The sequence below is a fragment of the Bombus impatiens genome, unplaced genomic scaffold (genome assembly GCF_000188095.3).
Source record: "Bombus impatiens unplaced genomic scaffold, BIMP_2.2 scf_0815, whole genome shotgun sequence".
Taxonomy (NCBI): domain Eukaryota; kingdom Metazoa; phylum Arthropoda; class Insecta; order Hymenoptera; family Apidae; genus Bombus; species Bombus impatiens.
This window is the reverse complement of record NT_177234.1, coordinates 9186-81274: the sequence shown is the minus strand read 5'-3', so window position 1 is coordinate 81274 and position 72089 is coordinate 9186. Positions and strand designations below refer to the sequence as shown.

General features: G+C 36.2%; 7 protein-coding genes and 1 long non-coding RNA gene across 11 annotated transcripts; 4 read left to right on the top strand and 4 right to left on the bottom strand.

Moving 5' to 3' along the window:
• The first annotated feature begins 32295 nt into the window (after window positions 1-32295).
• LOC112213598 lies at window positions 32296-42259 on the top strand. The gene is made up of 3 exons (XM_024370547.2): window positions 32296-32486; window positions 32552-32617; window positions 41850-42259. Exons 1-3 carry the CDS (start codon window positions 32388-32390, stop codon window positions 41940-41942), a joined length of 258 nt encoding a protein of 85 aa, XP_024226315.1. The 5' UTR covers window positions 32296-32387; the 3' UTR covers window positions 41943-42259.
• LOC105681336 (golgin subfamily A member 6-like protein 22) lies at window positions 37770-41340 on the top strand. The gene has a single exon (XM_012390538.3). It carries the CDS (start codon window positions 38222-38224, stop codon window positions 41093-41095), a length of 2874 nt encoding a protein of 957 aa, XP_012245961.1. The 5' UTR covers window positions 37770-38221; the 3' UTR covers window positions 41096-41340.
• Window positions 42260-42358: 99 nt separating the features above from the next.
• On the top strand, window positions 42359-43595 carry LOC100742840 (zinc finger protein 511). The gene is made up of 3 exons (XM_012390590.3): window positions 42359-42685; window positions 42774-42975; window positions 43046-43595. The coding sequence occupies exons 1-3, from the start codon at window positions 42546-42548 to the stop codon at window positions 43493-43495; spliced, it is 792 nt and encodes a 263-aa protein (XP_012246013.1). The 5' UTR covers window positions 42359-42545; the 3' UTR covers window positions 43496-43595.
• Window positions 43596-44073: 478 nt separating this feature from the next.
• LOC100742722 (transcription factor VBP) lies at window positions 44074-46186 on the bottom strand. Of its 2 annotated transcripts, none has more exons than XM_033323161.1 (2): window positions 45664-46186; window positions 44074-45039 (listed from the first exon to the last, which is right to left on the bottom strand). In XM_033323161.1, exon 2 carries the CDS (start codon window positions 45037-45039, stop codon window positions 44113-44115), a length of 927 nt encoding a protein of 308 aa, XP_033179052.1. In that variant the 5' UTR covers window positions 45664-46186; the 3' UTR covers window positions 44074-44112. The 2 variants fall into 2 exon arrangements, with proteins under 2 accessions (XP_033179052.1, XP_003492734.2); XM_003492686.4 differs by having other exon boundaries at window positions 45690-46186.
• Window positions 46187-46255: 69 nt separating this feature from the next.
• LOC117152207 lies at window positions 46256-47269 on the bottom strand. Of its 2 annotated transcripts, none has more exons than XR_004462522.1 (2): window positions 47151-47269; window positions 46256-47025 (listed from the first exon to the last, which is right to left on the bottom strand). It is a non-coding gene; the product is annotated as an uncharacterized LOC117152207 (long non-coding RNA). The 2 variants fall into 2 exon arrangements; XR_004462523.1 differs by having other exon boundaries at window positions 47146-47262.
• A 5505-nt stretch (window positions 47270-52774) lies between these two features.
• On the bottom strand, window positions 52775-58291 carry LOC100740230 (40S ribosomal protein S12, mitochondrial). 2 transcript variants are annotated; one of them, XM_012390541.3, is made up of 5 exons: window positions 58107-58291; window positions 57765-57818; window positions 57597-57644; window positions 53700-53918; window positions 52775-53152 (listed from the first exon to the last, which is right to left on the bottom strand). In XM_012390541.3, the coding sequence occupies exons 1-5, from the start codon at window positions 58162-58164 to the stop codon at window positions 53019-53021; spliced, it is 513 nt and encodes a 170-aa protein (XP_012245964.1). In that variant the 5' UTR covers window positions 58165-58291; the 3' UTR covers window positions 52775-53018. The 2 variants fall into 2 exon arrangements, with proteins under 2 accessions (XP_012245964.1, XP_033179053.1); XM_033323162.1 differs by having other exon boundaries at window positions 57765-57812; window positions 58101-58278.
• A 231-nt stretch (window positions 58292-58522) lies between these two features.
• On the bottom strand, window positions 58523-59721 carry LOC105681335 (acanthoscurrin-1-like). The gene is made up of 3 exons (XM_024370552.2): window positions 59460-59721; window positions 58956-59088; window positions 58523-58771 (listed from the first exon to the last, which is right to left on the bottom strand). The coding sequence occupies exons 1-3, from the start codon at window positions 59469-59471 to the stop codon at window positions 58626-58628; spliced, it is 291 nt and encodes a 96-aa protein (XP_024226320.1). The 5' UTR covers window positions 59472-59721; the 3' UTR covers window positions 58523-58625.
• Window positions 59722-62058: 2337 nt separating this feature from the next.
• On the top strand, window positions 62059-63496 carry LOC100742602 (mitochondrial genome maintenance exonuclease 1-like). The gene is given in 6 exon segments (XM_012390542.3): window positions 62059-62363; window positions 62365-62654; window positions 62716-62871; window positions 62874-62919; window positions 63042-63174; window positions 63249-63496. Coding segments are annotated over 6 exon segments (888 nt in total). The 5' UTR covers window positions 62059-62256; the 3' UTR covers window positions 63405-63496.
• The last annotated feature ends 8593 nt before the right edge of the window (window positions 63497-72089 follow it).

Below are 72089 nucleotides of genomic sequence, written 5' to 3'. Positions count from 1 at the left end.
CAGAAAAGTAATTCTTTCAATCGCTCGATTACAGAGGTAAATCAGCTAGGCAACGTAAGAAGTTCAATTAAATTATTTGCATTTTAGTATAACGAGGAGAAATAATACTTTTATTCTATTTATCTGTTATGGATATTTAACTCACATATTATTGTGATGCATTACTATGACGTAAACATCGATTCTTTTCAGAACACTGGGTGTAACTTCGACACGTTTCGAATTGAGATAAGGCAACGTGTCGGAAGAAGGTGTTGGCACGTGGTCAAGAGATGTCAAAACTCGTTTCTTTGCCGCTTTCAAGGCACGTCTAAGGGGTTTTTAGGGGTCTGCGGAGGTCAGTGCAGTCTCCGTGGGCTGTTTCCGGGTCAAAAACCGGCTGGCACACGCCGACCCCTTCGAAGAAGTAGCCGTAACGAAATACGAGTTTCGAAACGAGAATTAATTACAAGAAAATTAACTACATTTGTGAAAAATGTATAACATTTGTACGATATCTAATAATATCTAATACTTAAAAAAACTTCTTTAATATAGATTTTTAAACGAAAATATTTGTTTCAGCTTCTGGTCTACTTTTTCAAATAACAATCGTAAATACATGGAATAGAAAGAATAATGTTTTCGTAGCGGAAGTACTCTAACAAGTAACAACCATGTAACATTTATCCTCGTCGCGGAGAAAGGATTAAAATATTCCGGAGAGCCGACAAATGTCAGCTCGTTCATCTTAATTTTACACGGGGAACAAAGATCGATTCGTGGTGCGAGAGCCACGGAAACTCTGGGTGGAAACCGATAATCCGCGTTCAACGCCGCGGCTCTCGGGGGTTACTTTTGTTATAGGACTCTCATTTCGCGAGAAGGCCGGGGCGTGAATCGAACGGCCCGGCCGGAAATAACGATGCCAGATAATGTGGAACGCCTCGCTATCTGCGGAATCAAATCACCTTAAGGTTACTCCGACACCGGAACCTCTTAGCCTAACAGTTTCTATCTTTTTCCATCTTTCTTCGACACCTGAAGGAAGAAAAGCCTGGTTCGTCGTCCATGAAGGCCGATCGCGAAGAGGTCAAACGAGCTATCGAGCGGTTTCATCGAGAAAATAGTTCTACTGCTTTTCCTACTCTTTTCACACATTGCTTCTATTACGATCATCGCGATTTATCCCTTAAAATATTCTTCGAATAAAACTAGAAAAATTATTAAAGCGCAATTTCCATACGATATACGCGCGCTGCCCTGTACTCTGATATAGGGGGTCTACAGCCTCCATTTTATTTCATCCCCCTTGGTTCTACCTCCCCCGAGCACCAGATATTGATAAAAAAAATGCGCTCGTCCCATTGGCCGGCTGGACCATAGGGTGACCTCACCCCTTGAATGCTGACCAAGCACGAGCACCACTAGAATTCTCGTTCACACATACACCTATCGAAGCATCCAACTCTGCGCCTATCTCTGGACACGTACGCGCATAGACACGTTTAACCGCCTGACGTGTGCACCCTCACACTTACACACATCGAACTGTCGCACGACGGGACCGAAGAGTACACCCTCGACATTTTTTCCTCGTCTCCTCTATCCTTTTTTTTCACGTCGATTTCTTTCCCTCCTTGTCCGACGGCTCTCTTACGCCACTCGGTGAATATTGATTAGTAAGGACGTCGCGCTGCAACGGAGACGAACGGTCAATTAGTCGAGGCAAGCCCGATGCCGGGAACACGGTCGTTAATTAGACACTCGTCATTGATCCGTCACTTGAATCCGTTCGGTTTTGAGCGCGTCACGCGGATTACATCGTGATACCGTTGATTTCGAGCTGTTAAAAAAGAAAGAAGAGGGAAGAGACGGAGAAAAGGAAAGACCCTCTCTCTCTCTCTCTCTCTCTCTCTCTCTCTTTGTGGATGTCCAACATGGCTCGAAGGAACGTGGCGCGCTTAATTAGTCCGGGCAAATCGCGTCGGTAAATTGATTGTATTCAACCGAGACGCTATAGCCAACCCACGAGCCAGCACAACCATAAATTATTGCGCCGTTTATCTCGGTGAGCGTCACCGTCCTAGCGTGCCCCGTGTTTCTTCGCACCTCTCGTTATTCGAGCAAATTGCGCAGGTATTAGTAGTTAGTTACGAAAGTGCGATCGCACTTACCCGTTGAATCGATGCTCAGGGATTTTTATGACGTCTAAGAGCTTCCCTTCCGGCCGATACTTTTCTTTTTCTCCCTCGAAGTTCGAAGTTTAAGCCAAGTATTTCAGAAGTTTGCAGCTTTTGATGAAAAGTTGACCTTGCGCCCTCGAAATAGAAATTATTTCCACGAAGCGCCGCGCTGGCGAAAGTTTCAACCCCCATCGAGCCAGTCTCGAACTTTTAGCAGATTTACTTTTTGTCGTCAAAGATTATTGAGGATCGTTTAATATAAATCGCGATTTCGAACGTCGAAGAAGATTTACGAGGTTAAGGAGAATTTGTATGTAGGGTAGTAGCATAGTACAGTAGAGTATAGAGAAAGTGTCACAGAAGAGATTTTGTGATTTGCGAAGGACCAAGTATTATTTTTCCGTACGAGCCTTTGTCTTCAAGAAGAACTTTTCGATAATTTAACATGAGGAACAGAATCGCGTATTTAATAAAAAATATAATGTTCTAAAAAATTTCAGAAATAATGAAATACACCGTAAACGTGTCTTCGTCGACTTAATCAAATTCTCACCTAACTCTTACCATAATGTATCTTATTTTATTGTATATCTACAACTCGTTTTACTATATAATTTATCTCACTTACACTATTCTTACTGCAATTTACTAATTTTATTTTCGATTTACACAAATCTTATTGTAATTTATGCATTAACATTTCCAAAACCAACCCCATTCTTTACTTATTCCGATCTCTAACCTTCCACAGTTTCCGTAACAATTCCACGATCTTTATCAACAGAAATCAAAAGCTTCTAATTAAAGCATTTCTATTTCGAGGGCCGAAACCAACCTGCTACCAAAATCACAAACACGATCGTTTCTTGCGTGAGCTTGAAACGTGACTGAGCTCGGTCGAAAGATTTTGCTTCTCATAAGAGGTGTGATAGGGCCCCAAAAATCTTACCTGAGGCAACCTCCGCGATGTAGAGGGGGATCAGGTAGGAAAAAGGGTTTCGTGACAGGACCCCCTGTATTATGCAATACGATTTTTTTCTCATCTTTCTCTCTCCGTCTCTCTTGCAAACCTTTTCTTGATTCATTCACGAGAGCTAAACGCGCCTGCGAGGCCAGCTTACCTGGGATGCAAATGTCAGTTAACTGGGTACGTTGGTTAGGGTTACCTCACAATATGCGTGTCGCTACCTGAGATGCAAATATGCGAGAAAGATCCGATATTTCTGGCCTTACGAAACTCGTAACGATGTTACATACATGTATGTTCGTGTGTGTATGTGTGAACTTTCATGACGTAAAAGTGGAGAAGGGTGGAAAGGGAAGGCATGCGTACATGTAAATTTTATTCCAGCGAAACTGTTTTCGCGTGCGTGCCGCGAAACCGGTGGAAAATACGTTCCTGAATAATGCCGGAAAAACAAAGAATACGAGTCCTTTGCGGAAATCCGAACCGCAGACGATGGTGACGCGAACGCTGAATTTGAAGGAATTTAAATAGGGTAGATTTTGCCAAGTCGATCTTGCGAGAGATTTTGGGGTAGAGATCAAGGTTTGAAGTTCGTAACGCGATAAAGAATTTAGAAAAGAATTTGATACTTCATATTTTAAATGTTGCTAAGTTAAGTAAGACGAAAGAAGTAGAAAGCGAATAATTACATGAGAAATACTTATATCGCAATTTTTAAAGAACCGAGAGAGTAGAAACTTTGCGTTACCGAAAAGTTAGCTTCTTTACTACATATATCTGTTGTGTGTTTAAATTGTTGGAGTATCGACGTGTGTATTAATTGTAATTTTTCATTATGTACGATATCGATGTATTTTTACTTGTTACTTTTAATCCAAATTTACGTCACCTATCTTCTGTAAAAGCTAAGTTATTCACAGCCGAAATGGTTGAATTTCATGATCTTCGATTAGAATGTTTTTAATAATTGAAGATAATTATAATTGGGAATTTTTCACCTCGGCTATCCCCCAGTAATTGTAAATTCTTTTAAACAACTTTATCATTAATTAATATTCAATACTATACACCCGCTAATATGATTATACACCTATTAAGTCAAACCTTTATACAAAGAATTTTCCTTGAAGTCCAATATTACATATATATAAAGGAAAAGAAGGGTCGCCATTAAAGTTTCTTGCATGAAGAAAATCAATTTAATTTATTTCTACCCTGCTGCGAGGGTATACAGCCACGATGGCTTAACACGGTAAAGGGTTGCTGGCCGTTCAGAAGGCACCAGATGACGTTTTCCAATTTCCTGAATGAAAAGCAAAACGATTCTCGTCTTCGTCACCTGGCGCGTTTTTTTATGCGATCCATAGTTTTTGTTATAGACAAATTGACAAAAGATGTAACGCCTCGTGTTCTACCCGTTGCCTCGTACAAGCTTCCTTTTTAATTACTGATCCTCCATTAATTTCGATCATATATTTTATCGATCAACCACTTCTAAAAATAGTTGTTTCAAATTTCCAATTTCTACTTAATGATACTAAAAGCTCAAGCTCTACCTACAACTTACCACACAAGCGTATGAATACTTTTGGATATTTAAAAAAATAACTTGGAATATTTCATACAAAAATAACGATATTAAAAATTACAGTGTGTTGAAACAATTTCTCTAGAAATGGTATTAGATTTGGCTTGAAGTGGCATTAAATCAGGTTTGTTATTGACGCGAGACGTGTACCTGCCAGTGGCCAACCTGCTTCACAACAACGATAAAAGTAGAAGTACTTGAATTCACCCCTCGTGCCGGATTACGCGCTTTTGAAAAAAAAGTTGTCGAGCGTACAATAGGCCAGGGGTGGTTTTGGGTGAAAAAACGTGAAAACCGACACCCAAAACAGGGCGGGGAGCGAGAAATTGACGACAAAGAACGCAAATAATACCGCCAAAGCAGCGATATCCGTTTCGTGGCCGACCCTAAGCAGGCTACATATCTTTTTTCATTCTGCGTGACGTCAGGTTAAATCCGATTTTAATCGTACGATCACTCGTCTGCCCTCGCAGGTTGTTTTCCACCATAAAAATATAATTTTTCGATATAAGATATCGAAAGATTGTCGTTAAAATAATAAATACTAAAATAATAAAGATGCAAATTATTCAAGGATGATAATTATTCGTTATTATTTTTTCTATACATTAAGATAATAAAAGAGATTATAGAATATCTAAGAAGTTCGATGAAATTCAATAAAACAACGTGACGTGACGTGATAGCCACCGAGGCAACGAGTGACCACAGAAATGGCTGACACGACATCGACATAGCAATGCGCGCCATGTTTCGCACTCTCGAATCCAACAATCATATGGCAGAATATTTGCGTAGAGAAGGGGTAGAATAACACGCGAACTCACCCTTAAATACTCGAAACGCTTTGAATGCCTTATCTCGGGCATCTCTAGAACCCTCGAGTTCGGTTGGACGCTTCTCAGAATTATCCGAAATCTCTGACGAGCTAGACGGTTTCACTGCCATCAGCCGGTGAAATCCTTGTAACCGATCGAGATCTTCATTGTGAAGAGAAAAAGGCACGAACTATATGTTCTCTCTATCCCTTTTCTCTTTTTTTTTTTTTTGGTTGACGCGTCCATGAAGAGGGACGGTTGGTTCCGAATTGCTTCGAGTGGATTCACTTTCGCTAATCTATATCAGGGTCACTCACACCGCTCTTGACGAAAGGAGGTATACTTAACTTTAGCTGTCTGATTGCATCGAAAGCCAGGATTAAAAAATACACCTGTTACGTTCATCTAATTCATTCTTTTATCGTGTTCGATAAAAAGATTTGTTCGTCGTCGAAAATTCTTGAATGACTTGTTTGTCGACGTAATTCACGATGTACGAAGAAACGCGATATAAGCGAAACGAATCACGGCAGGAAGATCGATCACGCTACAAGAATACCATTGAAAAGATATTTATTTCTTGATAATCGGGCAGATAACTAGATGCGGTGGAATTACTCAAATCACTTTGCCAATTTTTCAGACAGTCTGCAATATGATACGAAAGTAATATCTCTCTGTATTTACAAATTCTTTTAAATACAGTTTCGCATCAAGATACGTACAAAAATTTAGAACCAGATACTTCCTAAGAACTGCTACCCATACTCAGAACTATTATACGTACAATCCCAATCAGTTTTGTTACATTTTACAAAAGAGGAAATTCTGACTCATCAATCGTTTTCCTGACAATGTGTATCGGGTATCGAACTTGACACGAAACCAACAGGGATCCTGATACTCACGAACAAATCAAAGTGTATATCTTTTGTTTTTCTGGAATAACACCATTCTCACTCCGACTATCATGTCAAAACCGTACATGTATGCCTGAAAATAACCGATTGGTAGGAGAATAATTTTCTATTCACCAAGAGTTACACGAAGAGAGGAAGAGAGGGGCGCTAAGTCTGGCGATAAAATCGATCGATCCTCTATCAGAGACGAGAATAGAGGCGAACAGAGGCCCGGCCGTAAGGAGAAGTCTTTCATTTTCCGTGGTTGCGGTTTCTATCCTGACGGAGTAACGGAGAGAGGCTAACGGGAAAAAAAGAAAAGAAGGGGTCCTCGGGATTAACTGAAATGAAAATGCAGAGAGAGCCTAACGGCGCTCGCGCGTATTGGGGGCAAAATCGATAATGCAAGTTCGGCGCATCCCTAATCCTCTTCAGCGATTTTTTAACCCCATCTGTCGTTTCGGCAGCGCGCGTCCCATGGGCGCGTTTCCACGCGCGTGCAACAGACACGGAACCACCTATGCGATTCGACCTACTTCCGCGAGCGGAAGGATTGAATGGGTCGTGTGTGACAGAAAGAGAAACAGAAAAAACGGAAAAGATAAATGAACGAGATAGAAGAAGAATGAAAAAGGAAGAAAAGAAAGAAGGATTCGGGCAGGAGTGTCTTTCTATCTTCCTAGCACAGCTACCTGGAAATCGCGGCAACCACCCCACAGGATAATCCATTAACATAATTTTACATGGATAGAGGAGCTTATACAGACAGCACGCTACAGGGGAAACGTTATATCGACGGATACGTGCCAGATGCAAAAGAGAAGGAGAGAATAAAATAATAGGAGGGCCAGGTATACGGGCCCGGCAGACACACCGCCACGTAGAAAGGGGTTAATTCAAATATTTAAAATTTCTCCTCTCTCTGATTTCTCGCGTAACGGCAACCCGACCTCGACATCCCCGACAAACCCCACCGAACCCAGCTTTCTTTCACCAACATCGTGCCACGCTTCTTTTTCGTCTGTGAAACTCCGCGTATACCTGGGACTAGTAACTCTAGCCTTCCGGATGAAATACTCGTATAACCCGACGACCCTACTACTCACGAAGGTGCGCCGCGGCCGTGTCGGCGTGTCCGCGTGCTGCACTCGACGATCCTCAAAGGGTTCCATTATCGTTACGGAACGAGCTCGAACCACTCGTTGGCTCGCAGCCTCGGCTAACGAGGGTGCTGACAGCGAGTTCTGCGCTCTCGCCCTGTGATTCCCGCACTGTACATACCAGGTCTCTAGCTCTCGCGGCTCCCCAGCACATCGGTAAGTAAAAACGCGAAAGTCTCGCGCGCCGCGTGTTCTGTGCACCCGCTTTGAGGCTATGGTAAACGCCGACGGTTACCAAAATATACGCGGAATCTGCTCGGACGCGTGACTCAATTTCTTCTATTCAGATTTTCCTTCGTCCATAGTATAGAGACTTTGTTCTTGTAGAAGTGGGTTTTTAGTATTGGATCTTTGGGACGTTTGAGGGTATAAAGAGGTGTTTGATGTTGCAAGATGAAATTAGAAATATGATAGAACTGCATTTATTCGAATGAAATCTTAGTTAATGATCGATTGATTGAATTTTGATCGATTGAATTCATTTATATAGAAGTGAGCTCCTATTATGAGAATAGATATAGATAGAAAGGAAAATTGATGCACTTCTATTACACAAATTCTGATTGTATAAACTATTTATTCTTCGAAAATTTCAGATAAATGAAATACCGCTGTAGATCAGTCTTATAGGCTTGGTGCTGGGAAGAGTACGATATTTTGTTTACTTTCGTTGAAAACCAAAATTATCTTTCTTCGCCAGCAAAAAGATAGGCACCAAAAAGTCCGCAATAATTAACAGAATTACATCGAAGCCGGATAGTTAGGGATCAACGAAGAGCCTAGACGCGTTAATTTTACAAGGAAAGTTTCGCCCCCTGAAGGCGTTGCGTCCGTTAAGCGGATTATTCCTTCTACGAAGAGACAGCTCCAAGAGAGACAGAGAGAACGAGTGAAAGCAGCGAAACAAGGATTTAGAATTGAAGTAGGAGAGGAGCTGGTCTCTCTGAGCCTTGATTTACGAGAATCGTGACGGGCCATTTGTCGAGGGAGCCCCTCGGACAGCGCGAGGAGCGTCCTCCTTATCAGTCCACGGCAGCGGCCATTTTCAAAACCACGTCCTTTTCCCATCCCGTGCACATCATGCTTCGTAACAGCCGCGCAACCAGGCCTTGGAAAGCATCCACGAAGACCACGAGGGAAAAGTGAAACTCGTGGAAGGAGTTAAGAGGAATAGAAAGAAGAAAGAGAAAGAGAGAAAAGACTGGTCGTTTACTTGGCAGTTTAATTCTCGGCTGTCTCACGCGAGCTACCCAGCACGTTCCTGCCTTCTCTTATTTTCCACGATGTACATTCAATTTCTGAATTGCCATCGTCGTCGTCCGGAACGGTCTCCCTATCGAACCGCGTCCGCGAAATTACCCAAATCTCCGTGTCTCTCGGCGCATTCTAACGTTCGCGCGGCAATAAAATTTTGCTTCGACGAGCGTGCGCCTCCCCGTGAATCGCTCCGCCTTCGCGTAATTACCGCAACTTTTCCTCGCCACTCGACGGTGTTCCCAGGCGGACAAAAGTGACGCGAGCTCGCCGGTGTACACGCGCAGCACCGTGTCGACGGTAGAAAATCTTCGAAACAGCCCTTTGACGCGCCACTTGACGATTTTTCGTTAGAGCAGATAGCGCAGGGGTGAAGGGTAGAACCGCGAAGGGACTGTTTGGCTAAAGATCCCGCTAACTTGAAACTCGTTCTCGAGGAACGACCAACGTATTCGACTACGCATCCAGAATTAAGCCAACTTCCTGTGTGTTGGTCCTTCGAATGGCTCCGACCGAAAACGGAACGAAGTACGGAGCAGAAAAAGAGAGGATGGGAAGAAAAAGGAAATGAAAACGTGTAGCAAGGCTGGAAGACAGAGAGAGAGAGAGAGAGACACGCATAGAATATGATGCAGAGGGGGGTGGTAGGATCGATATCAGCACGGCAAGGCTACATTTTTCAGAACATTGGGTACCTCCGCGGTAAGCCGGTCGTATGTATTCTTATGGACCACCCTGTTTATGGCGCGCAATTTATTTTGAAATCGAAGGTAATGGCCGCCGGTTTACGCCAGGCATTCTGGCCAACCCTTCGCCCTATCGGCCCCCAAACCAATCCTCCGCCCCCGACTACCACGTTCTGACCGAACGCGGAAAGCACATTAAAATTTCAAACAAATACAAAAACGGTTGGTATCAACCGGAATATGTATTGCTCCATTTTCAGTGGGTACGGGTGACAAAAGCGACAGGATACGAGAAAACGCGCGTGCTTGGGTATTCGAGAGATTGTTACATTGTACGCAAAAATTATTCGTTGTTCTTGATGATTCTTTGTTCTTTTAAAAGATACAGATTTTCTGAGATATAAGCGTAAAATAATAGAATTTATTGCTATTAGAGTTCTATAAAATTGAAATAAGAAACTTGGCAGAGAAGATGAAACTGTAAAGAAAATAAGGGAATGTCCATCTAATTCGTAGATGTTTGTGTAAAGTTACATTTTGGTGAATATAATTAAGAAACTGTAAGCTGAATGGAAATTTCTATCGTCTATTAAAACTCAATACGAAGATGGTAATAGAACATCGAAGAAATCATCGAATTATACCGAAATACGCAGCCATTGTTCGCCTGTTCGATTTTAAGAGAAGGTCCTCAATGAGAAATGGCGAAGATAGACAAACCTTATGCCACGTGGGCGTAGTATAACGTGGGATGCGGATCTTCCGCGACTTTGAGAGACTTTGAAAAATATTTTCTGTTGGCCGCGCGCAAAGGAAATTTCCGCGACCGACTAAGTTGACGCGACGCCGCGGCCCGGTAAAGAGGATGCCACGAATTTTTGTCTACGCCACCGCAGACTACTACGGACATATTCATCCCGGATGAATCATAATACCTGAACACCGTTGAAAACGGATTCCGCCGATATTAAATTCCCTCGCCGCGGACGTTCGATCGATTATCTTGTATGGCTACTGCATGGAATTACACGTTCGCGTTCACCTACCATTTTCTGTTGTATTAAAGATTTGATTTAAGAACATTTAATTTTTTATTTGAAATAGAAAATTGTATTGTAATTGACATAGGAATACGAGCATTATAGTTATAGTATCTACGAAAGAACAAAGGAAAAATCTCATAAAAATCATAGAAAATTAAGTAATAGATCAACTTGTATTCGTTTCTCTCGTAAAATATGAAAAGTAATATTTAAAAATTGACAGAAATCTCTATATAGGTTCCAAATTTTTAGTCTGCAAAAATATAAGTTCATGGAAACGTCCACAGTCTACCCACCATCGTCATTCGATTACATTTACTTTACCACTGAAAAATTTCTTCATAAAACCAGAAATTACATCATCTTCCTAAACGCGAATTATAAACGAAATTTAACCCTTACGACGAAATCCCAAAAAAGAAGCACCGTTTATCCAATACCGTGACAAAAAAAGGCTCCTAATTTCCTGTTCTATTAAAAAACGAGTCTTCCACGTCAGCCCCTGATGAGATATCACCCGAGACGAAACAACGGATCGGACCACGAGAAGATCGTCTGCACCCTCTCGCGCGTTTTCTTTTTCAGACGGATCATTTTTTTATCGTACACCGATGACTCTGCACTCCCTTTCTTTGCGTTCTTCTCCTTCCAGTGGACTGTTCGCCGCGTTATCGTCAGGGACGGCGAGGGAAAATGGACGAGGGTCTTCCTTCGAACCGCGTTATCCGAGGGATTTAAGGGACGAACGAAAATTCGGCCTTTTCCAACAGCCGATCGAGCAAATGGAGGCGGGGATACCTCCAGTCAATCTTTATCATATATCTGAGAGTTTCGTCGGATTGGCTTCTGCCTGACCTATGCCCAATGGGCCGCGCGAATTCTCGCGCTATCGCGCATGGCTATCATCTGCAACCCCAAATCTGTCTCTGAAATCCGAGATTTTTCATCCACCGAAATACCTGTTCCACCTGGTACATCTTTCGAATGAGAAAAAATTCGCGACCTTCGGTGTGCACGGAATATTCGAATAAACGATAACGTTTCGTACGTCATAAAAGCAGCGATGCTTGACCCACTTGTACTCTGCGTAGACGAGACGATTACGCTGTTAAAAAGCTACGCTAATCATCGTAAGAATGCTCGTACAAGTGGCTTTGAATCCTCTTGTCACTTTTTTATTATAACGTCGTTCGGAGATTAGATTTTTTTAATGAATTGGGATTATCAATTCTGAGAGTGGAACTATATATGTATTTAATGTATTTAAAAATTGAAATAGTTGTTTGAAAGTGTACTAACCAAGAAATAACTTTATGTGGGTATAGTTAGATGACAAAAACTGTCTTCTTTCAAAGTGAACGTATTTTGTTCCTCAAATTTTAGCGACTGAATCGAGCTTCGCGAAACATTAGTATAAAACGGTGTTAACCTATATCTCAAACTAATGACTTTAATAAATAATGAAGAATAGAATGACAATTATCGGTCAATTTAAAAATCGTATTCTTTCCGAATTTTTAGAGAATGAAATATCTTCTTCAATAACCTCGTTACTATATCGTGTTCAATATTTTAAAAAGTCGTCGTTAATTAATAAAGTTAACCTATAAAGACATTGCTACGATAAGAATATCTTTGAAACTTCGTATGTCCTTTTCCTTACATAAATCCATAATTTACTTTCCTTCAATTTCTACAACCACTAGTTAAAAAATGCCAGAATTTTTCCAACCCTGGATACAATTTTGGCATAATTACAAATTCAGGACTGTCTGGTAACCCTAAGCGCAGTATCAAAGCGGAAGGAAGGTAGGGGATGAACCAGTTGCATGTATATACCTGGTGCTTCGATGCGCACATACGTACACGAACACAAACGTGAGACCGCGGAAAAAGCTTACCCCTTTCCCATATACCGAAAGGGGTGCCAGTTTTGGGCCAGACTTCGCACGCACCGCATCAGGTAAGAGCCCTTTGTGTAATCTGATTTTGTTGCCCTCCCGCCACTTCAACCGGGATCGATACAGATTCGCCGGCACTTTCGATCGTTAACCTATTTTCTGCATTTACAACACCGTAATTCGTCTCTTTTCAACGGTGAACGTGTAACGATGCTCCTCGGGATGTTCGCTGAGGGGACACGTTATTCCTGTCGACGTTGTGTGTGTTTGCTTTGTAGGCTTGCCTCCGTTTCTTTCTCCCCTTTTTCTCGATGTTGCTTTAAAAAATTGGTTCTTTCTTGTATTCTAATAAGTGTTTTGAATCAGATTGTTGCAGAAAGATGTTTGACGATTTTGGTTAATTTTATTTTTTTTTCGTGGAGAATTATTCAACATTATAGACCGTAATTATTTTATAGCGTTAATTTATGCGAATTTGTGTGACTATCCGTAACGCGTCAGATATGGAAAACGTGAAAATAATGTGCAAGTTGAACATCAAAAATTTTGTGCGTTACGAGCTTCACCACTTATCACAGAACCTAATAGTTCTACAAAATTCAAGAGTAATCTAAAAGAGAAGAAAAGTCTACAGTTACCATTGTCTAACTTGTCGTGTAACACAAAATTCAAGGGAAGTGGAATAAAAATAAATCTACTCGATCGTCGAACAATACTCAACAGCGCTACAACGTAACAGTCCTATAAATTATAATACCACATAATAATCATTGGACCTTCGGACGTAACAGTCGTGACATTCAGGAACAGTTTAAAAAAGTAAAAGTCTGGAATAATCATCATGCAATTTGTCATTGATAAAATTGTAAAAAGAACGTGTAAAAATATAATTACTATACTACTATAGCAGTCACGTAAATTATTAATAGTTACCTTAGACAATCATATAATTGAAAAGCAATTTAAAAGAGAAGAAAGACGCTTGATATCCAAAATACGATGCAGGAGATGATCGAATAATAAGGGCAAAAGTCGTACCGAGGGACTGCTCGAATTTTCCGAGTTATATCTACGTGTGGCTTATCCTCGTCTTGCCAGTGCCTCCAAGTTCGAGATATTTGAGAGAGTGGTCGTCGTCGAGAACAGGAGGAAGGAGGTGGAAGGGCGCTTCGGATGGTTTCCGAACAACCGAAGTCTGCGGAATAGTATCGATCTGGCTTGATATATTAGAACCAAGGTCCACCCTGCCGCAGCCCTGGCAGGACCTCGAAATATGTTTTTTATGTGCGCCCTCCTGCGGTGGATGTAGCCACGCTTCCGACAAGAACACCACCCCCGAGTCACTGCTCTGAATTTCTTCGATTCAACATGACTATGGGCGACCACCGTTGAACATTTATCGCAAGAATATATCTTTTTCTATCCTTTATTCTTCGAACTGGAACGAATTTTAACTTCATGTTTTTATTCTGACGTAAAATCTCTTAGGTATTCCATTAATATTTTATTCCATTAATAAAAAGGTTGAAATTCGTCGACTGGATAAATTTATAATAAAATATTCTTCGATTCTGCGAGTACGGGGTTCGAGGACGATTCTTGTAGAAATTTGTCCTTTTCGAGGAAAATGTCTGTAATTTTTGGTTAATTTGACAACTATTCGGCATTTTAAATTTCTTGTTCGATATATTTGAAACATTTTAAACGAAAGATTGGATCGTATCATATAGTTTTTATGAGCCTATAATCATATCGTAGGAGAATTATGTCTAATTAAATCATGAAGTTCTGGATCTCGTAACAAAAGTTTACGTAGTAAATCCTTTTTCATAGTATAGATTCTACCATCTTGTCAGTATAGTTTTTGGCTGATATAATTATCTAAAAGATTGAGAAATTTGACAAGAGATGATTCGATGAATATATTTCCTTTAGTAGAATTTTTCTAAAATGGAAATGTTTCACGAAAATAAATACTTGTTACGTCAACGACATAAAATGCAACAAAGTAATAAAATCTCGCGTTTCCTTCAGGATTATGTATATATATATAAAGCAACAAACTTCCATTCTTTAGAAGTAATGCTACGTTTGAACCTAGTTTAAAGTTTAAAGACCAAGAAACTTCTATTCGTGATTTTTTTAAAAGTATCATGCATGAAAAACACATACACCCCCAAGTCTCGATAACTGCATAACTCGTTTCACAAAGGCTATAGCTCGACGTCTGAAGGAGCTCGAGAGATTCCGATTGCTGTATAACGTCCTAATTTTCCAAGCGGATGAAAACATATGAAAATCTGCGAGGCAAACGAGTAGACGTTAGGGGCGCCAAGTCAGAGCCAATAAAATTCTCTTCCTCCCCTTTGGCTCGATCGCTCTCCCTTCGCTTTCTCATCTCCCTTTTGCCTTTTCGAGCTTTCGCTTCTTTGTCCGCCCGTTGGTGCGAACTCGCTGGATACGCGCTTCCACTTTGTATCCATATCTCCAAAAATAATAAAAAATGTAGAATACGAGAACGGAAGATGTTGGAAACTTTTCTTAATTATTGTTTACAGGCTAAACAATCGTCAACAGAAAGAAGCACGTTAACGAATAAAAAAGAACGAAGCGTGTAATATTAACATATGCACAGTGCATGTGTATGTATATTTTGTATAGCAATAATATGTCGTTTCACTTTAAAAAAATAACAACTAACCAGCTCCTTAAAAAACCTCTACTTTTAATGACGTTCCTAACTTTCCGTATGATTCGCGCTATTGGTCGCGAAAATACTGTTCTTGTGCTTAATGGATCGCACTCTGTCGATATATTAGCGTATTCCAACAGAAAAATAAAAGAAGGGAAACAACGATGGATAACTCGAGCAAGTTGTTCGAGATCTTGAACGATCTTCGAAACGAAGTCGAATTGGCTGAGCGAAAGAAACGAGATAACGGTAAGGATCGTTTACATTTCAATTGGCGGACAGCTGCCCGGAAGAGACGTTAATCGGTTACAAGAACCGGCGGGAAAATAATGAAATTATCGTAAATCAATATGCGCCACCCGAGGATCCACTTTGCTCGGTCCGTGGCACGGGTTAGATGCGAGCGGTACAGTTGCCCGCAAGACTTCCGGGCTTCGATAAATCCTTGTGAAAATTCTTCTCGGGCTAATTGTTGCGGTAAATCTCCGGACATCCTACCAACGCGACGACCATTCGATTCCCGAAAACGAAGTTTATGAACGGAAAAAAAGAAACGATCGACGAGATCAACGAAACGTGATGAAAAAATGAAGCTACCATAGGTGAGTAATCCTTTGTCCATTTAAAGAATTATTTTTTTTGAATAGCAACGTTTTTTATTACTTTAAAATCAGTAAACAAGGTAATACAAATTACAAAAAGGTATCCTTACATTAGTTATGGAATGTAACTACTACTCCTACAATATTTTTTTTACCTGTGGTCTTCATATAGCTGTTACGTTATATGTTATATTACAGAATGTTAATTATACATACATTTGTTATAGCTTACGTATTAACGTAGCCAGATACATGTTATGACCCATTAAATCTATTGTCAATAAGTAATAACAATATCTAGCCACGATAACCAATAAATGATACCAATAAATATCAATTAGTAAAAGTTATCAAAAACCAATATCCACCAACCAATAATCACTTGTATCTGGCGGTTCACGAAAACAGTCTATCACGAAACTATCGATATCACCGCGCAGGGACAACCCTAGACAGCCTTGTAAGAAAACACGTAAAATGACCCCATATTGTTGGGAGGTTGTTGCTGGCCCCTTGAACAAACAGGAATATATGTCGGGAAAAGATGTCTTTCCACCCCAGGACTCGAGGCGTTCCTTTTTTAAACGACGAAACAGTTGCGGCCACGAATCGATGGTAACTACGCCGACCGGACCCCAGTACAGTCCGGTGAAAATTTAGCGACGACCTCGACCTTCCACCACCACATCACTATCACCAATTTCTTTCCTTATTCCTTGTACCACCGTCTTTCTTCCACGAATCTCAACGTCTTCAATTACTCAGCATCGTTTCACATTCACACGAAGATCAAGAACACGACACGAACTAAAGGAGAAGGATAACAGGTGGAGAACAAGCGAGGGTGAGAGACGACTTTCTCCGGAGTGTGTACCATGTTAGGATGCGCGGGATGCTTCGGTCTTTTGCATACATTTTGAAACGTAGAGCCGCCACCGCACCGAATATGCTGGCCGAGCAAGAAAAAAGAGGAGCGCACAGGGGAAACAAAAATGCTCGTCTCTCTTTTACGCGAGCGAGAAACGTGAGCGGAGAGGGTGAAGAGAGGCTAGGTTGAGGGAATAAAAACGGACGGGTAAACGAGAAACGTGAAAAATCAAGGGCTGCCGCGCCGCGCCGTCGCGTTTCCAAACGCACTGCTACGGTCCATTAAAATTCTGGATATTTCTTTTTCTCTTTCTTTCTTTTACTTTTTTTCTTTGTTAGTTTGCTGTTGTTTCCCATTGTTTCTGATTATAACGATACGTGAATGGGAATTATCCTCGTTTAACTACGTACGTTATTTTTCGCTGCTTTTTTAGTTGAATTGTAAGCGGGGATGGAAACGAGGATAGATTGTTGGGAAGGAATTTACGTAATGGATATTACGATGAATTGTAGAATTTTCTTTTTTTTTTTTTGTTATATGAAGCACATTATATTTATTGTGTTAGGGAAATGATTTAAGCCTTTGGAGAATATATAAAAGTTGTTTGTATAATGTTATAATAATTAGAAGATCGTTGCTGTGACTCTTTTCACTGCGATCATCAAGTAAATATTATTCATATGATATTTTAATAAAAATTTACAATTATTAAAAATATTGTAATAATAGAAGTAATGAATAAAAAGCTAAAATGATCCTCTAATTGTTCCAAGTAGTATACATCGGTTAGTTAACTATATAACGATAATATAGAAAGATAATATAGCAATGTTATTTTCAAAATCAACAGCATATATGCAATTTAACAAAATCGCATAAAAATTCTATTCATGCATTTACAAACCTTCAGAGAAGTTAAAATTTCTGAAATATTTGTAACATGATTGGTAATAAATTCTCTAATCGTTTATCTAAGTTGTAACGCTTGGAATCAATATCTCGCGAACGCTACAATGCCGCTTTCAACTCTTTGTGAACCACATGCTGGACAAAAAATTGGGAGAAAAAAGATGAACAATTTCGACTGTTCCTATTTATCAGTGTGTACCACTGGAAGTCCAATATTTAAGGAAAAAAGGGTGAAAAACAAGCGTCGTTGAATGGCCTTTATCTCCGTGCTCTGTCTCCCCAGCAAAGTACCATGACAAAGGCCTCTATCTTTAGCTTGCGAGCAGACATAATACCAAATCATCAACCGCAAAAATATTAATACTCTGAAAGATGGTGTAATCTACAGATAGGTAATAATCTCGCCGCGAAAAAGATAGGCAAAGATAAATTATTGTGCCTAAATAAGCAATCAAAGTATCTTTCGATATCGATCTATGATAGTGTATTATGAGACAATGCTTTGTTTGACTCTTCCTTGAAATCTATAAAAGGGATAATTCCTTAAATAATTCCATGTAATTCGTCAAATTCGTTTCTAAATCATTTTTAACCACTTTACATTTGAAAATATATATAACTCGAAAATTACGAAGATATAACTTCTACTCATCAACATGAAAGAGGTATGTTGAATGTTAATTCTGTAAGTAATTTTGTTGCTTATTTTATTAGTTCTCAACCTCTTTGCTGACTTAGACAACCCTACCGGATAATTAATCGAATGTAATGTTCTCGTTATCGAAAGTGCTCTTAACTGAACTTGATAAGAACACGATATTTTCTCATTCTTCCGTTATTATATCGAAGATTAATGATGTCTCGCAATATGCAACAAGTTTGACTATTTTACAATTCTTTTAAAATGTTGAAGTTCAGATGACTCAAATAACCTTGCCTCAGAAAAACGACGAAAGATCAGTAGAATACGCGGCTAGGAGGTTTCCAGCGAACTCTGACGCGGAGGGTTATTCCGACGCTATCGGAAAAATGTTATTTACGCAGAGCAGAGGCGAGCTACAGAAGCTCTGTCCTTATTTACATGTGGTAAGTCTCCTACGGGACCAAATCCCGGACCGCGCTCGGAACCCTGATAATTCTTCCTTTGATCCCAGTCCCGTGGGCTCGAGCCTCGTCCCAGCTGGTCCTGTCTGCGCCAGGGAACCAGTAAAGACCGACGAAAGGCGGAACGAGAAGAAAAGAATCTAACCAAAGAAATACCTGTCGCGCGGCGCCAAGATTGTGGCTATGTTTCGCTACTATGAATTTCGCGACGATTGATTTCTTAAAAAATCTCCAGTCTTCTAAGCTTTTTGTGTAATAGTACAAATTTCGAGTTTAGGTTTGGAGCAAAGGCATCTGATTTAAGTCGTCTCCAAAATGAAACGAAATAGTGTTTAAATGTTAGTATTCAATACACTTTTATTTTACTAATTTTGTATATTTTACGCTGCCATGAATAAAATATTTGAAAATTTGAAAAGAAGATATCTGGAAGTATACAAACATAAAGAGGAACTGACGACAATAGCAGAAAATTGCGAAAATTATTTAAATCTATAATCTCTATAATCCTGTTTCTGGTTATTACACTTCTTTGTACTATGTCATTGATTTTATTTAAAAAGATTTAGAAAATCGAACAATATATACGCATCTATATGCATAACTATATGCATCGTACTTTCGGAAATAAATCTAGATGAATGTAATACACATCGTAAAATCAAATGTTACCTCGCTGAATTCATTCCAAGATTTAATTTTGTATTTTGCGGATAGTTCACAATAACCTAACATCACCTGCCACTTGACTACCCAAAATTATTTGCCTATCGTTAATCCGTACAAAGTCTTAAAATTCATTTAGGATTCGTTTGGACTCCACAAAAAATGGGAACGTGAACGCGAACGAGTGGTTGATATCGGGGCAGACGTATCTTCGCGAGGAATTTCCAATACGCCGATAAACAGTCGTTCGACCGGAAGTTCAAAGAGGAAGACGCGGGCCAGCGCGGTAACCGCGCGGTCGGAAATCGATCCAAATTAACTCGCGACGTCATTTCCAGCGTGAACCGGCGACCGGCTTGAAATTTCCGCGCGGCTGTCCCACCTTTCCCTTCCGCCACCATCCCTTTCACTCTCTCTCTCTCTCTCCCTCCCTCTCACTAACACCACTGTTCACTCGCCAGCTTTAAGGTGTCTTTAAGTCAGCGAGCTTGATCTGAATTTTGGCAGAGTTTCAAGTCCCATCTGCTTTAGTAGCGCGGCAGAATCTAACGAAAAGGAGAGACGCGCCGATATCATCTCGAGCAAACTAGCGGGACGACCGGTGCCACTGGACGGATATAGGGTGTCCCACTATTATGCTGATAACATTCGTAAACACTCCGACATGCAAGACAGCCGCATCGATGCCCACCTTGCAACACCGTTTCCATCTCGTCGCGTCTAGCGGGTGACGCGACAGGAAATGCTCTACCTTTCCTGCAGAGGAAAACCGTGTCATCTGGGTATTCGCTTTTACGCTAGACATCTTTTCCATTGGAGTTTGGAAACCCTCTGAACTTTGTGAAAATTGTATTTTCAATGGCCAGGACGCGTCTTAGGTAGTTCAGAAAAGTTAGACTTTTCAGTATAATTTCTTTGTTAGAATTTAAGTGAATAGGTAAATAAGATTTCCGTTAAAATGAGGAAAATGCATGTTTATAAATGCGTAGCGATAATAAAAAATTAGGGAAGACTTTTCCATAAAGAATGTAAAGATTCAATTGTACAATGAAGTGTCTAGCCATAGATTATAGGATTCGTTCAAAGACTTTTATTTGTATTCTAATGAATTAAGTTAAAATGTACTAATATTGAACTAAACTATACGTCGATTGTAATTTCGACATATATGTAGATTTTACACCAACATTTATACTAAACTTCCCTGAAACACCGTATATATCCAAACATCAAGTCTTCCTCCTATTCAATATCCCAATCAACTCTATTCCCAAATATCCATAAAACTTCAGACCTTTCGGAATTTTCCTCAAAATCAATTACAACACCAGCCGATTCCTCAGTTATTCCAGGTACGATCCTTACAAGATCGACCGAATAATCAGGATAGAATTCAACACTGTAAATTCGTTGTAATCCCTCATCAGAGATTCCTCCGCCAGATGAGGCTGCCCATTGAATTCCACAGCTACGAAATACTATCTCGTTGGTGGTGCCAGTGTCAATATGCCCGATATCAAACGTGCCACCCGGTACATAATCTCTCCTCTTCGGTTAGTTAGCGGGTCTCGAGGATTCGGGCCGTGAGTATCCTTGCTGGATAGAGTATCCCTCGGGAAGTTTTCGTCCAATCGGCTGGCTGGTCAGCCAGTTCAAATGGTGGGGGTAGAAGGACGACCATTGGTCAGTCGAGGGGCGGCTTGGTATTGAGCGACTCGCTCCGGGGGTTGAAAAAACCGCCCCGAACTGACCTCAAACGTCCTACCCTCGTCTCGTCTGGAAAGCCTGCCTAATGTTGTCCCCCCGCTCTAGCTTCTCCCCACGGGGTTTTACAGCCGCCCCGTTCTCCCCTTTCGCACCCCTTTCCGCTTCATCGGTTACGTTCATGCCTCTCGTGGCATGGTGGACGTCGTTATGCTATTTCAGATCGCTCGCGAACGAAACATTCTTTCATGTAGTTTGATACAACTGCATGTAAATTAAATTTTTGAGATTTCTTCGAGTATAATAAACATAATTGGTATGGTGGTCGTTTTGTCACATAAATGATTTGTCGCACATTGTGACACAGACAATGTTAAAAAATTTGCAGAGAATTAAGGAAATGAAAAAAGGTAGTACTGTGTGTGTCATACTTCTTACTTCATGTGAAGGTAAATTAAGTCATATGTGTGTAGGTGTATGTATCTGCACCAGACACTTCTGCACATAATACCTCCTCATAATGAATATTTCCCAAGTTACAACAAAAGACAAAATTACTGAGTCTTACGAGTTAATGAAAATGTAAAATATTTTGTCATTCTTTCATAATATGTGTTAAAACAGTTTAAAACTTTGTGGGACAGAACGACTACACGAATTTTCCATAATTAATAAACTAAAAAGAAGACGAGAAGAACAGTATTTCGTAACGAGAGCGCAAAGTAGCTGTTCTCGCGTCGAACTTCGACAAACTTTCGCTTAAAACGGCCCGGCTAGGCTCCAGGAGTCCACTCCAGAGTTTATCGGAGGATGGTAGTAACGAGGTACGTTTCAATGATAGTATTTTTTAAGCATACCTATACCTAGAACACCTCTATCTTCCACGGAAAATACAACGCGGTCTAACTCGAGCTGCCAGCGCTAAAGTATATTCAGCCGGTCTAAGTCCAAAGGCTATTTGCATAGGCGATATTATATCTTCGCCTGAAACTCCTTGCCCACCCACCGATCTCCTTTCCCCTGTCCCCCTCTCTCTCTCTCTTCCTTACTTGCTTTTCTCTCACTCGTTTCATCCTCTGTCTATACGTCGCGTACATCCCGACGTCTCTTTCTCTTTCGTCCCCGACCAACCCCTTTGCCAACCTCCCACCCCAGGCGTAGCAGAACGTCTTGAGATCCCCGGAATTGGATTAGTAGTGGTTCACCCAAGTAAGACTTGGACTATACTCAATTTGAACTAAGATCGCGCCGCTCCGGAATGGGCAAATTGCTAAATCAGTTTTACGTGATCACCTATTCAGAAAGTTATTCGCGATCGAACGCAGATATTCCGTGGAAAGGCGGACCGGCCACCGGGCGAAGGATTTAACGAGAAAGGATACGGAGATAGGTAGGGGAAGCAAGGACCAAGGACCAATTGCCGTCGATTGATAGGGATTTTCGGCCACTTAGGATTACGAAACCCGTAGGATCGGAAGGATCCTTCACCCGCTCGTGCAACCATCAAGCTATTTCATTCGTCTTTCGAGGACGAAGTCTTAACGGCGTTATGTAATTGATCCTGACCGGGGGATGAAGAAATTGGAGACGTTTTTAGAAATGTGGAATGGTTTGTTCTCGATCGAGATTTGATCGATACAAGGCTGAACGTCTGTCTCACAAGCTAAAGTGATCAACTCCACTTTTTACCTTTACATCTACTGTTTATACTCCGAACTTACGTCTTTTTGACTTCATTGAAATCGTAATAGTTTAATTTCGCGATAAGTGATAGATATTAAATTTATCGATCAAAAAGAGGAACAAGAAAAGATATTACAACCCTTCTTTGTGTACGGAAATCACAGTGATATATAGTTGCAATGTTAATTGCTTGGTAATTAAAGTATTTCTTTAACTAAATTATAACAAATGAAAAGAAACTAAACTTGGTCGCGCTTTTTATGTGGCTCTCGGTTCTGCAGATCAGATAAAAGGATCCCTTGTTTGTGGAGCTTGAATCGAACGGTCCGCTTTATCTCCTTCTCTTTAAGACGTCTCAAACAAAGATTTTGCAAACATTAGCGATTCGATTAAGCCGCCGTCTTGGGCGCTCGCCTTTAAAGTCGCGTGGAAGTTTCCTAGTGAAATCGTTACTTAAGTTTCTCGCATTATACACTTTCACCACCTTCGAAAAAGTTCATAGCGAAGTTCATAACATAGCCTCTCGCGGCCAGAAATACGAAACCAATGTAATGTAACGGAAGAATTAAAGTTAAACAACCCGAACTTAACGCAAACGTTTTTTGCAATGTTGTCGAAAATTTTATTCTTCGTTAATCACATGTTTGGACAGTATTTTTATATGATTGTTAACTATTGCCCTTTTCCAACTATGTCTCTTTTATCTACAAAATTACACAAAAATCGTAAAATCGTAAAAAAAAAAAATTTATGGTACATTTTCCATTTTCAAATGGTTTTCAAATGGAATTAAGTTGATGGAACGTTTATAGAATGTCTTCAAAAATGAGGAACTCTTAAGAGCTTATTGCAGGTAAGTACATACTCGTTATGAGGAGCAAAATGCATTTGGTCGGTATAGAACTTACATAAAATCTTTTTTTTTCGTATTAGAATATACTAAGACATAATAGATTTTATAAACACTAATTCCAGGTACCTTGTAACGCAATATTTACCTAACATAAACAGTAATTTATCGGAATAAACAAAACTTTCGAGTTCAAAATTCAATAAAATTTTTCACTACATAATATACATCGTATTATCCTCAACGGAAATCGTCCAATAATGTCATATTAAATTATAGCTACAGTAAACCACGACACTTAAAAATTAATTTTGAAAATTCAGTAAAGAACAAAATTTTTCACTATACTATACATCGTATTATTTACAAGAAAACTCCAGAAATATCAAACAAGTAGACATCAGTTGATGTCAAAACACGCGATAGATAGCAAATTAAATTCGCGAAGAGTTAATCAAACGGCAAAGACAAAAGGCGAAAGGGGATGAGATCGTTCAGCGGGGGTGGAAAGGGAAGCCGAAGGGCGAGCAGTATCCGTTGAAAAATCCAGCGTAAAATGGCCGGTCGTAGGTCGAGGAAAGCATAAAGAATTCCAGGGTCCCGATCTAACGCAGTTAATTTGGCGAATGGGGCTGTCCCTCCACCTTGAACATGGCCACTGCCGTCGCATATACGGGACTCCTCTACATACATATAACGCGTGCCTCTGCCTATACACACGAACACAGAAAAAGACGCGTGCACACGAGTATACCGGGTGATCCTGGTGGAGTCTAATAAAAAGCATCCCCGTGAGCCGTGGGATGGTTGGGTCAGAAGTCCATTCGGAAAATGGAGGGACTCGGTCGTCCAACTAAATCTACCCGATAACGTGCACGTATTGTCCAAGTAGGACTACGTTCAAAAATCATTCACACACTTACGGACACGAATTAAGAAACGAAACGAGGCGAAAAAAATTCATCGAAATGTAGTTGATACAGAGACGTTGAAAAAAGTTCGATAGGTTCGTTGAACAATTTTAAAAAATTTTTTCTTGAAAGGTGGAACGAGACGAAACCTATCCGGTCTGTTAGCAAGACGTATGGGATACGGCTAGTCCTGGCCAGGGTTCGACTCGACTTCCGACTTTCCCTGCAGAAAACATTGAGTCTGAGGGGTGGCCGCCTCATCCCTACCCGCCGGGATCGCAAAAGACGCTATAAATTCTGGCCATCCTATTCCCCCCCTCCGACAAACCCCCCTTGTAGACTTCCGAGGATAGTGGCCAAAAGTAAGAAGAGTAGCTATATCGATGGTCTCTCCCTTGGAAGTCGCAGTTCTTCGGTACACAAAGTGCTGCTGCGATGCTTTCGTTCTTGTCGAGACGACGGTTCCAGCGCAAACTGGACTGATTCATCGTACAGGGATGATTGACAGAATGAACGAATCAACGTTTTGTTTTTCGAGATACTTTTAAGAGAATCGTAGGATTTGAATGTAGTATTGTATGTGGCTTGAATTCTTATAAAATTGTTTAAGTGTAAGGAATTGTATGCAATTGTATACAATTTTCTGCTTTCGAAGTAATTTAATAGCATTTGGAAATAAAATTAAAAGATTTAAATCTAAGTTTCCTGATTAAGATTTTTTAAATAATCAATATTGTTACGAAATAATTCGATAGTACAACAAAGGGTAGTTAACAATATTTGATAATACAGTACAAAAAAGCAATATTTAAAATATTTGATGTTGATGCACCACGGCTATTCCAAGTAAAATATTTCATGGACTAATCTAATATTAATTGAATGGAATACTACGATTTACCATAAACTAGCGATTCACAAAACGAATTCGAAGGAAAATAAAGAATAACGGGTGCAATGAAAAACCATGAACAAACCCATCTTACTAGCGCTTCCGGACAGGAAATCTGCTCCGGCCACGGACCGTCGACCAATCGAATCTCACAGGGAATTTAACACCCTTCTGAATGGACGGAAAAAAGCCGAAATTTCCAATTTTATCGAATCACCGGTCGTCTGTCCCTTAAACAAATATTACCGCGGCTGCTGACTGATCGATAGGAAATTGGAATGAAATTTATTATGGTTTCGATTCTATTATGCGGTGGCCACGTTCGCTACGGCTTCACTTTTAAAAGAGGAGCAATCGATTTTATCGATATTCGAATCCGATAGACGTAACACATCACGTAATTACATAATCCACCTTCACCGTTCGATTAATTTCTATATGAAAACATTTATGTAACGTCGATGGTTTTTAAACGATTGTGCAATCTCTTTGCTTTCAATTTGAGAAATTATGTCAGTATTTCGTAATACACACGATCAAAGTTGTATTCGATTGACCCCTCGAAACACCCGACTGTGTTTACGTAATGGAAAAACAGTCGGAAAGGTAGATAATTTTTCAATATCCTCTGGATCCGGACGATACCTGCTACTATTTTACAAAAGGAATCTTCTCAGATGAAAACTATAACAATTTCTTTATATATCGCACATACAAAGTTACAAGTTTCTGTAGGTAATATATCACACATATTTTAACAAATACACAAACAGAACAAATTTATTTCACAGCTAAATAACGTAGTATACTAGTAGAACAAGTAGTTTAATGATTATCTGACGGTTGAGAGTCATCATTAAATCGTTTGTTAAAAAGAATTTGCCAATAGTTTATATAACATCGTATAGAAATCACCCAAGTATCCATACTTATAACCGATACTGCACTTTGAAATGTATCGAGGTATACTCATCGAATGCTTGCAGAATTTAAGTTTCGTTTTATGTTTCGAAAAGAACCAGCCTCGAACTACGGGGTTCGTTATAGTCAGCCATCACGAGAGAATCGAAGGAAAAGAGCATCTCGGGCTACAGAAAGCACGAAGAAGAGAATGCATCGAACGAAGAAGAATATCCATCGGTGCAGGCACAGCATCTGCGTGAACGACCTTATCGGAAAGACATAAACGCCTGAAATCCAGGCCGTAAATTAGGATCGATAGAATGCCGGACTCTTCTTCCCTGTCCTTCTTTTCGTTCTCTCTTCCTCCCAATCCTCGTTCTAATATTTTTACCGTGTCCCCAGATTCAGGATTCTTAACGGTGATAAACTTAGTCCACTATCCTGTGACGACTTACTTCCTGCCACCCTCTGTTTTGTCGCTGCACAGCAGAAAATTAGATACAAGTATTATTCGAGGGGAACACCACGGTTGTCACGGAAGATAAGAACTTTACGATTACCCACGAGAAAAATGAACTCCATTAAACGATTAACTCGGGAAATTTATTTAGATTTTTTGGTGGACTTGGCTTAATGTGGAATGTAATAGATTTCGGGTTGAAGATAACAGAATATTAAGTACGAGGTTGTATATTACAATGAAAGGAAAGTAATTGATTTACATATTGTAAGTAACAATCGTTAATAATTCATTGAAATTGAAGTTGAACAAAAAAATGTTCAATTTCTCAAAAATGCATGAACACCGGAACATCTACCTATCGCACAATTTCCCAGAAGAAGAATCCTGGCAGTCCTCCGTGACGCAATTGTTATCACTAAATCTGAGATTCTTCTAAGTTTCCTCAAACTTCTCCGACTGTTTAGAAACTGGCGAACAGTCACATACCCCCGTAGCCTAGTCACGTGACCATTACAGGAGTCAAGAATTTTTACGAGAGCCTAGGATAAGGGGAAAGGGATGACGATCCTTCTGTCGATCCTGGTGCTAGTGCCAGCAAAGAAGAGAGCCAGCTTGATGGCGGGATGTTCGACGGCTCGGAGGGGAAGGAGGTGATGGCGGTGGAGAGTCTATGCCGTAACAAGGGTGGCACGATTTCAAGAATGCGGAGCACGTTCTCAACCAATGCCGGCAGCCAGGCAGTAAAACAAATACGCCCTCGCTATATACGGGGTGTCCCGACAATACCGCGTACGTCTGCACGACGTACACGTTGCATCGACGAAAATCCCATGCCGTAGAAGGAGGTCCTCGTTACTGATACGAATAGAGGTAATGCAGCGTGTACGCAGTGAAACCTTTTCATGACCTCCTCCGGGACACGCGTCTTCACAAACGAAAAACAAATTAACTCGAGAGAGGAAGACGATGCAGGCATGAAAGAGTATTTCTACGAATTCTTGCGAAGTTCTCTTTCTCTTTGACTTCCGCCTTTCTGGAATAGTATTCGTATTCGTTTTAACTTTGTTTTTTCTAGCAGATCACTAATGTGTTCCTTCATTGATAGATAAATTAACCCATTCACTGCCAGGCAAATTTTATTAGTTGCATACACATAGTATTAAAATGGTATTTACAGTAATTTAAAAATGAGAAAGAACTACGAGATAACTCGTAGCTAGTGTCACTGAATAAAATTCCTGTCCCGACTCAGCAAACTACGAGATATCTCGTAGTCGGCAGTCTTGGTACATACGCTTACTACGAGGTATCTCGTAGTTGGCATTGAATGGGTTAAAGCATTTTAAATGTGTTGTGATTTGATTCACGTAGATATTAAGTTGTATGGATACTGTCTTCCTGTTTAGGGTAGTAAATTTCAAATTTGGGACACTAGTGATCTTTTTGTTGATTGGTTGCTTAATAAATTAATATTGGAAATCTGATTAATCTAATAATTACGCGATTTAAACGGATTAGCTTAAAGATGAATTGTGTGGTATATAACTTCGATTGATTAAATTGTCGAGATATAAATTTGCTTTGGTTAACAAAATTTCTTGTTTGGATATATAAAGTGATTTCTTGCTTCATTGTCACGTTACTCTAAAATGGTTCTATAAAGAATCTATGAGGAAAGAGGACGCAAAATGCTTGAAATAAAAGATGCCTGATCAACATAGATCGTATTATTCATCGATGATGAGCAGATTTTGACAATGTTTCATGTCCTAAAAACATGTATCAAAATGAAAGTGTATGGCCATCTAAAGTTTTGTATGACCGTGACTAAACGCGCAATACAAATATTTGTAATTTTGACCCGAATTATTTTGCATTATATTGCGCCGTTGAATACTATTATTTTACGTTGCATTATATTTTATATTTTACAATTTTGATACTGAAGCCATTTTTACAACCCCTGTCCTTTTACCCTTCGGAAGATAATATAATAAAAATTCCTACAACATAAATTAACAAACCTTTTAACTTTTTAATTTTTTCCATAGCATACATATATCTTTTCGTTTAGAAAAATCAGAAGGATCATAATCGGCATCAAGTCGCGTATCGACGTTACCGGTGCGATTACGTATCGATGTGAGTACCTCTGGCTTGGAATCCGGAATAAAGCAGTCAATTACGAGTGTAGGCTCCCTTTTCAAGTATTCACCACGAGGAGCACACGAAATCCCCGGTAGAAACTGAACGCGAAACGGCCGATAAAAGCGCACAATGACTGGTACGAGCACAGAAACGCAAATGTCCTCTTTCAGCGACGGAGACGTCCTCTTTGGAGGGCAACGAATGATGGACAGGTGAAAGAAGTGGCCAATGTGGGTTGGTTTCGGCGTCTCATGTGACACACACGTCACCGGCCTTTGTTTTTTTTCACTTTTGATCGAGTGCTCCGGCTCTTTTGTTCGCACGCTTCTCGAACCCTCGTTTCTTCTCTTTTTTTTCAAGCCAGTTTAATACCGGCGAGAATTTTCTTTGGAACAACCCGAGGAAATTGAGCCAGACAACCTAGAGAATCCAAGAAAACGAGTTCTACGACGATAATGGGAAGTATGTGTTAAAGGATGGCCAATATAGAACCTCTGTACGTTAAAACGTTACCCGCTGCTGATAAAAATCAATTATTGCCTCAATTCGCCAATTAACCAAATAATTTTTCTATTGTGTGTATCTTCTGATTAAATTATTATATCGAATCTATTTTATTTTTGTAATTGTTAGGTTTGTAATTGTTCAGATTCTGTGAATCTCTGAAATACTAAATTTTCATTAAATCGAAGAATATTTTTGCATCTTAACCATGTTTTCGAGATATGAGACTACTGTGTAAAGACTTTAAATCCTTATGTACATGAGCAAGGTATTTTAAAATTATTTGTATTAATTTTAGAATAAAAATTTCCAAATGCTTTCAAAAAAATAATACGAAATTATTAAATGAAATACAGGAATAAATATAGAAATTGTAACGATCAAAATCAGAAAAAATTGATTAAAGAATCATCGTCGTGTCTTCGTCAATTCGTCTATGCTAATTAAATCTTACGCAACGAAACTTCTAATATAATTCAATTAAAAATCAAAGCAACCTGCTCCTACTCGCGAAACATGAACCTGCAATCCACTCTTCTGTATCTCTTCTGATCTCTGATCTTTGTTCGCGGTCAAATAACATGTAAACGACTTGCTCCCGTTTTTTGAAAGGGTCTGCGAACGATGGACCAGTTTTCCACCTGATCTGGATCACGATCCATTTTTATTCGTCAATAGCGTCTCATCCCTTCCAGCGGAACCTGTTTGCTCGCGTGGCGAGAGGTCCTGTCCTCTCCAACAATCTCGCGGATCCTGTTGGGAAACTGGTCCATCAGGAAGGCGATGCTGCCGCCTCTCCGTAACAATGGCCACTGTCCACTGTCTATTGTTGACGAAGGTAAACCGCAAAATGAACCCAGTTAGCCTTTGACTCTTATTCTGAAATCGTTTCGGTCAATTTCCGCTGACAGAAAACTGGTCCACTAGAAGGGGGATGCTGATGCATCCCTTTGTATTTAATGGTCAGTATCTAGTTAAGAGCAATAGACTCGAACTATAAAACGTAGAGCCGGTTAGCCTTTGCCTCTCTTGTTGGGATAGGATCATCGAAAGCACTCCCCTTTTTTGGGGTTAAGAATAGTGTCCCGTTTGTGGATAAACAATTGAGGAGATATGTGGGAAAGGTGCCCATAAGAGAAGATGATAAATTGAGTAAATTAATCAGCTAAATTTGAATTATTAATTATAATTTCTGTTACGTCGCGTGATTGAAACCGTGCGACGTCCCTCGGTATTGGGTCGTTAAGGGTCCGCTGACCGTTATGTACACCCTCAACAAACCTAAGGCCCTATCATAAATTAAATCTTATTAGCTTGCAGAAACCAGTAATCCTGAAAATATTTTCGGTTTATAGGTGGTACTTAAAAGGTCCTTAGATTTATTGTGCGCTCTTAGAAATTACGGAACAGCTGGTAATTATATAATGGGAAACCCGGATATTTACTTAATGGAAATGTCTGGATTTTTCCATGAACAATGTCACGTGGGTAGGATGCTTACTCCTCCTATCTTCATTCATCAATCAATGGGAATCACCTTTTATAATGAAAAGTGTGAACAACGAATCAGCCCCCTTCGTTCAATAATTACATACATACCGACCTTTCCTCCAGAAGTATATAAGAGCGGACAGTTCGAATATTCAAACAGTTACAGTACCAGTGAGATCCAATCCAGTTTCGAGTTCTCAGTTCAATTACAAGACCGTTCGAATAGAGTTCAGTACGAATAGAGTACGAGTTCCAGTTCAGCTCGAATACGCTCAACCCTCAAGACTTCTTCGAAGACCACCTAACTACCCGTACTCAATCTCGGTCTTCAGATCAGTCAACATATCTACCCGGATTCTCTCATATCAGAGCAATCCATTTCTTCGTCACCTATATCTTAAGCAGCGGAGTTACTAACTTGTGTTATTGTACAAAGTTGTTGGAAATACATATTTTATAACACTGTTAATCGCAGCGATATACCACAACAACCACCCCTATTATCTTAACGGAAATCAGGGGATCGATCGATTCGCGGTGTCGATTCTTAGAATCGTAACGGGAATTTACGACCGCCGTTGACGCGCTTCCTCCCGATCGCGTCTCCCCACGATCGATCGAAATTGCAATTTCTCTTAGAGAAGTTTATTATCTATCTGTACGTATGTTTACCTACGCGCCATTTTTCAAAAAGTTTCGAAATTATTAAGGGAAATAATTAATATGTATAAACGTAAGTATTGTATAATGATATGTTAAATGAATTATTTCTTATCAGAAATTGGATATTGGAATTGAAGTATTCTTGCAATATAGTACTGCTTCGAATTTTGGTTTGTGTTTAGAGAATATTTCTTTATGTGAATACAGAAAATTATATCATGTCAGGAATTCGTGAAATGACATACACATAGATCGTAGATGTAAAAATGTTTCGGTGTATGTATTTGAAAGTTTTCCCGCCAAAGAAATTTTACCTTCCGATTCTTCAATCCTTTAATCTGCCCCCTAGTATATTCCATAACAAACTGTAGGAAAGAGCTTCGAAACTGTGTAGAACTCTACTCTGACAACACAAGATAAATGGTTCAAACCGGTCAGATCACGCTTGACAGAATAGCCCTGACTTTAAATGGGGCTAGCAACGAGGTGCTTTCTCTTTCGATACTTGGTCTGAAATTCAGACATTTCAGAATAGCATCTGTTGTAGATAATACAGATTCCATTCGTGGGATGTATGATAAAGAATAAAAGACACGAAATTTAACAAAAATTCAAGAACATATTTAAGGATGAGGGTAATTAGTAATTGGTGAAAAAAAGAAATTAATTTACATAAAGCAAAATCACGTTAAGATTCTGCGAAAAATCCAATAAAACGTTTGTTGTTTCGCTTGTCTCCAAGCAACACTACGCCGCATATCAGGTGCATACGAAGTGTTGCGACGTACCAAAAGTGTTATGGATTACTAATGCGAAAGTGAAAAAAGTAACACGTTTCCTGTTTCGTTTTGAGATGTACGCAACCAATCCACGACCAGTGTGCAATAATAATTTATCTGAACAACAACAAGTTAAACTACAGAAGATCAAAGAGCTGACGAGAATTCTAAAGGTCGACTGACGCAAAAATTTGAAGATTATTTTACAATTGTATAACACGCACTTCTTGTTCCGCAGGATACAGACAAAAATCTGACTGTTTGCGAAGAAATATTGGCAACTTATATAAGGAAACGACTAAGGGTATGTGCAAAATCATTTCACCCTTCCTTTAATATGAATCATTTATTCTTTTTCACTGATGAACATTTTGGTATTTGTACAAATATATACGATACATAACTTTGAGAATAAAATTGAATAAATGTTGAATGAACTTACGTTTTACATATGTGATGAATATCGAAAGTTGTAAGTGTTTTATCTCAGTCTTAGGTTTGTAATACTTAATATAGATATAATTAAAATTCAAGTGTAGCCTGTTGTTTATTCAGTGCAAAAAGTTAGATGTGAGATAGTAAGAAAACCTGTGAATAATATTTATAAAATTATAGAAATCCCCTGGACGATTTTCTATCCTTTTTATTTTTTCTTAGTTTACTATCCCTTGTACCAGCCACCGTGGCTGCGATATCCATAACCGTATCCACTATATCCTCCATATCCATGTCCACCGTATCCACTGTACCCACCATATCCATGTCCACCGTATCCACTGTACCCACCATATCCACCATATCCACTATATCCGTGACTATAATATAGAGGCCAACTTGGATACCATCCAAAACCATACCTAAAATTGTATTTTGTGAACATCTGCACATACGAATGCCTTACTACCCTCAGAATCAAACTGTTTCAAATATTCTTGTATAACAATCGAATGAAAAATTCTCATACACTCTAAATATTATATATAGATTGTACATTAGATTAATTCAATAAATAATTGTGCAACTCTTTTTTCAAAATCAGTCTGTACCAGTCATCGATGTTTCCTGGTAAATATTTCTTTAAATTCGATTCATACACTAAAATCTGTACAATTTTCTGAAAATAAAATAGGAGGAAGCAATTAAATAACTTCATAGCCTATGACTAAGAACCAAATTAAAACATAAAACTCCATAATAGCACAGGAAATTTGTTAAGGCAACGCAAAATATTCGACTTCCTCTTACAAAATCCGCAAGAATATCTGAAGTAAGCGGCTATTTTTTCCGCAAAACCTTCCTAGATTCGTCACAATTTCTTACGACAATCTACATACCAGGGCCAGTAACTATATCCTATGTAACTCCACGGATTCCAACCGTAACTTCTTTTTGCCACTTTTTTATCCTCAGTTGCATCCTGAGAATTCGGCTCGGCCTGATTGTCAGCAATTATTTTTCCTGACACGTCGCTATCGCCCTTTACTTTTTCAAGCTTGTTGTTTGGGAGCACAGTGGCTGTTCCCAAGGTGAAAATGGTCAAGAATACCAATAACTAAAACGATGATCAAGATTCGTTTGTACGAATGGACTAATATTATTAGTCAAATTTTACAAGTCACAAATCATAGGTTGTTAATAGACTAGGAATTTGTTGTGTTTATGAAAAATTTAAAAAGACGTAGGTATTCGTTATAATAATCAATAGATGAAACAAATTTCTGCTGAAGTTCCATCTTTTTAGTTGTATTCGTAAAAACACGAACTTGCTTAAGTCTTTATAGTCTGGTAGTATTATTGATTTCTTGTGCATAACAGTAACAAGTTTGATAATAAACTAAATGAACTTTTATGAGTGAGCCGTATTAATTTTAAGTCGTCTGATTATTTTGTTGAACTTAAAATTCTAAAATTGTACGAGAGAAAATTAATAACTTATAATTTGTAACTTGTACCGATTCACTGATATCGTTAGATGGTAAATTACTGTGCGAAAGAGTTCTATTATCACTAAAACACTAATTTCTTACTGGAATTAATCAAGGAACATTGTTTGCTAATTCAATAGACTAAATTCGTGAATATTGGAAACTTTGTCGATTATTCTTACCAGAAGATTCATGTTAAACTTGATTCACAATACGACTGTGTGATCCAAAGAGTGGGCTGTTCTTTTATACCTGATACAGTTCAGAAATTATTTGCCGTGTTATATATACCTACTGAATTCTCGATCCACAACTATTTTCTAATGCCTAAATTAGTCTCTGTTACATTTTCCATCTATGGATAATCGCATCTCATAACTAGTTACATACATTGATCATGAATTCATCTGGATCGAACGAAAGCACAAACTCTTTAATGGAAAAGCGAGCATGTAATCAAAATCTGGTTTTATTGTTTTGGTCATTGATTAACTGAATTTGATCTAGTATTTTATGGCAAGTATACGTTTCCTTGAAGCAAGTTTTTATATACAGGGTGTGCGATTTTTATCTATTATTGGAAATATTTAGAAAGAAGGGTGGTTAACTGCGATGAAATCGGCTTATGAAATTAGACGTCTGTCGTTAAAAGGTTTCTCTAACTAATTTTGGAAGTTGTTAAAATATTTAAGGAATATTTCGTTTCGAACTTGTTGAAGATGAATTCTCTTTTCATAATTTTTTAAAGAGCAGACGTTTAATACTTTTGTTGGAATAATTTCGCTTACTATATGATAATTCGAAAATTGATCGCAGAGCAGAAAATATGTCGAATGTCAGCAAAAATATTTTCGATTTCTCCTAGAATATCTCTCAAAATATAATTCATTAGAATCACCAATTAACTAATTTCTTTAATCCATTCGATGAACTCCAGTTTTAACAATCAATGTCTTCCCATCATAGACATTATCAATGGATCAAATTAAAAATCATAATCAATTAGTACCCAACACTACTCTCCTATTCCATAGCATATCTTACTTCCGCCGTCTGTATTCAACTACCATAATCACAATCTCTGTTCTTTAAAATAGCACGTATCTCTTTTTCGAAGCTAAAAGTAGCAGCTCGATCTAACATATAATAATCAAGCGCAACCACATCTAAACAGTCACCACATGAATATAGCGTGTGTGCTGACAATTTCACGGCAATTTCGCCGATTGTAAAACACCATACGCAACGCGTCCGAGTAATCCGACCACCCATAATGTTTGCAATCCGGCATTGTTCGAGAAAAAAAAAATCGAGTTAATGAGGTGAACGAAGCTGGGAACGTTCTCAAAAGATGCGTGTAATTTCGCGGAGTTTCGCGTGTCGTGCAATTAGCCAGACAAGGTAATTAAGTAATTAGCTAGACACAGTGTTCGATCGAAGCGTACTCGAAGCGAGTCGACTACCATTCGAGGAGTCCACCGACAGGAACTCGCGTTTATTATATAAAAACCTGAACCTTCTCCCTATTCCTTGTCGCGTTGAAAACTTGTGTCGTTAATATTTTTCTCCTCTTGTCGTAATTGTCCCCTTAAGGAGGTTTTGTCACACCAGTCCAGGAAATCGAACCAGCGACACCGTTTGCCGCTGGACTTTCTCTGGGTGGAGAACAGGTGACATAATCGACATACTTATGAAAGTACAGCTGGTAAATATCTAAACTCGGCTCATTGTCCGGTGACATAATCGATATCGTTGGTAATATGATCATTGCCCTAACTGATCGTGTGTAATGTGTAAAGGTTCGTTTACTTCTTACGTATTCAAATAACTCGGATTACTCTGAGACGGACATTATCGCATGTAGGTAAATACGATTGTTTAAATAAAAAGGAAGCGTTGCAACTGCGAAAATATATCAAGGAGGTGTTGAAACACAAAATGCATTTGTAGCATAAAAGTACTTTTTGCATTTATGGAAAAGATCCGGAGGTATAGAAAATACGCATAGAAGTAAAAATGTTAAAAATATCAGAAATAAGTAAAATAAATTTTTATTTATCTATTTTATCTGTCTATTCATATAATGTAACATAAAAGTAATACGCCATTTCATTTTAAGAAAATAATGGTAAGAAAATTTATCATTCAAGAATGGCTTCAAGATCGATTGCATTCAAACTAATTAGCCTTCGTTAAATTTACTTCAATCTATTTCAATGCTTGTAACCTTTACTCGTACATGTCATAGAATTGTGCGTTAAATGATTGTACTCGTTATACGCACGTACTAATTGTAAGATTCGACTTGTCAGACTTCTATTTCTGTTCATGTTAGTAATTAGATGTATAATTATCGTAGATGAGACTAGCATATTTTCCCGCTAGTGACCGTAAATTATTACGATCAAAAGTGGTATAGTAATCTATTTCATCGTTCAATTTCTCAACCATCAATTAATTTAACCGATTGCTTTTTGAAAAGATCAGTCTCGTACGTAGAAACAGTTTTATTTTCACTTGTTCTGCAGTATCGCTCGATTAACTTGATCTCTATCGATATCCTTAATGAATTGACTTCCCACGTTGTGCAACAATAGCACAATTTTGTGGTAGTATAATCGTCAAGGCAGAAAGTTTCAAAAGAAATTGACTTTTATCGTTTTAATCGTTCAACCAAAATATTTAGATAATCGTTCAACGGTTTTGTACAACTAGGTAGAAATTCTTTAAAAAATGCCTCGTATAGAGCCGCACTGAAATTAGTTACGGTAGAAATTCTTCCAGAAGTATTTGAATAATAATGTATATTCCTCTCGTTCGAAAATATAAAGCGCAATATACCGAATGTGTTTATACAATCTAATGAGTTCCAGTTTCCTGAATAATTTAGCAAAATTGTGGCAAAATTGTAACATTAATAGATATCGACATAGATATAACTATAAAATTGTATCCTTCTTTCAAAATTCCAAATTTCGCATTTCTTCCTATGATATTTTCCAAAAATTTCTATTAGCAACAGAAATATTCTAAATTTTCTAATAACTCTGCAACATAATTTTCCAAAAAAATTCAAAACATCATACAATTACGTTCGATTAATGTAACAATGAAACACGTTTATTATTAACATCCTATTATTAACAGATTCTTCAATACAATCCATTAATAAACTTATAAATCCCTTCTTCTAGTAACTAAATACGAGTAGAACAAATTTTTTTCAAATTGAATTCAATTACGATTAAAAGTCGTATTTTTGTTTATTAAAAAACCTCTGCTCTGAATCGTTGGCTTGTGTAATTAGATTCCATGGCTACACGTGGAATTAAAAACAGCGCGTGACCACATCGAACGTATTGTACGCGTCTTAGCGAACTGTTGTCGTTCGATTTTTTGCAATATCGCGACGTTCTTTTCCCGCGTTATAACGTGCCGCTTCAGTTGTCGCAAATCAACAAGCGGCTCTGTGCAATTGAGGTGAAACTCGACATTTCTTTCCGATGTTATGCAAAAATCCATCCCCGCCAGCTAAAGTTTCGTTTAACGACGCTCGAGCGCGACACTGATCGCACAGTCCTCGTGGAATCTCGAGGCACAAAAGTACTCTTCGTGCCACTTTGTAAAACTTTCTCACACGATGAAACATATCTCTCTATTCTTTACATTTTTCATCAAAATTTGACCGTGAATTGCTTCGATATTTGATCGTGAATCTCTTCAATATTCAATCAAAAATAAGTTGAATCGAAAAAATTGATATTTTCTCGCAAATTAATCTAATATTTAACACAAAATTGTGTCGATAGTTTAAAAAAATTGAAAGAACAGTTCGTTGTTAGAAGTATTGCATGAAGGTTATATCATGTGGCAATCAACGATGCAAAGAAGACGCCACTGAAGATAACACGATGGTCGCTATCTCGTCATCACTCGGTGCATAAAGTGAAATTTCCGAGCAGAAAGTGTTCAAGCCTACTATAATGAAGCTTAGGAAATTCTACCTCCTATGTTACGTGTGCGTACTGTACACTTTCGTTCAGTCTAAGAAAACAAATTGGGAAAACCAGTCCACACCAAACCCCTCCTCAGGCTCGCAGGAACCAACAGAATTTTTAAATGTAAATAATCCGCGAGACAAACGGGCATTAGGCCTGATTCTCTCAGGCTTGGCGCAGGTTTTTGGCTACACGGTAAGCCCTGTGCAAATAGCCTCGTTGCCCAATCCTAATTCCGAGTCAGACGAGGCAAGAGCTACTAACAACACTCAAATAAACTCTACTCAATCGACTACATTAGCTCCAAGACAGCGAGAAACGATCAAATTCACGGGTGTGGTGAATTTTAGTAATGGAACAGGTATATTAACTCAGTTGCAACAATATGAGAATATTTTCCATGGTAATTCATCTTCTACAACCTCCAAACCGCCTTCAACATCATCAACGATGCCACCACAGATTGATCCAAGGAAACAGACTCCCAATCAACCACTACCACCTCCTCTCTTGGTAAAGATCCCTCTTCCAGTTATATCGGAGCCTTCCATACCGACAGTACCTCAACCACCTCTTCCTGAGATTCCTTCTCAATTCATTAATCTATCCTACCCTGAACCGTACATCAGTTCAATTCGCAATGAACAAGGAATGGTGTACAGAAAGAACGTGAGCACTGAAAAAGTGACAATAGAAAATCAGCCAATTTATAATGCAAAGGATATTCAATCGCCACCTCCTCCAATGTTAGTTCAACCGCCAATGATACATGATCCTTCACCTACATCTCCTTCTTATAACGAAGATCCAAGATGGAAACAAGAGTATGAAGAAAGACTTGCAGAATTGGAGCGTAAACAGGAAGAGCATGCGAAGAGATTGAGGGAACAAGAATGGTACAGAAATCGTCAGAAGGATGATAATTATAGTGGTGAGGAAGATGGTGATTCAAGGAAGCAAATAGATCACGGAGATCAAGATTCTGGATGTAGAGGAAACCAAGAGGAAAGCGATAAAGGAAAACCGTTGAGAGAAGAAGAAGATCAGTCGAGAGAGAGATATGAGAGTGAAGAAAGGATTCGTGAATATCCTACGAATCAAAAACAACCTGCAGAAAGTGAAGAAGAAGAGTATTATAGGAACGATGATGTTTATAAAGAAGACACGCCTCAAACTAGTGAAAATTATACTAGTATACAGTATAGTGAACCACTACCTTTGAGTGAAGATGATGAGGAACGACGACCTGAAGATCTTCGTAACAGTTATGGGGAACCTCTGTACAATCGTGAACTGATTGATGATGGATTTGTGAACTTTTTTGGAAGACTCAAACAGCCATTGAGCAATATTTATAGCTCGTCTGTGCCTGCTGAATCGGAGGAAGAGGTTTCGAAAGAGGAGGAAGATTCGCGTGGTAATCAGAAAGATGAAAATGAAAGTGATGAAAGGAGCAGAGAAGAAGATGTTCCAGCAAGAAACAAGTATGAAGAATATACTCTAGAGGAAGATACAGATAACAGGAAGAAAGATGAAAAAGGATCTAACGAAGATAATTCTGAGTTACCAATGAAAATTTCCAATAATCAATCGAATGGCGAAAATCGATCTTTTTCCGCCGAAGAACGGGATGTAGCAGATGAATTGGATTTCAGTAAATTTATGCCATTAATTGTTCCTGTTCGGTACCTGAATGCCCCTGAAGAATTAAGAAAGACAAAATTGAAGTCATCAACAAATGAAAAATCAGAGAAAGATAATACTTTAAGAGCAGAAGCCTCAAAAAAAGTCTCGTCCAAAGAGCCAAAGCGATCAAAAAAGGAAAATTTGAAACCGATAATAGGTGTTGCAGAAAGAAAAACAGCGAAAAATCTCCACGAGGGTGAACAAAAGGAAGTGCAAATGTGGCCACCGCCATTCGACTTTATTTTCGATAGTACAATACATACTAACATTGTTCCAAGAAATTCGAACGATAATGACAATATTAAGGTATCGAATAGTCAAGAAAATCGTAGAAAATTTGAATCTTCTAATAAAACGAGGAAAGAAAGACATCGAGAAGAGAAAAGTCAAGTAAAACTTGATAATTCAAATGAAAGACCGTATGACTATTCTGAAAATATTTATGACCAAGGTTTTAAAAAGGAACTCGAATTTAGAACAGTTCCTGGAAAACGACTGATGATGAATAGGCCTATAAATACTGTGAGTTCAAATAGAACACATTTTGAGACGAAAACCGTGAAATCTAATCAAAATGATAATGATAGAAAAGAAATACCAGATTTTTTAAAGCGTTATAAGTATATTTCAAATAATAATTATAGATTCACAGAACGACCAAATATCGAAATAAAAAATTTTCCAGAGCTGCAGGACCCGAGTTCATTGAATTCTAAGAAATTTGAATCCTCGAAACGCAGTATTGAAAGAAATCAACCATCTTCAAAAAATAAAAAGCAGACAAATGTTAAAAATCGTATAATGCAAGATACTCCAGTTTCTCGACAGATGTTTGAATCAACGATGTTTCTCAAACCTGGAGAAAATTATAATTTGTTCAATTTTGGTGAACGTGTTTATGATTTCAATTATGGCAGGGGAAACGACAGATTGTCCGGAGTTTTTGACGGGAATAAAAAAATTGGAAACGTAGAAATAATTGGCTTGACCACGCCGCAACAGGACGTGTATCGCTATGACGAAAGTTTAACGAAATTCACCAGTGAACCGGAAAACAGAAGCGAGAAAGTCGGAGATTACGCGAATGGTGCTACCACTATAAAAATAGTAGCACAAGAACGCATCAATCCGAATGAACCAATTAGTTATGTCGATTATTCTCATATTTTATAACTTGTTATTACTTTCAAGCTAATTGTGCAATATGATCTATTTTCAATACTTCGTTTTTTAGTAATTTAACACGTCGAATTTAGAAATATTTTAAATATAGTAATTAAAGGAATTTAAAAGAATTTTTAAAATATTTATCAGTGTTTTGTTATATGATTCATTTGAAATACTTTTTCACTAATTTCAACATTTGTTACATTATAATATAGTGAAATCAATCATATTTCATGCTTTGTGCTAAATAATTGGAAAATATAATAGGGAAATTGTAAAATGATCCTTTTATCACGTATATATAGTAATTATAATTTAATATATTTACTAAAAATTAACCTACAAATACACATATGTATTTTGTGTATCACACATAATATATAATACTCAAAATAATTTGCCTAACTGAAAATCTCAAGTGTATATTTAAAATTATTTAGAACCCGAAAAAAACATTGATTTTTTAAACTACTCGCATATATATATATACGAGTTAAAATTTATATATATATATATATACACAAATAATTAATACGTCAAAAGATATTATATGATTTGTTATAGAAATTGCTATAGAAAATGTTAAATACTCAGTTTCGAAATAAAGTGTTGTAAGATGAAAAAAAATATTAATTTTTTGGTAATTTGAAAACAATATTATTTCCTTAACCTCTTTTCTATCGTCTTTGTATAACATAATAATTGAGATGAACGTATGGCAATTACAGAAATATTCTATAATATCGCATGTATGTTACAGGACAAGCGACAAGAAATGCAAAGACGCAGTGAATTGGAACACAAAATGACGGAAATTCTCGAAAATTTGAAAACCCGGCTGCTGGTCGAGTAATTCCTATCAAGATGTATACTTATATGTTTTCTGATTTAATTTTGTAATAACTAATGAGTTCACTGCATGAATATATTATTGAGATTAAGTACCTAAATTATTAATACTGAATTACCGAGTTAGCAACGTGCTATAAGAAATACATAATACGTACAAAGATAAATCACTTACCAACTTTTTGTCCTCCTGTGTTGTAATTCATATCTAGAATGACTAGAACTTATTCACTTAGTTCACTTATCACATAATTGAAACTATATCACTAATTTATTCGATTTTATTTAAGGAAATTGTAATTTTAATTTACGACGTGCAGGGGACGACATTTGATACAATGAAACTGAAATTTTGCTTTCGATAATCGAAATATGTAGAATTATCGAACGGAATTATCGAACTGAATTATCGAGATGAATCACCAAGTTCCATTCAAATATTGCGCCATTAGAGTGCAATGCTGTCGTTGTGTTGTTACTACGTTAAAACTGTTTGGTGGTTTAAAGAATAAATTATTGAACAAAAATACAACGTATAACATTAAATAATTAAATATTGCAGATTGTAATATCTTTTTTAAAATTTGACAATTAGAATATTACAAGGATGGAGAAATTCTTACAAAATATAGGCGTAGGGTTAAGATCTATTGATGATCCATTTTTCGAAGATTCATACAGAATTTGCAAAATTTTTCAACGAAAAGGTGTTACTGTTGAGGATGATGAAGAACTATGTCATGATATGTAAATAAAGATTTCTTTTATATAAACATTTATCATTGTGCATAACCTACAAATAACTGATTTTAATAAAATAATTTATTAATTTCAGTATAAAAGAATTCTCTTGTTACATTACTGGTTGTAAAGCAACATTCAATAAATTAATTGATTTTGAGATGCACTACAATAGCAATCATCGATATGTTTGTGCAGAATGCAACAAATGTCTACCAAATCCTAGATTCTTAGATATTCATATTCAAGAAACCCATGATAGCTTCTTCCAAGTTTTATCAACGAAACAGCCAATGGTATTTATAATCATTTTATTTCAATATACTGTATATCATACTGTTTGTTAATATTAATAATATCTTTTAGTATCAATGTTATGTTTCTGAGTGTGATTTAAAATTTAATACTTCATTTGAAAGAAGAGATCATTGTGTTAGCGTACACAAATATCCAAAGAATTTTAGATTTGATAATACTCCACATTGCGTAAGAGATAAATCAGAAGATAAAATGGATATTGATGAACCAGAGCCAAAGCGGAAGGAATCCAAGTCAAGAAAAATACAGTTAAATAAAAATCAAAAATCTAAAATGTTTATAGCTACAGCAAAAACTACAACCTCGACAAATGTCATTATCTGTGAAAGTCAATTAAACGCTTCAAATAATAATGCAGGAGCTACTTCGCTACTTTTTATCCCTAGGCAAGTACATAAATCATATACAAAAATACTTACTAAAAATCAATCTGGTGAAAAAGATGTGCTTGAAACAGGATGTATGATGGACTTGGCTAATACATTACCAAATACATAGTTGAAAATAATGTATAACTTTGGTTTAATGTTTTTTTATCATAAATATAATTTAAATATCATAACAATCTTTGTATGTACAATGAACCTTAGAAAATTTATTTCATTATGCCACGTATCTCCTATCTTATCCTCTCTTCTATTTACATATCTGCACTTTTAGTCTTTTTGCTTAATATACAAATAAACTTCTAAGTTTATTTATTCCGAGTCGCTTACTACATATAGAATACCTTTTACAATAAATTGTATATAAAAAAATTTTGGGCAAAGTTATCAGACATCCTACCTAGCACAATTGTCATTATCTTGGAAATGGCATTATAACAGTAAGCATATTTATATAATATAAAATATATAAAATGTATATTTGTATATATATATTCCTTCTAAATCCTTACACTATATTTGTTATATATATGACTGTATATATTGTCGAAATAATATTTCTGTTGCTATATATCAAATACTAAAGGCGAAATCTAGGCGAATTTAAACTATTAAATTATGCTAACGATTACAGAAAACATGATACTTATAGCATATTAGACAAATTTTGTGCAGACTCTTTGCATATTCTTTTTTTTTTTTATTACCGACGATTAATATAAAAGTAGCCTAGCTCAAATAAGCCATTAACTTGGCTGTTTCGTTTTTAAGTACTGAAAGTTCATATTTAAGTCTCTTATTTTCGTGTTCTAAAAAAGCTGCCCTGATAGCAATCTCATCTTCCTTGGCTCTTCGTGCGTCCCTAGAGCGTTTTGCGGCTTCGTTATTCTTTCTTCTTCTTTCTCTATAAGCTGCATCTTTCTCATCAGCAGTGCTCGTTGGCACAGGACTTTTCGTGACTTTTCTCATCTTTGTTATCATGCCTTCGTTCGATTGTTTCATCGTTTCCAGCATTCGCTTTCGAAACTCCGAATAAGCTTCGCTGGATTCTAGATCGTACACTAATTCGGTTCCTCCTATAGTGAGCGATAATGGATCTTTTGGATAAGCCTTAAACGGTCTTGTATTTTTTGCAATATCTATAGGCAAATTGTATAACGAATTTTTGTTAGAATCTGCAATCAACGTGGTGGGGGGGCTAAAAAATTGCTTTGAATTAATAGTTTCATTATTTGGATTCAATAATGTTGACAATATAGTAGGAATGAATGGAATCGAAATGTCCATTGGCGAAGTGGAAAAACCACCATTTTGCAATGGCGCGTCCGTAAAATTGTGAGCTGGCTCGTGTTCAATTTTTTTCGATGATTCACATTCGGAAGGTGGCGTTATTATAAATTTTCGAACCTCCAAAGAACTCCTTTCAGTGTTTGAAGAACGCTCAACTTGATCTTGTTGCGTTGTGTTTGTTTCGAGTGAGTTTGAATGTAAACTGAAATTTTCTGACTCCTTCGAGATTGTTGCTTTCTTAAAAGACAAGTCTAGTATCGAGTCAGAAAATTGCATGCTAGTATCTTCGTTAGAAGTGCATTCTTTTGCTTGTACATTATCCACCACCGTTTGGAAAAAGGGATTCATTCTGCAGTTTATCATCATCTGAAACGAAAAGTTTGAATGAAAAGAAAAAAACATTTCTGTGAACGTTTTTCATGCAAATGCAAATACTTGCTTGCTATGTTTTGAAAAGTATTGCATATTTACTGGTTATCCTCCAAGCGTTTTAAAAATGAAAATAATAATAAATAGATAATGATATAAATGGATACTTTTTAACTTTCAATTCTTTCAGTTCTCCAAATATGTATCAATTATACATTACTACACGTGGCAGTCACAAAAATGAAATGTGTAGCGGCTAAATAGAGATTCACGTGCTCGAATTAATGATAACAATCGTTTGAAAACGTGGGAAACTAACGGGAAGCGAGTGTAACAAATTATATCTCGATATTTTGAGGAGTAAGAATATTACGTTAATGAAGTCAAAACATTAATTTGTAGTTAAATAACATTTGTTATTTCGACGTGTTCCAAGATAAATCAGCCAATATTTACATTATACGAAATCGAAGTGTAATTTGTCTAACGAGGAATACAGTTAATTTGACGAGAAATCGAAATATAGACAACGTGTCGTCGAATAGACATTAGTGTATCCGTTAATTACGAAAGTTTGGAATTCTTTTATGTTTATCAATTAACATGGAACATGTGTCTTACTTAATAGTTAATCCGAGGTCACGCACCGGTCACTGATGTATCACAACAATATCACTCTATCGTAGTTCCAAATCGTGCACGTTTTCTTGAAGATTTTCTCGCAGTAATTATTCGAAACTAAAATAGTTTTTTAACGAATTTCGAGAATCGATTTTTTGGTAAAATGTGTTCACACGACGGTTCTTCAAAACCGTATAGAACGAGAGGGGGTGCAGTTTCGCTTATATAGTGCCCAACCCTTGTAAGAACTTGGGGTAGGAGAGAATCCCTTAGAAAATGGTAGGGAACGACAATCCTGGTGACCACAATGCTAGGGTCTGACTGGCACGCGTTCGCCACTACCTAATCCCGAAATGTTTATAGGACGACACGTTCACATGATTACGACTACGTAATCGCGTACGTAAGAAAATGAGTTGGGTTATCTATGATCGAGTAATTGATTGTATATGTATTTTGTTGGGCTTATATAGTATATCTTGTAATAAAAGGATCTTACAAGGGAATTTTTATAGTAATTGGATTTATTAATTATTTATTCATTTTTTTTAGATTTGTTAGTTATTTCTTCATTTTGTTGTTCATGTATTAACCTATTTCCTGATTATTTCTTAGTACTTCTATTACCTCTATTATACCTTGTTATCTTTCTATTTCTTTCTATTATAAATCTTCTGTCGTTCAAAACCAATTCATACAATGAAAATCACGCATTAAATATATTTAAAAAAAGAAAAACACTTCTACATTAAAAAAAAAGAAAGTAAGGTGAGGATTAATCGAACTTTAAATACAAAAATTACATAAGTCTTCCTTCAAATAAGTAAATCTTCCTTCGTTTATTACGTCGAGTTAACCAGTATAATCGTGGAAAATACTGGACATCCTATGAAATCAAAAGTTATGTCGATATTTACGATACTTTTGTAATTAGTTACCACCCTACCTGCCGTTGCCTGTCGTTGTACACAAAATAAATTACAGCGGTAAGTATTCGGAATAGGAATGGAACCTCGTTAAATTAATCCAGGCATTGAATTAGCTCTTACCTAACAAGGATTTTGGAAACTCCAAGTACCAATTGAATCTTTTCTTTCAAATCCTGTGTGACGTCAGAGACCATATTCTGTTTCTAACAACTAGTTCGTCAAAGGGTTAAGTGTTTCGACGATCGGTAGCTGCAAGGGCGACCCTCAACTGGCAGACCTGAGGCATCTTTTCGTGTAATGCTTACCCGTACAAATAGTGTGTATAGAATTACTATGCATAACCCTTTCGTGAACCTTTCCTTGACTATTTTCCGTAATATTTCGTAGTGATTTTTGTTTCTGCTTTGTACTGCATGATTTATGATCGCTACTACTGAAAGAAAATCGCGGAATTTGCATAAAATGCTCATAAATTAACTGGTGAAAGTGTTGCGACTAAGAGAAATTTGCTCGAAATTTGTGTGTCAAAGAAAAATGAGGAAAACGTCTGTACTCGACGATGATTGTTTTTTATATGTGATGGATTTCTTTGGTCCTAGCGGCTCGTTAGGATTGGACAACATATGGCAATTTTCAGAGCGTGTCACCGGAAGATGAACCTACTCTTTTCTTCAACTCGTGTTGATTAATGGTTCAGTTTTATGGCTGACTATGTAAGTTCATTAGTTAATCGTTACTTCAATTTTCATTTGAGCCTCCCGTAGCGTTTCTTTCTTTGATGGATTCCACTGTCTCTTAGGTAGAACGGGATTCTTTGACAATAGCATCGAGAGAATCGTTGAGGAAATCTGTTGGAAATTTAATGTCTTTTAATATTTTTAATTTATACATATTGTCATAAGACTAACTGAGCTCTACTTAAGACGATGAACATAAACATTTACAGTATGTCATTGAAAATTACTTAACTTTAAAAATTACTTAAGTTTATATCATACTAAAAAGTGATTGGATTGCACAAATTATATTTCTGGCAAGAATTTATTACAAAACTATAATGATTAATTTCATTTTTTGTAAATTCATATTTAAGGCTCTACAATGCCATATGTTGAATGCCACTTGAAAGTTATTTCAATTCATTCATATTTTTTTCATTCATATTTCATATTTAACAAACCTTCATTCCTTCGATTGTCACTATATCATTTTACTCTTCTTCATTGCACTATTGTATTGCTTATTATTGTACTATCCTATCTATTGATAATAATTATTACCTTCTATCTTAATTATTAGAATAAGAAATTTCTCTAAAAATAAATAATTTACCTCCTTTATAAGAAAATGCCATAAATAATTGTAAGTTCCAAAGTAAGTTATAACATAATCATCTTTTCTTTTCGTTTTTTAATATGTAGAATAGATCAGCATGCATTGTAAGCTTGTCAATTGTTTTCGAAAAATTTCTCTGCTCTCTTTTCTTCCGAATTCCCAAGAAAATTCATAGAAATTCGAGTGTGAGAAAAATAGGGAAAAGATGATGGACAACGAAGGTGTCCAGTTATGCTCGGTAGCGTAGACGTCTCATTATGTCTTGGTCCCAAGATCACGCCAAATTTAGTCCTCCATTTCATATCCCCGTTAAAATGACGTGCCGTCCATGGAAAAGCATCCTAGCGATCAATTCACTGCACCGCCTCCTTTCTCGTATACAAATTTTTGCTCTTTTGGCCACATAACCCACATTTCTATGGTGCAGGAGCAACTGCAACCCGTTATTTGCGATATTTTCTGTAGCCATCACCCGACGACAGATGAATGGATCCCCGTATTTGCATCTGCTCCTACCGCACCGAAACGTATATAAACCCTATAACGGTATGTCGATGCAAAATTTTCGCCATGATTCGATGTGGAAAATGTCTCAATTCACCGGCATCGTTGACGTTTTTTAAATAGTCCCGCTGTGAGTAATCAGTTTTCGTGTAAGGAGAATCGAACGAACAAGGAATGAAATACAAATTTTTCAATTCATGTAGTAGATATATCGATCATCGGACAAAAACAGGTAAAAGTAAAGTGTAAAAGTAATATAAAAGGAGGGGATGATATTCCAAAGATTTCTTTTTAATAGATTTAGCTTTATTGTTTCTGTTAAATTCGGATGTAAATTATATTTATTACGGATAATATTCTATTTTGATGTTTTTACTTCTTTATGATTCTGTTCCTCTATGATATTTCCTTTCAATACTTCGTGAGCAAACGGAGCGGTCCATAAGCCACTAGTCTAACTTTCAGTCTTGAATCTTTTTTCTTCGAAGTTTTTTAAACATTTGATTTAATGAAAGATTGTATAATGGAGTACCTCAGAAGTTTCTTCAAATTTTTTGGAAGCCTCAGACAATGTAAAACTAATACTTAAATATGAATGACTCAATTTTCCTATAATTTATTTTAGTTTTATAACTTTTTACTTCAAATTCGTTCACTTAAAGCAATTACATTAATAAATTTGTGCTAATGTCTAGAATCAGTAAATTCACGGTCTACGTGAGTTTCCGCGGTTAAACGTTCTAAATCGCTCGTGGGCACATCAATTACACAATCATCAGATTATCAATAGCTATGGTCCGGTTGTTTGTATATACTAGTAGATAACACAAATAGCTAGTAGAAAGCTTCTGATAAACCAGACAATTATAATCTTTGAACACAAATTGGTATGGTTGTAACTTTCACACAGATTTTTCAGATTTATGAAGACCATGATGTTTCACAATGATAATAGTTCTTAGAATCGGATTTACGTGATGTTTTTGATTGTATTTGTTTTTCGTTGAATAATACCCAATACAATACTGTAGAAGAGGTACATATAAGTAATATATAATATTATATTACGTAGTAGAAGTAGAAGAAGTAATATTAGCAGGTAAAAGATATAGATATCCAATAAAATGCAATAAGATATTTCATATTTCATGTATATACCGCTCGTTAAAAGTGTCAAGCTTGCTAATTTTTAAGAAGGGTACAATATCGCACGAGGAACGTTCAAGATTATATTCAACCCTATGCACCTCATCGTCAACTCTATAAAACGATGCTATTTTAATAAAGTTACTAAGAATAGTCGAAAATTGTCTATAAGAGTGTACTTTCGCATGTTCTTCGAAGGATTGCATATGAAGTAAGTTCAGAATTAGACATTAAGAATCTTATCCACCGAATACAATTGTTTCGAAAGAAGCTTTTACCATAAACGTTTATATTACATATGTTATCACATATTTATGTTACATATAATGCAAATTTTATTCCTATTCAGTTTTTATTTATTCATATATGTTATATATTACTTTAAAAATTATAAAAAATTTATTAACAGATATTTCATCTTATATTTGAATCAAGATTATTATTAATTTTTTATATAAATATAGAACGAGAATATATATATAACGATTACTTTTTCGGTTTTTTTCTTTTTTGTATGGGAAATATCTCGACTTATTAAGAATCTTGAAGAAATTTACAATCCTCTCGGTAGGAGATCTCAGGGTGTGACTTCGTTCTCGAACAGACATTAGTCCTTTTAATAGTATTCGACACCAAAGCTTTTTGAGAAGAGAGATGCATGAAGATGTATGCGGTGAATGTCGTTCGCAATAATTACTTCTCAATTTATCTTGCGGTCGGACCACCGACCAAGTTTAGCCAACAGATTTTCAAGATTTGCTTGCATCCGGTCCTCGGCACGTCTCCTTCCCCCACGAGAACTCTTTTCTTTCCACGAAAGCTTTTGCATTTCGTTCTCACTGTATCACGAGACACGCCTTTGGGCAGATTCTTCTACAAGGAATTTTATTCATCGACCAAGTAGTCTCCTTTCAGAGATGGCTTCAGATGAATAGCCTTCGCTATAAACACATTACCAATACGTCTTATTTACGACAAGGGGCGCCCGAGTTTGAGCAAATGTCTGAGAAACTAGCTTGTAGGTGGAACAAAGCTTTTGTTATAGGAGGATTAAAAACAGTTCTTCTTTCTCTAATAAACTTTATCAGTCCCTCAAACTTATATCTTATTACAACATTATTTTTTACGATGTATACGGTAGTAATTTTTATAAAATATAAGTATGGAAATATCCACCGATTGCAAGATTAGTTGAGTAATAGTAAGTATAATAATAATAATAAACAAGGTATTCGAGGACAGAAACATTTACGAACAGATCGGTCGGTATCTCATTACTAAGCTGTACAATTACAAACAAAAAAGATTTGAATGTCTCTCTATTTCTAGAAAGAGAAAAGGTCAAAAAGGTTTACATGCTATTTATTTAAGAAGCCTTCGAAAAAATAATGCTGTCGTAATAATATTCGTGTATTGTTTACGCTCTTACGAAGATCATCGCTCCCCCCTTTCCCCATTCCATAAGCTTTTATAAACTAGTAACATTCTCTCCATACTTTCTCTGTCTAAGACCTGGGTTCCATCAACCTGGCAAATACTTTCCAATTTTTTAACAGAAAAGAGAATGATTAAAAAGAGATTTATCAGGACATTTCGCAAGTGACAAAAAATGCATAATTATTACTTGATAATGGTTACAACTATTGATATGGTTACAAAAATAACAAAACGGATTTCACGATATGAAACGAAGGGCTAACTATTACCAAATGCTAATAAGGAATTTTTTCTTGTATTAGAGCTAGGTAGACGCAAATTACACAATGAAACTTTGGATTACCTGCATACGATGATTTCATAACGACATCATCAAAAATATAATGATGTAATTTGTTTTTACTATATTTTTGTAGAGTTGCCTCATAACAAAGCGAAGAGAAAAACTGTAAGAATTTGAAAACTCGATTACATCGCAATGAATTAACATCGTCTAACTTTGAAAATGGTTCAAATTACCTAATAGCACCTTTACGCAGCAAAAATACACTTCTCACTACCTTCAGGGTTTTTAGTGTACGGATTAAAGTAATAACTCGTCATTTTTTATTTTTTACGACAGCTTGTTCCTTTCGAATATTTGCAGAGTAGTTTTTATTAGTTTTATATAATATAAAATTACCTATTAGGTAAGAACTGTATTTTTACGAAGTCCTTCGGTTATATTTAAGATATTTGTTGCCGATTTAGGTTTTAATTAGCTTTCCACGCATTTTTTTTTTGAGCCTGCTGTTTTCTTCACTTCTTCTTCAGGTACCTTCCTTTTGGGATAATCTACTCATAAAAAGCTTAGAGTTCACAGAAGATTGTAAAACTATATAGAATGCTAAAACTAAATATTTAAAAATTATTTATGTTTTGGGATATACGGGTCTAAAAAAAACAGCAAGCTTAACATGCTAGAAGCTCAACTAGGTCTTCGTGTTCTTTCACATTACCGAAGAACGAATCATACATGGGAAATGAATCTAGGATCCATACTGCACCATCGTCAACCCCTTCAATCGTTGACCATTGTTCAGGTTCTCATTTCATTTACTCTTCCATTCTTGTAGTATATTTCTTTCCCAATCTAATCTTATTTTATAAAAAAGTCTCATATTTATGTCCAATAATATTATCACAAATATATATTCATAATCGTGTAACGCCTACCACTTGCGTTTATCGACAAGATGAGAAAGAGTATATTTTCCTGGTGACTATTTGAGGCGAGGCAAAGTTGAGAACCGTTCTTTTGAAAATACCGGGATGTTGGTCAGCATGTCATGTGGCCAATAGCCAGTGGCCGCGTGGGTGGATGCAGGGTGCAGATGCAAGAGCAGACCAACCCTTCCGTAATAACGTGGAAAGAAGGGAACTGTGCTACGACCCTTCTTTCCGCATTGTGACATGTCGATATAGGAGAATATACATTGTGTTGGTGTTCGCCCATCTCCTAGGACGGCGCATGGTTCAGCTAACGGTAAATGTACGGTAAGGAACGGCACTCGAAAATGTGTGTCAAAAGGCCACAATTTGTGGGCCGCTAGATTCTAAAACCGTGATTTCGACGAACCCTTTCTGTCTTTGTTCGATTGAATTCGTGACAGTATCAGGAAAATTTTTACGATTGATAGCTATCTGTAATTGGAATTAGGATTGAGATCACAGCAGGAAAATATGATAATGCATTTCTTATTTTTTTTTTTTACAAAATATTTTAAATATATTTTATTAAACTATTCTTGTTTGTTAACCAAATTGCATACAAGTCAGAAAATCAATAAAAATGGAGTTGGCATGTTTCTCGTCTGTGATCTTTAATTATAAATCAAATTAAATTGTTGTTTTAAATTAACTGCAAAAGCTTATTTTAATTATCATTCATTGTACGCTATCACATATTATATAGTATAATATAGAAAGAGAAGATTTTTACAAAAGTTGCGATAAATTGTGTAACTAAGCAGTTTTCTTTACTACTTGAGGTAGATCATACTTGCTGCGAATGCATCTGATTTTAACACCTGGAGTATCCTTTATCTTTCCTGCCCGACACAGAACGACGTTATGCTCTTGAAGATTGTGGCCCTCGCCTAAAACAATAAGAAACATAATTATTATAATATTAATATATAAAATGATTAGGAGGTATTATATTTAATGAGGTGGTTATAACGTGTAGGTGTATTTAATAAAGTAACGAGTGGATGAATTTGTAATAGTCAGATGTATTAAAATAAGTATAAGTACAAATATAGAGATAGTGTATAGATTTAATCGTCGCTCGCTCAATGCTATCATACCAATCGTAGAAAGGATAATAATACTGATATCATAGGGAGCACGTTCATACATTTATATCAACGGACGTTACCACAAAACGTTAACCTTTTTATGTAACTCTGGCTAAAGATTAGAAGAAACAGCAATAACAATCTATTCAATGTTCTTTTGTTTCTACACCTTGTAACCCAAAACAAGGTTTGTATTCAAAGGCATAATAATATGGCCAGATTTGAATTTTCCATTTCAACTTAAAGCTTTTTCTACGGCCATGTGCCGCTACATAAATATCTTTTTTTCTCGTGCTTAGCATATTTCTATAGTAGTTCTATAATATGAAATATAAAATGTACTCACCTGGTACAAAAGCGACCATTTCCTTGCCGGTTGATAAGCGGACGATAACGCATTTTCGATTCGCAGAATTAGGTTTTTTTGGCTTTCGAATTACAGTTTGCATGACTACGCCTTTTGCATATGGTTTCCCATCTAAAGGATTTTTCTTCTTCGTATATTTTTTGTACGATCCAAATAGATGCAACCTTGTTAATGATGATCCGAGTCTTATCTGTAAGCCTAATTTAATTAAATACATACTTATAACGTGAGTTTGATAAAACAAATATAAAGTAAAAATAACAAATTAGGAAAACAATTTAGAATTTTTTTTCAAATAAGCTATTAATATGAAACAAATTTCTCTCTCATTCAATATATTCTAAAAATTGATAGACTCCTACTGTTTACTACATTAAGGTATGTTTTTCCTTTTCCCTTCCAATAAATATTCTGATTGAATAAAAATGAAATATCTGCGAATGCTTGTGACGAACAACTTTGTAGAGCGTAACACGTAACTTTTATTTTCCCCCCATTTCTTGAGTAGTTTTGCCTTTCTCTCGCTCGCGTTCCTTTGTCAAAGTTTCAAAGATAAAAACCTGTATTTACCAAACGAAGAGGACGTATTAGGCTTCATGTGGTCGTCCGAGGAAACACCCTTGGTTTCCAAAAAAGTCTGAGGGAAATAAAAGGAGTAGTTGCGAAGCAATTACAGGCGTGATTCTCTTATCTTCGAGACATGTATAGCCGTAAAGGGAAAGTAATTGCTCGGTGAATGGGCACAATTGGATTTTCACTGGAAATTCTTCGATTACGTAACGACAAACCGGGCCCAATTAGCGTCGAGCCTACTTTTCGGTGACGAAATTACGCCCAGAGACACGACTTCTTAACTAATTGTCGATCTCGATAAATTAGGAAACGTTGAGCAATGATTGCCTCGCGAGAAACTATTTACATGTAAAAGAAATAGAAGATCTGAAATAGAAAAGAAATAGAAAAATCTGGACATAATTTCTTCGAAAATAATTGTTCAAAATACTCGATAAAATTTTTTTGGAGACAGTTCTACAAAGATCTCAATGCAGTTTCTTTGAGAATAATTATTTGAATGTCTTCATATAATAATTCCTTATTTCTCTCGGGATAACTTTTCAAAAATTTCGACACAATTTTCACGAGAATTGCGTGAATGGTATGAGAAAAAAAAATCCTACAACATGACTAAGGATTACGACAAGGAAATAGTCCCCAAGGATGACCATGTCCTAGTCAAGGCTATTGTCAACGAAGTCTGGAAAAATAGGAGACCCACTGCGTGGTAACAGTACGGAGAAACTGAAAACTCTTTCGCAAATAATCTTACGAACCGAGGGAAAAGAGGGTTGCCGGAGTTGATGGAATATCAAATATGACGGACGTTTGACATCTGCAAGCCGCTCGTCCAAGTCTAGACCTTTTTCGCTGAAGCGTGTATAAGCTTATTAAGAAACATTGTTACGACGCAAGGTCCATCCATCTTTGTACAAAACGCTACGATCCATGAGATCGCGTAATCTGAAAATGAACAACAATTTACTGTTTGCAAAATTGGAAACAATAAACAGTACATAGTGAACAGTACATGAAATTCTTCGATTGTCTTCCTCTATCTAATTCTTTAAGTCGAGTAGTTATGATATTATGTATGTATGCAAATGGAAGTAGTAATTACAGTCACAAGACTAATGATTATAGGCTAACACGCAATTAATGTTTGCCTGGAGATAATAGACAATTTGTTGGAAAAAATTCATATCAGAAGGCGAAAATACTTTAAAATAGAAGAGTATTATGAATAATAAATTACCACCTGCATGCCAGTCTTCAAAATCATTTTATGAAATTTTTAATCATTTTATGAAATTACATAGAGGAGTGAAAGATACTTTAGAAACAGAGAAGATACGTTAAAGCGTCTTCTATAATTTTTCAAAGAAAGCAGCAATAATAAAATATCAATAAAAAGTTCCCTATAATTACATCGAACATTTCAATTTTCCACGAAAGATTCTAAATATTCGAAACACTCTCAAATCATCGTGCAGAATCTGTTGTTCACAGTCGTAAGAAAGAAATTCGAAGAAATTGGCCTAAAACATTCTTAAATCCGAGAGATTCGTAGTCGAAGTAAAATATCAACGATGACACGACAATTTCGTGATATTTCCTTGGTCGTTCATGGAAGTCCACGATTTAACAGGGTCTGTTAGTCGAGAATGTGCCATTGTTGTTCATTTCGAGATCTGACTGACCACCGTTCTCCAACACGACAGATGTCCAAGCCTGTTGCTACTAATCCAACCTAACTCGGACTTAACTAGTGCAAGAGACCAGCAGAACCTATTATGCATAGAAGGCAACCCTTTTTCTCGAAAATCAATACGCAAGATTACATTGCGAAAATTCACAACGTCGTAGTTGCGCCTTTGTTGCATACACGGTGCCAAGAATCTATCACTCGCTAAATCCGAGGCTTATCTTTCCGGTTGCGACTGTTTAGTGAATGAAATAAACAACTGGTGTAATTGGAAACTGATAAGAAGGCCTTGCTCGGAAAACAAACATTGTCCATAATCTGAAAATATTGGGATTAGTCGAGTTTCAAGTTTAGTTTGAATTAAGGATCTCATTCATTTATGGAAAAAAGGAAAACAGTGAAAAGTGAATAGAAAGACGTTTTTTATATTAGAAAAGGAAGAAAGATAGTGAAACGTGAGAATGTTTAATAAAATTAATGAAGAATATTGTAGAAATTGTAATAGTTTGTTCATGATGTTTGTATTGAGTAAACTAAAGCATACTTATAATTGTACGAGTAATTTTTTACCACAGTTTGCAAATTTTATAGTTATAGTTTTGCATTTATCATAGAAATACAAATTTAGTAAGGAAATTGAAAAATGGAAAATTGCACCCAAAATGGAAGAAGATGAATACGATGATAATAATCTATATAACATATACAACATATACACTTAAAAAGATAATATTGCATGCAATGATTTAAAAAAAATAAAAATGTGTCCAATGATAACATCCGTTCCTAATTGTCGAGAACGAAACTATCCCACGAATGGTCCATTGTATCGTCGCGAAAACTGGGAAAATGCGGATAACAGTCTTACTGCAGGCTGCATCCTTCACAGGATCACATCTGACAACTGGTCAACAACAAATGGACACGTCACCCCTCCGATTCTCAGCGATTTTCGCTGTTGGCCGAGGAAAAGCTTACTTTCTCTCATTCGTGTCCTTTCTTGTGTAGTAGCCGGATCCCTTTTTGCATTTTGAGATGTCTCTTCTTTCTATTTGTAGGCATCAAAGAGGTAAAGCGCTGCGTGTGCTTTTGCATGCCACGCGCTTTTTCGCGGACGAAGAATAAGGGAAGAAAATCGTGGTCCCTTTTTAGGTCGACCACCCCTTTTACTGCATTTACTCCGTTGAGAAAACGGAGATACCGATCTTTCGGAAAGGCTTACAGAAATTCGAGATGTCACTCGAATTCCTATGAAATTGTCTGGCCTGGTTACACTTATGGAAAGTGCAAATAATACCGATGGACCTTCACACGATTTCACGTAAATGGGTCAATGCTGGTTTTGGTTTGCTTCAAGCAAAGCCCTTTTCATCGATATTTTGAAAAACTTCTGTATTTTTCCAAGCGTTCCAATTATTTTTGTTGAATATTTAGGGTTTTGATATTTGCTTACAGTATGATTACGAATTCTTTTACTAACAGCTATTAATAGCAATTTTTTATTTAGTAGGAAATTGAAATTGAGAGATTACTAAGTTCTTATTAATTGATAGATATCTTATTCTGCGATATATTATATATGTAATATTGTCTTTGATTTATAAAATATAGCTTACCTTGTATCAAGCTTCCAATATATGAGTTAGTAGTAGTCAGCACATTTCCTATTCAGAAACAAGAATATTATTTTTATGTTATTACAATAAATTATGTTCTAAATTAATTTTTCCCAATCATAGCCTTATAATATATACTTAGAACTCTGTTAATTAGGGGAATAATACCTTGAATTCCAGGATATGCACATAATCTAGTTAACTGTAGTTTGTTAGCTGTGAAACAAATATATTTTCCATTAAAATCATGTATAAAATTAATATTTATTAAAAAATACGCTAAAATAGCAAGCAAAAATTGATAATTTGGAGTGATACAAGGATTTATTTCTGACAACAAGAACTAATTACTTTTAAATAATATTTATGGTATGTATATAAAATTAGGGTCATAAAAAAATATGAATTATTATTGGTAAACAAAAATTGTGATATTTTCTATTTGGATAATTTAGGTTAGAGGTTAGGTTAGGTTAAGTTAATTCTCTGATATAGTAATCGTACCTATGGTGGAACTTGTAAGACAAGATCTAGCTCCGCTCACCATACTTCTTACTAAGGAATTCATGATTGTTCTAACTTTTAATTGATAACCACACAAATTTATAAAATACAACTTTGCATCTACACTCTTACAATTCTATCTAGCGACAAAACATCGAATCTCGTTACGTCACCAGAGTGAGGATAGATAAAACCCATTTCTACATTATCTTTATCTGGGACACGAACCCTATGACTGTTCATTAAAAATGTTAATAAAAATAATCAACTCTTTCGTTAAAGCTTCAAGAATCTTAAAATTAATTTTATTAAAGTAGGTTATGATATATATTCAAAATTTTACTTAACGGTTAATTACATATAGCGTATGGGGTATAACAGGGAAACAATAATAACACTGATTACAAAATTATTAAAAATTTATTTTATGGTTTGCAGTACAAAAGCTCCTTTCGCCATAAAATATGTGAAAAGACGCAATACCATAAGATCAGAAATCAGATCAGCCAGTTAACACTGGCTTTTTCACCATCCACCGTGTCCTCTGGAGAGTCCTCCAAGACCATGTCCTCCAAGACCATGTCCTCCAAGACCATATCCTCCAAATCCACCGCTAGAGATACGGATGCTTTTGGTGACTACCGGAACGCTGTATGATACACTACTAAGTCCTGTAAGTAAAAAAATAAAAAGAATTTTTTGTCATATTAGTAAACTGACAAGTTACAAGTCATAGATCATCTTTATAATATAAATATAGGAATTATCAAACATATCCTATTGTTTAGAGAACAGGAGTAGCCCTTGCAGAAATTAGAATATATAAGATTAGAGTAAAATTTTCTGTATCGTCACCTCCTCCATGACCTAAGCCACCTCCATGACCTAAGCCACCTCCCAAACCATAGCTGATGCCTCTCTTCTCGATTACCTTTTCCTCGGATTGGGCATACAAGGGAGATGCCAAAGCGAAGATAGCAAGAACAATCTGAAAATAGAAAGTTAACTTGTATGTGATAATCTTGCAAGTATACTTCGTAATACTAGTCTAGCCTATATACTTCGACGTAAACACCTAAGTTCCTCGTAAAATATAAAATTATGCTTTCCTTCGAAAATGTAATTTTGTTAGTTAATAGCTTTGTTTAATTATGTTTAATACCAATCAAATATTTCTTGCTGCTTTCAATGAGTAATTCAAGGTATTAGGGTAAATTCCAGGTATTAGATCCTTATTTGTTAACATCGTGTACGTAGCATATACATTTAACCACTAATTAAAGCGAAGCAGTAATTTAACATTATTATGAATAGGTAGTATAAAAAGATAAAGAGTACAACTTCAAAGGAATTACTCACGAGAAATTTCATGTTGCTAGTGCAATGTAATGTGTAGCGACGGTTGGTTCGCGACTGAAACTGATGCAGTTCGGATAGAATACATCCCTTTTATACTATTCGAGCCTTTTTCTTGCGGTATCGCATCCCGGCGAAGTTGAATTACGCGTGTGTGTGCACTTGCCTACACGCCTTTCTAATACGTTGTTTTCCCGTCGCTGTCTTGTCACGAAAATTTTTCAACGCGAGGCTACCAGCCACCGCGATGATATTAGCCGCACGGTACCGTCAATTCTGTTGGAATAAAATAGGTCAATTGTGAAGATTAGTAATAGATATCATAAAGAAATCGTCATTCATACGCGAAAGGAATAGATTTGTTACTCTTCCTGGTTTTGAAATCGATTTGACCGCTCGAAATTCAAGCAGTCGTTACCACCAAACTTAGACAGTAACGTATACAGGTTCTCTTGCGCACACGAATTTTTAATTAAAGAAATCGCCAAGTGTTACGTTGATTATTTTCCTTTCTCGAGTAAACTTCTCGTATGCCTAGTACCACGTGCTATTATTATTATTACTATTATTATAAAATATTATGATAAGTAATATTTTTAAAATTACGGGAAGAGTGGAATAAATGTATTCAGACAAGTTTGATAACACGTGCGACAAAGTACTCAACTGTAAAATACTCTTGTAAAAACTAAAGCGATAGCTTATCATGTTCTTCTACTCTTATATAGTATTATATTTACGGTTAGCTTAAGGATGGCATCGGATGCTCCAAAAGTGGATGAGCTTCTTTGACATGTCGCGTGTACGATGACCCTTTCTCACTCGATCCAGTTGGCACATCGGTTAACAAGAATTTCAATACGAGACGTTAGCTCGTATTTTCCGCGCATCTCGAATTTCATCTATACTGTGTGACTTTCACTGTTACAACGTACTAAGAGGACGGTTTTCGGTTGCATCGTTACGTAAAATTACGAATGCAAATTTTTATGTTGCATCTTATGGTTACACTTCCTCCCTTGAGTGTTGCGTAGGGACATCGAGTAACAGCGAATTGGACTAAATATTCTGCGTATGAAAAATAGGGATATTGAAGTGACACATCATTATTTATATATTGAATTTATTATCAAAGAATTGCACTCTCTATGAAAAATTATTGCAAATATTTCCTACATCAAATCAGAAATCTTTGTTACGATTATCCTTCTTCTAACACGACTTTTTAAATGAATTGCTGCCACGTTTTCTTACAATTTACACTATCTAATATAAAATGAGTTTTTACACCCTTTATTGTAAGGATTATGGTAAGAACAAGTTTATACTGTTCAAACATATTTTCGTAAATTGAAATTCGAACCCGTATATCATCATGCAGAAGCGCTAGCGATTTAATATATAGGATGCCATCTAAAAGCACTATTAGGATCTCAGACATGGTCCATTTCAATATCACGAAAGGACATTGATGAATGAATTCGTGATTTCCAGTTGCACCTATATTATATCATAACTTCAGAAAATAATTATTAAAATGATCCCCTAAATTCATCGAAATATATATTTGAATTTCAATATAAGAGAGGACGATTTTTCAAATAGAGAATAGAATACCTAATGAAAAGGAAAAGTTTCATTATTCAAAGTTTTGTAAACAACTTTCAAAATGCAATAAATATTTGCCGTCAGAACGATTCCATGCAATATTTTCTGATTGATTAATGGCTCGCCCAATATGCATCGCCGGTTTTAATATCATGTGACTCAACTCTAGAGCTCGATAGGAATCTGAAAAGCAGAAGATATAAAGGTAGGTTGATTTAATCGGCATTTTTCTCGTTTGTTTCGTTGTAAAAGTAATTATATCATTACGATTACGTAAACAGAACGCAGTCGGTAGAAATTGAACAAATTTCTTATAAGTTTACACATGTGCATATTACTAAGTGATTAGTTTCGAAAGGTATCAGAGATCGCGGACAGGGTTATTGTGCAAGATCGATGAAGAGGGTCGCACTCCGCATCATTAGATTGATACCCGGTAATTTGATAAGCGGCTAACTTCGAAATTGCAATCGTGAGCTAAAACGAACCGAACCGTGTAAAGCCTGATAAATTACGGCTACGTTTTACGTTCATTGGCTGTGGTGATGTGTAGCCATTGGGGTTCTGGGACCGTTCTTCTTCTTAAAGTACGCCAGTCGACCATCCGAAGATAATTTAAACTTATAGTACGCAGATTCTAATAAATTTACGAGTACATATATTTTCAAAGATTTTTAATACATTTCATTTGACGTGACTTGACTACAAATTTAAATGATACATTTTATATGACAATCACATGAAATGTGGAAGAAGTGATATATTTAAGAATTATTTTTAAGAATTGAATTAATATGAGTTAATATGAGATGAATACCTTCGTTTTTAATATCGCGAAAATATTTTTTGTTTTATAAAGAAAATAAGAAAATATATAAGATAACAGGGTATGTAATACGTATAACAACGGTGTCAAAGGAGGATAATGATTTTTAGTGGAAATTTTGTTATCGACAGAAAAGAATACTCATTAAATAGGCAACACAATGACCGATAGATGGCACGACAAGGTATTGAAAATAGTGCTAGAGTATTGGTGCTAACCTTTCCGAAGTTATTTAATAAGTGTCAGAAAGAAATAATAGTCATAGTTATAACGTATGAAATGTTATCAAATTGATTTATAAGATTATACATATATTTCTTTTATTAATAAAGCTATATTTGTTTTGATTACTACTTTGCTATAAATATGTTACGATTGAGTATTCTACAAAGTGTAAATGGAGCAGTTTTAAAATTAAACATCAACGAAAATAGATTTTTAACCAAATGTATGAATAATTTAAAGACAAGCAGTTATCAAGTTATCAAGTTATCAAGACAGCAAGTTATCAAAAACAAACAAATTAAAATCTGTAAATGAGTTTAAAGTAATGGTAAACATAAAATCAGTATCTATTTTTGGTTCTGAGACAGTTGAGAATTGTGGAATACAATGCATTGAAGATAATGAAGATTTAAAAATTCCAACTGTAACACACATTGTTAGCAAAACCATGTCTCCCAAAGTAAAAGCTGCTTTAGAGAGGTGGAAGAAAAATATGATTGATATATATGGAGAAGAGCGTTTTAAATCATACTGTAAAGGCATAACATTTGTATGATGAAAATGAGAATTTTAGATATTAACAACTGTTATGTATTTTAGGTATATTGAATAGTGGTAAATTATTTCATTCTTATGTACAAATGATGTTTTCAAAGAAAGAAATTGAAATTCCACCTTTTATCAAACCATTATACCTTAGTATAAAACCATTATTGAACGATATGAAAATTTTTCATAGAACTCAGACAAATGTGATACAACATTGGGATACAAAAGTGTCATAGATTGTATTGCTTCCTTTAGGTATAACAGAGATTGCCTTTATCGTTACTAGGAAGTATAACTTATCATGTGGTCATCAGTATAGTACGCTAGTTTTTAATTTGAAAATTACATTTTTGTACTTTAAAATAGTATTTGTTTAGAGGTAAGACATATTTAATCGACTGGAAAAAGTCAGGGAAACGGCAAACATCGCTTGCAACAACTTATGATGCACCTATACAAGTTGCTGCTTATATTGGAGCTATTAATGCTTTTAATGAATATCCATTTAAGGTAACTAACCTTTTAGAAGTAATATATAAAGACATCCAAATAGTTTTATGCAAATTATGTAATTGCACTAATAGATAGGTAAAGGTTTGGTTACTGTTGCTTATACAAATGGTGAACCTGCAAGTATTCATGAATTGAAGGATGACGCCTTACAAATAGCATGGAGAGAATGGTTGAATAAGTTGGAACAGTTTCATGCAAGTTATTACAAAGGTAGTTTAAATACTTAATTTATATTTGTAAATTAAAATATGATACATATTATACTACTTATATATTTCACTGAACAAGTTTCATAGTATTTTTGCATAAATAAAATCATTATAAAAGATCATATAAAAAGAGAAAGGTGTTTCTTGCTATATACTCTGTACTGTTATCTTATTCAAAAATAAAAAATAATAATTTATATTAATTCCATTTAATATTACAACTTCTCTAACTTTTTATCAACATTATTTAAAAAAATAATCTTTTGTGATATCAAAGTAGAATAGTCATTCAAACAAATTGCATGAAAATTAGTGCGAATCAATTTCTCTTTATTTAACAAAATTGCATAAAAGAATGTCCAGAAAAAACAACCCATAATATTTAATCTTGAAAATATAATTAAATTACGATTTTCATAATAAAATTCATTCTTATGAATTTTGTTTTAAATATCTATATAAAAAGCGCTATCTTTCCAAATAATTCCTCGTGTCTTTTAAATATGTTAAATACCTATTAATATCCCAATCAGTTACAAAAGTTATTACATAATATCTTCTTCTCGAAAATTATCGTTTAAATATAATTTACCATAAATTGCTGTGCTAATAATCGTAACAGAGCCTACCTACGAAAGGTATCAAGAACGTTCCATACGTACGGAGTCGCTTCCCCACCTGTCTACGTTGGTTAACATATAGCAATTATAACTTGGAGCCAGCCACCCTCCGTAGGGCGCGACATTGCCCAACTCTCCGTTACAGGCTCTTATAAGCATGATGCGCAACCCTTCGCATGCCCCTGGGAACCGTAAACTAATGCTGAAGCTATGTAGCGGATACGTATCTTTCATTGTATTTCGCCGTATTTGAATTTTCGAGTAATTCTTGACCATCCAGATTAGCGTGGCATATGGCGAAAGTTAACTACAGCAGCAGACGTCGAAAAGCTTGTTTACGAATAAGCTGATAACGAAATGACGCGATTTTGTTGTGTTGTTTGCTGCTTAATTGGCGTTTAATCTGCTCGTATTCGTGCATATAATCTCACGGGTACCTTTACGATACTTATATGGAATTTCGGGATAATAATGCTGCTGTTTATTCATTTTACATTAAAATTAATTATTAGAACGGTAATTAATGAAATTTACAATTAGTAACTAGAATTACAAGTAGCATTAATACAAAAATGATTGGAAGTAATAAATCGGAAAGGAATTCTGTTTCATATATTAACAATAATTCTTGGTTACAAATAACAAAAATTATATTGGATAAATATTTAAAAGAATGTAATTGAAGATTATTACGTTATTTACTCTGTTCTCTGGACTCAGCATTGATAAATTTTCGTTCATTTTGATCATTACGAAATATTCAACGGATTATAAAGGGTGAAAGGTTTAATATAATGGAAAATCTAACGGCAGTAACTTTGAATATATTATTCAAGAGATTAAAATAACAGATAAAGTGAAACATGTCTTAAAGACCAAGATAATAATAATTATTCAATAATAAATACGACAATCCTTTCACATTAGGGTATTTGTTAACATTTTAAGTTGTGGAATAGTGTAATACATTCTAAAGTTCTTTGCATCAGTTTCAAGATAAAAAGAAGATAAATCCAAGCAATTGTTATTTCTTTTGGATAAAACAGACGTGTAATTTTCTATTGTCCTTTGAATTAATTAAACGATCGCTCGAAGAAAATCACGGAGGATACTTTGTAGCTGAGAATCTTTCTCTTCACAAGAAACTGGAACTATTTCGACTGAAATTATGAAAAGCGTTCTTATGAGATTTACGTAGTTGTCCCAAGATAAGAAGGCTGTTTCCATTTCTTTGCGTGGATGGCAACTCGGCCAACTTGTAATCTCAGCACGCGATGAGCCGGAACACAAGTTCGTTCTTGTTCATCGTCGTCTACATTGCCAAGGGTGTACCACGAATTCGCTGAATTCAGCATATCCGTACTATCTTGCATTCTTATGTTTCTTTCAGAGGGGATGAGACACTTGTTTGCCCCGTATGCTATCCTTTTCTTTCTCGAATGATCTGGAGAAAAGTGAATCATCCGAAAGCTTTTTACCGTAAAGAGTGGCGACATGGAGTGAAATTGAATTTTCTCATGAATGAAAGCATGGATAAAGCTCACATACTATTACTGTTTTCCTTATTCATTGTGGCAACAACTTTTAACCCTGACGTGATTTTTAAATTTTTATGTTTCGATCTTTCAAACATTTGCAATATTTTAGGAAGATGTTTAACATAACATTGAAACGAAAAATTATGCATACTAATGTATTAGACCGCAGATGTTTATGCATTTATGATAAATTTAGATATACAAGAACGTATATATACATATATATATAGTCGTAAATTGTATTTTTTTCTTCTTATTTTATATATATATATATATATATATATATATATACTTACTATATATATATATATATATATATATATATATAGTAAGAAGATATAGTAAGAAGAAAAAATACATTTTACGACTGTAAAAAGGATATGACGTATTTTTATTCAAGACATACGTATACACAATATCTTCAATTTTCGTTGCTAAAGTATAGAATCATAATTTACAAGTAAAATTAAGAAAGAGATATAGTAAAATTATGCTGAATATTAATAGGTGAATTTTTAATCTATTGCAGTCTGTATTTTATACGTAATAGTATTATGTAAATGCAGATATATTACACACGGTCGATTTTTCATATCCTACGATGCAGAATCCGCTGCTACATGTATTTCAAACTACGTTCAATATTCATTTATAACTCTACGATCAAGCAGAGCTTCATATAACGTCTTTTTTCTTATTTTCATTTATGTATAATTATTCTCTTGTAGGTTGACAGGCAGATCGAAAACATTCCGCATAATACTATTAGCTTTAAGATTTTCAGAATAGAAAATACAGCTGAAGCGATTATTCAACGTATTTGATGTCTAGTCACAGTTATGGTTGTGTTATAAGGTAGATTCTAAAAATATTATGCTATAGAGTACTAATGTGCTTAAGGCGCGTTCGGTAGAAAGATAATCATATTTTCGGATTAGACGTTTAGCGAACAGTAGCCACGAGACTGTCCTAAATCTTCTAGCTAATCCTTGCTGATCCTCTCGTAACAGGGACATATTTTCATTGGTCGGTCAACCCCTGGTGTGAACCACCCTCCTTGAACGAGATGAGTTATGAAAACGATAACTTTTACAGAGGGAACCTCCTACGGTTATATCTGTCGAGACAGCAACAAGCTGTAGTTCTACACATTAACGAATTTATATAAAATCTTTTAGAAGCAATACTTCTATGTAGAAACCTGTAATATTTCAAACGATTTTTTATAGATTATACATAGCACAATTAAAACGATTAGTCAAGGCTCATTAATGAAAGTATAGCAAAGTATTTTCAAAAATGCATCATCTAATATATATAAAAGCTGTTAAAAGCTTAAACGTTAATATCGTGAAGTACGCTTGTACTTAGAATTAATAAGGAATAATCAGGATGTGACAAGCTGAGATATTATGAGCGATTAACTTAAGCGCAGACGTTATTCTAGACTTTGCAGAAAAATGTTTTACAGAGAACGCTGGTGATACTTCTAAAGGATATACAGGGCGGTTAAAATTAATTTTCTGTTCATTTTCAAAAATTAAAAAAATTAAAATCTGCAAAAAATTAAAATCTAGGAATTCGAAAATTTGACGATTTAACGATTCAAAGACTTGAAAATTTGAGAATCTGAGAATTTATACATTCGTATGAAGAAGAAGATACGTAGTTAGCTTCTGATCTGTTTAATTTACGTTTGCGCACTGTACACGTTATAACGTGTACAATATATCTCGTGTTTTCCTCAAGTTTCTGGAGCTTCGTAATACGTAATAACCCTTTTGAATCAATGGATCTGAACTATAAAATTGATTACGTTAGCTAAGAACACATGACATCAGTGCTACAATACCGTAGACAATTTATTTCCTTACTTCTTACTTCTCATGCACACCCGACTGTTTTAAATCATCGAACATACACAAAACCAAAATTACATTAACCCAAGCCTGCTTTGTTAACACAAGTTTAATATTTCATTCTAAACATAGAACAAAAGAGATACATAGTAACGAGTAACAATACCACGATGTGGTATGAATATGAATAATAATAACACGAGCAATCAATTCATTCCCTATCTCACCTGTAACCCTATCACAAGATGATTTCAATCTCTTGATCCAAATTGTATACAAAATAAATCCACCAAGCAACTCTCGATCGTCCAAATTAATTCTCATCCTCGGTAGATCCAAACCTACCAAAGATCGATATCATATACCTGGAGTCTCCGACAGTCTAATCTAAACCCACCCTAAAATCGAAACTTAATTACAACGTCACTTATCCTCCGATAAGCACGGCGCATTCACCGGCCAAAATGAGCCGATAGGATTTCTCAGCTCCCGGGGCGATTGCTCGATTCACGGTAAATTAGCCGGAAGCCGGTGACGTCGTGGCGGTGGGTAATAAAATCATAGTCACGCGATACATTCTCCCGCGGTCGGTTGTTTTCCTGGCGGCGATCGAAATAAATCAGCTTGCGACTGTTTCCCCGGGTGAACTTATTTCCCGATTACGACGGGGCAGCGTGCATTTATCGTGGCGCGGCACGACTTAACGTTCTCGTGTCGCGAACTAACGACAGCGGGGGTTGGCCACCATTAATAGCCAGTCGAGTGTGAAGCGGAACTTTTCTCCTTGCTTCGTAATAACGCTGTGCACGTATAAGAGGTCTACGGGAGAAAGAAGCAGTCTGGACCAATCACGAAGCCTCTCTACCCGGAAACTGGAGCAGGCCTGGAATTAAGAAGTTTTCATCGCGCCGCTTTTCACGGCACTGCTCTTCTTCCGCGAATCTTCCGTTAGAAGGAAGAGACCTATCTACTGGCCACTCAACCGGTTGAGAAAGGCTTTCCCGTTGAAAACTTTATAAATACGTCGAAGTTGGATGGCTGAATAGTGAAAGAGGATGCAAAGGGGTAGTTGGAAGACGACAATGGACGTTGAAGTCTATCGATGGCCGGTTACGGGCGGGCTCGTATGCCCGAATTAATCCTTTTCGAGAGCGAGACACTTAGTCGCGCATGAATTATCGATCGTCTGCACCACGCTACATTTACCTTCCGATGATAGTTAATAATCTGATGGCTAGCCTACAAAGGACCGAATTACTGGCCGGATGGAAAACGGCCGTTCGCACGGCACCCGTCAGCCGCTCTAACGCGACGTTTGCATACAGGGTGTTAATGAATTACGCGGTGTCTGGACCACCTGGATGAGAGAACTCGTGCGATTTGATGGGAAAATGGGTGTGTGCGAGGCTTCTCGTTTGTGTGAAAGAACCGAATATGGTGATTAGGAGTGATTGAAACGGCTAATTTTGCACGAGACTGACTTAAATTCTTTAGAGAATTTTGGCGGATTAATCAGAATTGTTTAAAAAAGCTTGTTGGAATTTTTAATGCTTTCACGTTAGCGATAAAAGTATTATAATACTAAGTATTAAAATAATCGCTATGAGAATGGATTTTATACACGTTTTCCAAATATTTTATATTTTACAACATTAATGTAGATATGTAAATTTCTTATTGTTAGATTCTTTTTATCAGAACTTGCCACGTATTATGGCACGTTACAATCTGCGTTACAAAATATTCCACAATATATACCGAATATTGGGAATAAGAATAAGTTCTATATTCGATGCTCTTAGGTGTAATTCATACAAGTATGTTTTCCAACTCGATTCTCTCCTGAAATTATTCTTCTCGTCGGCGTTCAATTTGTCATTTAAAACAAGTACTTTAAATACAAAAGTACAAAGATACATCTCTTTTAGGGAAAGAATTTTCGCTCATTTATTTTGATATATTCGTTATTATTAAAATATGGCTATTTCTTTCCAAGAGAACCTTAATTTTAACCTCGTTGCTTTCTATCTCGTTCATTTTTTAAATTTTTTCGCAAGTAAAAAATGTACGATGTTTTGTAAGAAATGAACAATATTGATCAAATACTTGCGATGGTTCAACTTAATTATTATCTATCGATATGTGTAACTAGCATCATCGATATTCAACATCGTGATAAAAACACGTATTTAATCTGAGAATCAAATGAAAAGATAGTTTTCATTGGTGAAATTGGTTCAGAATCTTTATCATATGTCTCACTTTTGGCTTTCGGTTGATTTTTATACAAAATTTACGCGAGATTCCTGACTTAAAAAAGAAAATATTTATATAACAACTAACACCTATAGAAACCCCTATGTCTGATGTATTTCGTCAGTTTGCAAAATATCTGATCATAACTTATTCACACCTCATGCATTATCGACTTCGCTGGTTTTCTGCACGAGCGCGAGTATCGAAAATTATCGGACGTCTTTCTCGCGCGTTTCGACCGCACACGTCGCTGCTCTTCCAGCACGGTGCATAATTTAGAGGAAGTATCGGTTTATTAGAGAGTGCATCTGTCGTTCAAATTTATTATTAGTCGAGTATCGATTGGTTTATTTAACCGGGGGTAGTTGTTTCGGTGCACGTCATTACCGCTATGGTGAAAATTAGCGTGTTAGGTGAACGTGACGATAATGAGAATATTCCTCTTTTGTGGGCGAATGCCGACGTCTTTCATAACTTGATAAAGCTATCCGCGCTACTTTCGCATTGAAAGATGCGAAACTGGAAGATGCCGAGCTTGGATTACAGAAACTGTTCCCAACAAAGTATGAACAAGATTTCATTAAGAACTTTAAGGAAATTATTTAAAATTAATTGTAACAATAATTATATACGATCGACCTCACAGAATTCTCCTTCTGTTCTAGTACATTACGTTTTCTCTTATAAATATTATATCTACATACGTGTAGATCAATGTTTATCGTTAATCGTAACAACAATTACAATCATTTTCAAAATATTTGTTCCTCGTTATCTAGTACCATACTTGCTTTAAACCTCTGGTCTGTATTCTATCTCATTTTATGAATAAAGTTTCCAAAATTGTAAATCGTGTTACGTGATTAATAAAATAATTTTTTTAAGAAATAAGAGATCAAGCTTGCAGCTATCTAATTTTTAATAGTAACTTTATCTATGTAGATTAGACAGAAAGATTAAACGATAATTTTCGCCTGTAACAAAATGTACAGAAATTCTTAGAAATTCATAGAGGTTCGATCTTGGGGCGGATATTACTCTTCCTCTCGTTTCAAAGCGAATTGTTGGGAATGACTTCCTTCCGCCATGATGTACGTTTCACGTCGAGGTAGAATGATCATTTTCTGTATTTGTTTCGCTGTGTTATCACGTACTAGAGTACAGTTTAGTCTATTTACTGGAACGCAATAAGTCATTCGAAATAAATTACCTTTCTGTTTTTCGTCACAAGATAAGGAGAAATGTTAGAAGAAAAAAGTTAAGTAGTTTCGGCAAGTCTGACTCTTCCATAGGAGTCGAGACCTTTTCTACCTCTTCTACGAGTCCAATAATTCATCTGTCGTTCTCTTCAAACAAAACTGTGTATTCTTTCTGTTACGTAAATCGAGTCTTCTCGTCGTTCTGCGTTCGAAATTATTAGAGCACGTTGGAATGGGAATACTTCGCGAAGTATTTCAGCCATGAAGGGAATGAAGAAACGATGCGTAGAATGTCTTATGCAGTTATGAAACATTCAAGAACTTAATAAATTTACATTAAGGTATTATTAACGAAGAAATTTGTAATCAGCGAGAGTTTGTTCGCGAAAATGATCTAGCATAATAATCTGTATAGATGGGCCGTATACTTATATACGATATATCTATATGTATGTATATTATATCGACATACAGTGTGATCATTTTTTCAAATTCATGTATCGAATGTTCAAATATTTAATGCATTAGATATAAACAAAATTACGTATTACTGTATGTATCGAATATTTGAAACCTCGGAACTCTGGAACTTTGAACTTTTGAACTTTGAAATATTTGAAATTTTGAATCTGGAATTTCGTGATCTTAAATCTATGACTTTTAATCTTTGAATTGGAGATTTTAAATCTAACACTTTTTAATTGACAGAATTTTAATTTTTGCTTTTTAATATTTTCAGAAAACATATCTCAATATACAGAAACCCAAACATCGAAATTCCTTGAAACATTAAAAATACCAATAATTTCCATTCTTTATTTTCTTCACAATGAAAGATGAATTTATCCGATATTCGTTAAACTTGTCGTTATTATCGTAATTAATCGCTTCGTTAACAGACCTCAAATGCTAAGAATTAATTGACTCAGTACCTTATATGCGACTTAATAGCGAGCCCGAGGGTTTGAAAACAAACGATGCAGCCTCTGTAAAATATTTTCTTGCGTTCTTTTGATGACGCATACTTTAAGCGGAAAAGGGTCTATACCTAGAAGTACCCAGCGAAAAAGATTTAACTTCACGCGTCGTTTGTCAGAGCAATTAAACCGTGAACAATAAACTCCTTCGGAGATTACACGATAATTATTCTTTGCGCAATGTAACGAACGACGGGAAATTTATGTGGATTATTACTGCGTAGACAATGGTAAAAAAATTATTGGAGGACCAA

Bases quoted from the DNA above. Each gene is read 5' to 3' on its own strand.
- LOC112213598 (XM_024370547.2), top strand. From the start codon at position 32,388: ATGTACGCAACCAATCCACGACCAGTGTGCAATAATAATTTATCTGAA. The intron at 32,487-32,551 runs GTCGACTGACGC...CTTGTTCCGCAG, and splicing joins AGCTGACGAGAATTCTAAAG to GATACAGACAAAAATCTGAC. The intron at 32,618-41,849 runs GTATGTGCAAAA...TGTATGTTACAG, and splicing joins ATATAAGGAAACGACTAAGG to GACAAGCGACAAGAAATGCA.
- LOC105681336 (XM_012390538.3), top strand. From the start codon at position 38,222: ATGAAGCTTAGGAAATTCTACCTCCTATGTTACGTGTGCGTACTGTAC.
- LOC100742840 (XM_012390590.3), top strand. From the start codon at position 42,546: ATGGAGAAATTCTTACAAAATATAGGCGTAGGGTTAAGATCTATTGAT. The intron at 42,686-42,773 runs GTAAATAAAGAT...TATTAATTTCAG, and splicing joins GAAGAACTATGTCATGATAT to TATAAAAGAATTCTCTTGTT. The intron at 42,976-43,045 runs GTATTTATAATC...AATATCTTTTAG, and splicing joins TATCAACGAAACAGCCAATG to TATCAATGTTATGTTTCTGA.
- LOC100742722 (XM_033323161.1), bottom strand. From the start codon at position 45,039: ATGATGATAAACTGCAGAATGAATCCCTTTTTCCAAACGGTGGTGGAT.
- LOC100740230 (XM_012390541.3), bottom strand. From the start codon at position 58,164: ATGAATTCCTTAGTAAGAAGTATGGTGAGCGGAGCTAGATCTTGTCTT. The intron at 57,645-57,764 runs GTATTATTCCCC...GTTTCTGAATAG, and splicing joins TGCATATCCTGGAATTCAAG to GAAATGTGCTGACTACTACT. The intron at 53,153-53,699 runs GTGAGTACATTT...TTATTGTTTTAG, and splicing joins AATGGTCGCTTTTGTACCAG to GCGAGGGCCACAATCTTCAA.
- LOC105681335 (XM_024370552.2), bottom strand. The intron at 58,772-58,955 runs GTGACGATACAG...TTTTACTTACAG, and splicing joins TGGCTTAGGTCATGGAGGAG to GACTTAGTAGTGTATCATAC.